The sequence below is a fragment of the Tetrao urogallus genome (assembly GCF_951394365.1).
Source record: "Tetrao urogallus genome assembly, chromosome: 3".
NCBI classification, from domain to species: Eukaryota; Metazoa; Chordata; class Aves; order Galliformes; family Phasianidae; genus Tetrao; species Tetrao urogallus.
Genome location: NC_136815.1, coordinates 52,857,314 through 52,929,402, shown reverse-complemented (window position 1 = coordinate 52,929,402; position 72,089 = coordinate 52,857,314). Strand labels below are relative to the sequence as shown.

Here is a 72,089-nt window from a genome sequence, read left to right as displayed (position 1 = left end):
AAGATAGACTTTTTAGGAGTCAATTACACATGGTATTTAAGCCTGTTAGTTAAAAAAAAAAAAAAAAAAAAAAAAAACCAACAAACAAAAACCCTGTGAAATTGTTAATCTGTGCTTTCTTGCCATCTGAAATCTCTCTAAAAAATTCAAGAAAACTGCCAAAAATATCCATAAACGGAATAGAGAAATTGTAATGCAGTAGCACTGAAGGTTTATATAATCTATAAATCTTTGCCTATTTTTGGAATTTTTATTGAAAACAGATGTGTAAATATATGTACATATACAGAAAATTGTGATTTGCATTATGTATTTCTGTGACGATTGCCATGAATGTGCAGTCAGGAACAGAAGCCTTCTATCATCCTTGCTCACATGCATTTTTGAGATTACGAACGCAGCCCAGGAGCAATCATACGTCTTTTGACTGTTATCCATGACATTAAGATGTTATTAAATGGTATTTTTTTTTCTCCGAATGGTGCAAATTCGGACTCACTTTCATCCTACACAAAGAATACAGAAAACTACCATATTCTCCTAGAGTCCATCATCACTGTAAAAATTACTTTTACTCAGCTCTGGTAGTGAAACTATGTTTTTCTGACACAAAGAATTACAAGAGAATGTCTATAATTATACAACAAATAAATAATGTGAGGAGAGTACGTAAAAAGGAAAATGAGAGAATTGCAATTGAATTTAATGGAATTCAGCCAAGGTTTTGGGTTTTTCTGTTTGTTTGGTTTTTTTGATTGATTGATTGTTTGATTGATTGATTATTGATTGATTGAAGTTGTTTTTGGTGTTTTGTTTTGTTTTTTGTTTGTTTGTTTGATACAGGAATCATGTACCTGTTTCTTTAAAGTTATCTTTTACCATTTCTTGGTTTTAAAGTTATCTTTTACCATTTCTTGGTTTTTTTTTTGTGTGTGTGTTTTTGTTTTTATAGAAATGTGATAGTTTTAGCACTTCCTTTAAGCTGAAGTTGCTGAAGCTGTTAACTGTCCTGCTATTGCACAGACTCTAGTCCAAGCATTTGCAGCCCCTTTGTCAGTAGACTGGACAATAGTGCTAGTTTAAGTTACTGCCCCATTCGTCCTCCAATGACTGATCACTCACTCTTTCATCTTCCATGAGATGCAGATAACTGTCAGAGAAGATTAGGATGTTGCTAGTACTCTTGTTTATGAATCTCTGGAATATATAGTGGCTGGGTCAAAATTTACCTTTAGCAGTAAATCCCAATGATAGATGAGCCAGAATGATTTATGTTACTTTATATCCCTTGTTGTACCCCTGGAATATAGAAAGATGTTTCCTGACAAATTAGGATGACATCCAGACTTACATCACAAAGAAGTGGTAAGTGTATTGGTTTTTCTCTCACATCAAATTTAACGTATAAATTGAATTTTTTCAAATGCCAGATCATTAGATAGATGGTGTACAAAGCTATTTTTGTAAAAGATTGACCCATGAAATACATAAATAGAATTTGGAAATGTCATATGGAGATAAACTGTGTTGATTGCTAAGCTTTTCATATGAGCATTTTTAGGATTGTGCAAATGTTATAAAATTAGACTATTTTCTGGTGCCTTACGTGTAATGTTGTTCTACTCAGCTCTTTAAATCAGCAATTTTTTAGTCTCAAGAAGAGATTTCTACCCTCTTACGATTACAGGAAAAGAGAACCCAGTCTCAAAGACTGCCATGACTTAAGATCAATTTGATCTTCACTGTGGAAATTGAATGGGCTCAGATGCTCAAAAATTTTAATCATTCAACTAATACATGTAATTTTACAAGAAACATGACTCCTCTGTCCCATGCTGCAAGAGACCGCACCATTGAAATTTAGATCAGGCAGATAAGCACGGCTGCTGCTATTATGTCTTGCAGTCCAAGATGGAGCCATCACTGAGGTCTCTGGGGTGTTTTTATTCCCCTTTGGATCTTCCCACTCGTATGCAAGTAATTTCTCACTGCACATATGCCTGTGGCCATATCTGTCTGGGTGACTGCACACAGGATGAACCACTGTTGTAGTAACAGGGCAGCTCTTTCCAGCACGGAGGGTCCAACTGGGGTTCATGTCCTAGCACTGCTGACACATATGGATAGGTAGTAAAAATCGAAGAATGTGCATCAATAGGAGAGATTAACATGGGGTGATACTGCAAGCTATCCGCAATGGAAATATGAGCCTCTTCACATCCTAGTCCAAGGTCAGATTCTGAGGCCTTTTCTTCATAAGCAGAGCTTGTTAGTTCTTGTAGAATCAGAGAATCAGAGAATCCTTAGAGCTGGAAGGAGCATTTGGAGGTCATCTAGTACAATTTCCCTGCAATGAACAGGGACATCCATAGCTACATCAGGTTGCCCAGGGCCTAGTTCACCTCGACCTTGAGCGACTCCAGGGACAGAGTATCTCCCACATCTCTGCACAACCTGTTCCAGTGCCTCACCATCCTCACTGTAAAAGAGTTTTCCCTTATATCCAAGAAGCTTATATCCCAAATCTATCATCTTTAAGCTTGAAACCATTTCTTCTGGTTTTATCACTACAGACCCTGCTAATGAGTCTGTCCCCTTCTTTCCTGTAGCTCCCCTTTAAATAATGAAAAGTCACCAGGCATTCTTCTATCATCAACACCTCAAACGAATAACTGTGCTCTCAGCAACTCAGTATTAAGAAAACAACACAAAAATAATAATCAATTCTTATTACACAGAGTCTTTACAGTATTAAATAATAAATAATTTCCTGCAACTGAAACAATTGTCTCAGCAGAAAAGAGAAAATCAAATCAAGAACATCAAGAGAAATCAAATCAAGCCCTCAAATATATGCATTTTCTTGCATGTGAGAAGCATCCTGGGACTTTATTTCATATTATATTTTCTTCTTTTAGTAATAGCATTAATTTTTCCACCTCATTTAATAGTTATATTTAATAGGCACTGATTCTGGGAGAAGAATTATTTCACGTATATATTATTAACAAAAACAGTGCAATAATAAAAGTGTTACAAGTAAGGCTAAAAAAAATATAGGGGAAATGATACATTTTGGACATCATAACACTGGTCAAGGCTTTGATAGACCTTGTCAAAGTGACAGCAGATACCTGTAGAGAAGAGCTGAATATTTTTTTTACTCAGCAGAAACTGTGAATAAGCTTGATTTAACTGAGGCAAAGGGGCTGCAAATTGATTTCTTGATTCATTTAGGACACGGTCAGAGGTAGTATATAGAAAAACCTAGTGAGAATAGAACAGAATTAATGTTTCCTTCCTTAATAGGTGCAAAAGGTTGAAATGCTGTCAAGTGGTGGCAAGTTCATTTCTGTAAAAGACAATATAAAGTATTTGCCCGTCAGACACATTGATTTTTTGATGCACAGGAGAACCATAGGTGACAGTCTCAGCAGCCTCTGATGGCTTGCTGCCTCCTGCAGCTGGACAAAGGAGATAAGTGGGGGATGCTAAGCCAGACCATCCCTGCTACCAGTCACACCACCAAGATCAGGCATGAAGGCTGCTTCTCTGTTGCTGGCAAATTGCAGAAGGTTTATTTTTCAAAAGTTGTTTTGCTCCGCTTCATGAAGTTAACCATTAGATTAAAACAAATGGTTCAAAATTATTTCATGATTAGTTACAAATCAGTCCAGAATCTCAAATTCAAAGTTATATATCCTCCCATCCCTCTCCCAATAGAAAAAATAAAAAAGCTTCTTTGAGTTTTATAAAACTAAAAATTACACTACACAGTTTTTATGTACATAAAAAACAAAAACAACCCCCCCGCCCCCCCCCCCAAAAAAACCCCAAAAAACTCCATAATTTCTATTTTCTACTTAATCAGTTGAAATAAAAATGTCATTCAGGGATCCACCACTGCAGACAGTGTCTTAAAACCCTCTAGAGAACACACCTCAATAGCAGTTTACTAGAAGGACCTAGAAGTTACAAACATACATGGAAATCTTTTTACTGGAATACCAGTTTTGAGGTTAATTTGCTATTTGCTGATAATAACATATACAAGTTAATTTACTATATTAAACTCAACTCATTCAAAGAATTCTTTCTGTAAAGTGTGAAAAATCCAAGAAGAATCTTAGTTAGAAATTTCTGATACTTAGTTTAGTTTGCTCTTGTTCGTACATTGAGCCAATATTTGCAATATTTAAGTATCAGCTACAAAATTGTACCAAAATCAGAAAACATTATCTGGAAATACGTATTTTCTTTCAGTTCTTTTAATCTCTTTGCTTTATGGTCAGGAAACAAACATTGTTTTGGAACATGTTCTCTGAATGATATGAAGTGCAAACATTTGGATTTCCATGTAGTGAAGTTGGAAGGAGTTCTTATATTGTATTAGAGTTCCCAACAAACTGAATGCTACACAGGAAGAAGCCCTCCAATATGAAGAGATTAAGCTTGGTTGTAAATGAAACAATTACCTGCCCAAGGAGCTGAAGCCTTAAACATGCCATTAGCATCTCAATCTCCTTCTTGCCTTACATGCATTTTCTACTTCAAACATTCTACCTCAGTTGTTCCGGTGCAAACACAAACTACCCTGGGTTTTTATATTATCTATTTATCCATTAGCTATTTATTTATTTTACATGTGTTCTATTCACAGCAAGCAAATTGTTAGTTCATAGGTGCAAAAAACAAGAAGGGCTGACAGCAAAATGGATGATATAAGAGCAGAAAAAAGTAGTCAGAAACAGTGGTGTTATCAAAAATATTTTAAATGGCAGATTTAAGAGAATTGTGGATGGGCAAGATAGTGGAATTATAAGGAGACTGTTTATAATTCAATTACCATTTAGTACAAAAAGATTTTTTTTTCTTTTTTAAATATAGAACCATATTGTAGTGATAGTTGGCGAAGCAAGTTCTATTCAAGGTGAAGGATGCTTATTGCAGGTGAATTATGTGGCTGGTACACTGAATTGATTGGTGTTTCCACAACAGTGACACAGTAAATCCAAATAGATTGAATTGCTCAAATATTGGTACTGCATCATATTTTCTTAAAAATTGCTTTTGTACAAAATCCTCTTGATCTCTACTTGATCTTTGCTGTGAATATCTCAGCATCCAGTTCGACATCAATATTTGAAAAAAAAAAAAAAAAAGTGGTATGAGCTGCAGTTAAATATTCACTATTATCCTGTTTATATTATTTATATTTATTATTTATTTATATTTATTATTTATATTTATATTACATTATCTATTTGTTTTTCTATGAGATAAATTTTTTTTTTTTTTTTTTTAATAATTTTCCTTAACAGAGGAAAATATATTTTTTGTGGCATTTCAGAAAATTTGATCAACTTGCAATAACTCAACTTTGAAACAGTTCAGATTTTCCCCATTTTCTCAAGGTAAAATATTTTTCCCAAGATAGTTTTAATTTAAAAAAATATTACTGCTCTATCTTTTAAAAATATTTGTGTGCATTTGGAAAGCTTAACTGATTGTGTAGAGAGGATGGTGAGATATCTTGAAAGCCAAGTTCAGAAGATCTAAAATCAATCTGCTCCCTGTTCCAGTTGGCATGCTGTTTCTTTTCCTTTGAAGAATGTGTGTGCGTGTTTCTTACAGTCATTTATTTCTTTTTTTTTATGAAAGTATTTCTCCTTCAGTAAGTACTCCGCATAGAAAAATGCGTTTCCATTCATTATGTTGGTATATTGCTTTGTACAAGGGGTTAAATACATTCCTGGGATTTAAGCACTGATTTGCAGAGCAATCTTTCAAGTCTAAGCTTCTGCAGGCCAGATACTTATATTAAAATCAGCTGTTGTTGTTGAGAGTTTAACATACTTAATTCAATGTTCAACATCTTTTTGAAAAGAAAAGAAACTTATAGACTGGTTTTCTTTCAGCAATCTTTTATTACAGGATATTATTTAATAAAAACACTTTTTAGAAGAGATCTCAAAAGTAAAAAAATTATTGTACTGTACTGAGAGGACAGAGAAAGGAAATAAGAGGAAAATTACTATTAAAGCAGTTACTATGTTATCTTATAGCCAATTAGATCTTCCTCGAAAAGCAGAACTTACCTAAAATCACATACATGCAGGAAAAATCATAATCATAATCATAATATAATAATTAAATAATAATAATAAAAAAATAAAAAACCCCAAACAACACCAATCCCAAATCACAAAATAGAAAACACTTCTATTATTGTATGAGATAGCAATGGAAATTTATGGTGGTGGCATATCTGTTTCCTGTTTTCTTTCCCTTTTTTAAAAATCTTTTTATTTCTCTAAATAGCTTTCCACATCCTGTTCCCCTCATCCCACTGATACAGTGTTAGAAGTGTTGTGTGAAAAGGGCAGAGAAATTTGGCAGAAAACAAAATTCCTAAAGTTCCAGTTGTCTTCAGATATCCGAGGGACTGGGAGTGGTTGAAGTTAGATTCTGAGTGATGTCCCATTCAGCACAATAAGCCCAGTTGCATTCAGTATATGAACTGTCGCGATTACAGATTCACAAATAGCTCACTGACCAGTTTGTCTAATTACATTCAAATTGGCTCTAATGGCCACTTGTAAAGAATTTGCCTGCGCCCAATGAGAACCCTCATGGCTAGATTAGTGAATAGTGCAGTTCATTAAAGCAACAGATTACAGGTTCTTTTGGATTGACAGAGTTAAATACACTATCTGCAAAGCATGTGAGGTTAACTAGGAACATGAATAATACATCCAACTACAACTGCATGAAATTATGGAATACATCTACAGAGGTGTCTAAGGTTCCCAGGGTAGTACTCAGCATAACTGAATGTGTGAATCTTACCCAATAGATGTCCTTATTATGGGGGAGAGAGGCTCTGCTCATTGACTCATCCCAGCTTGCCTGTGACAATATCTTCATTGCTTGTCTATGATGGTATCCTTCTGCTCTCAAATTCTTTCTCAATTAAGACATCTTTATACTATTCTCTCACTTTCAAGTGGAGCCTGAGTGACTCCATTCAAACATAACTTTGTCTTGCAAAATTAACTCAGAAACATATTTTTAGCTACTGTTTCATGGATGGCTAATGAAAGCAAGATTGTTTATGGGCTCCAATAGTATGATCAAGTCTCCATCCTTGCAAGATGATCACAGAGTTTAGCCATGGGACTGCTCCACATTCCATGTTTCTTTTTTTTTTTTTTTTTTTCCTTCTCACTATTAGATTCAGCATACTGGATTATACTCATGATCTTGTGGTTGGCCACTCTGCCCACGGCAGAGAGGTTGGAACTAGCTGGTCTTCCAATCCAAGCCATTCTGTAATTCTGTAATTCTATAATTCTAGGTTCCCCTGATATTTACTAACAGCTAGGGTTTCAGGTCTTAGGGAACTATCACTGAACGGATGATCCAGTGCATTCCAGCCTTGAGGTTTTACCTTTTCTCAAGAGGTGGACATTTGAATAAATTACCTTCAGCAAATATTCCACAAGACCTGGGCAAGTATTGATTAATGGACCCAAATCACCTGATATGAAACAAAACATCAAACTCAAGATAAAATCTAAAAACATGAATTCCATGAATTCCATCTAGGGAGAATTCCATTTAGGGAGAAATATATGTGTCAGTCTGCTCTTTGAATTAAATGTGCATGTGGTGACCTCTTTTCTTTTCTTTCTTTTATTTAGTACAACAGAATTTAGTGCCCCTAAGTAATTCATGCTGCCTATGACATAGTGATGTGATTCATAAAAAAATCTTCAAGAGATTTTTCCTTCAGTTTTGCTCCTTCACTTCTTTCTTGTTATACCAGCAATATCCCTGAAAAGTATGTTAGTAGGCTGGGAATAATAATAGTTAACTTCAGGTCAGTTGTTCTCAACAGTCTGCAAAATTCAAAATGAAATGTTACTCTAAATCTATACAGCCTTATGGAGTTTTGCAGCTGAGATTCAGTCTTCTTCAAAATAAGTAGTTAATAAGTTAATAGTATGATTCATAGCTTCTCTTAACACAAAAAGCACACGTGGAAAGCATTACTGTTACTGCAGTTTCTTGTTCCTTTTTATTTCCCTTGGCTTCTTGATTGGCTTACTGTCCAACACAAAACTGGTTTTCAATGAGACTGGGGCAGTCATAGCCCATTTTTCACTATTAAGGAATTGCCACCTATTAATTAAATATATATAATCCATTAGCAGTGGACTTTATAGACATACATAATTTATAACCATTACTGTCTTCAGGATATGAGTTCTCACTTATATAAACTAATGAATTAAGTCTTTGTCTGTTCAGTTACTATGGCAATGCTATGGACTTCCCAGTTTCAGCTGGCTTGTAATGAATTAAATAGTCAGCAACTCTGACAGAATCCTGAAAAAAGGGTAATTGCAAATAAAGTTTGAAGGAGGGAGGTATCCATACAAACAAATTTCAGTAAGAACTTAATTTGAGGGCTTATACAGAGTTTTATACAATATGTTATAGTGAATTAGAACATCTTTCAGGGCTCATGCATATGTTTATATGGATAGAAGTTATCCACTCAACTGGTAAGAACCAGAGAATGCTCTGAACCTGAGGAAGTCTAAATAAGAACAGGAAATGCCTACAAAGTAGGCATGCTGGTTCCCAGGACAAAAAGGCGCCCTGAAAAGTACCCTTGCAATTCAGTGGGTTGGAAGCACTTCTTTGTTACCAATTTTCATGAGCTATTGTGTGGGGATGAACTTCGAAAGAAGTCTTATGTATCATTTTCACACATAGACGGAAATATATGTATCTATCTCCATGAAAGAGGTATCGTTCTAATCAGTACAGGGAACGCTGATGGTTTGTGTAGTTAACTGCTTTTTACAATTTGGTCTTAGCACCTTCAGCTCATACAGGTCATCACAGAAAGTCCACACATATCATTATGTGCTAAATAGACAGAAATGCACAGAAAGGAATATCTATACAATCAAAAGCAAGCAAGCAAACAAACAAAGAATAGTCTCTAAAATCAAAGGGGCATTAAGAAATTTCAGAAATTTTTTTACTTGATTTTGATTTTTTTTTTCTGCCAATTAATGAATATAAAAAACATGTTTGAAAATTACATTTTATTCTACATTAAAGTTTTTGCCTATTCCAAACAAAAGTTATTTGATTTGTAGTGCTACTCATATTTACTCTTCTACCCTTGGATTTTCTTAAGATTTTACTTTCTGACAGAAACACCCCAACTTATCTCACAAATACTAACATATACATTGAGGGATGGGAAACAAGATCCTTGTTTTTCTCTACGAATCTCTAACCGAAATTGCAGTGGCATATGAAAGTCACCAACCTAAATAAGCATAAAACTGACTGAAATAGTCAAGACAGAAACAGTTCTGTTCCTATTTTGCTTGCTGAAAACCAGAGTTTTCTAGCTTTAAAGGTAAATTCTCAGTGTCAAGCATTGGTTATCACATAACTGCATCTAATTAAGAAAATTAATACATATCAGAAAGAATTATAGAAGAAATGAAAAATCAGTTATGGAAGGTCATTTTTAGTCATATTTTCAAGTTTCATTCAGAGGGTTTTTATTTTTTTTATTACTTTTTTAGCTTTTCCTTGTTACTTTCATTTTTTAATTAGAAAATTTATTCATGAACATAGTATTTCACCTTTACACAATCTGTGGAATTGTTTAAAAGAAACACAGAAATCTAGGCACTGTTACCTGTTCAAACATGCATCATCTGTTGATAAGTTTGCTATTTGCAAAGGCCTCATGTTTCTTCCTTAGGTTAATTCCCAAGCCTTATGCCTCCTGCTTTGCTACACAGATTTTCACAGATCTTTTACATTGTCTCATATGGCTTCTGCCTTCCACAAACTCTGCTCCTTTCTTGACAGCAAAACTTCTTTTGATAAAATGTGTTGTGCCACTTCATCAGCTAGGCCTGATCACAATTCTGATTGTAATTTTCTTTATCCATTCTTTTTTTTCCTCTTTTTTTCCTTTGCTCTGGAGAATATATTTTTCCCTGCAATGAACTGTACAAATGTCACATTACCAACACTGTCTTCTAGAGGTTTTATATTCTTTTGAAACAACTGAGAGTACTTAATATTTATTTCTGCTTTCTGCCAGACATGGGACTTTTGCCCTGAATTTCTACAATTCCTACATTTCAGTTACTGCATTTTGACATTATAGTAACATATCTCATAAATAGTTCTGAATTTGGAATACAGAAGCTAAGGCATTATTGAAATAAACAAAATTACCTTCTGAATGACCCACAGGACTCTGGCTTAACAACGTAATACAAAACAGATATTTTTTCGCAGGAGGCTTCAGTGAAGTCAAATATCAAAATAATCTTCATAGAGAGGTATGGCTGAGAAGCAACAGGGGCTCCTCACACAGGTGAAGAGGTGATACTGACACACAAAGGTGTGTCTTGCCTAAAGATGCAGTAAACATACTGCAGATGAATTGCAGTTGTGGCACAGAACTGATGGGTAGGTAACTATGTAATTCATCAATTTTAGGTACAAACTGAGGAATAGGTTTTGAATGAAGAGTAGGAATAAAGTGGGTAGGGAGTCTCAGTGCCATCCTAGGAAAGAAAAATTAAATAGGCTAAGAGGAGGAAGAATTGTGTTACAGTAAGGTGAAAACTGTTAAAAAGAAGAAAGGAATTAATGATGAGTTAAAGATGCAGAACAGAAAACATGGTGAAACAAAAGAATATTTTGCTGTCTTCAGTTGTGTGCCTAGCTCTTTTCTACAAAGAGTATTAGTGCAGAAGATAAGTAACCTTGTCAACTAATAACAATAATTAGCTTAAATAATATCAGCAGAATGTTCATGGTACTCTTGAAGTCTTTGGTAATTTTTAAACTCTCCAATAAAAAAAGAATGCAACAGGACAGTACAACCCAAACAATGACTTTCAGAATTGCAAGTTTCAACAAAAATTACTAGCTGTATTCCTGACTTTCTGATTAATGGGTTCTATAAAAGATATTTTAATTAATGAGAATGTCTGAAGATATTTTAATTCAATCCCAAGTAAGGCGTTAACCATGCTGAATGATTGCACAAGCATAAATGGTAATTTTTTCCCTCAGTTTACAGGAAGACGTACATTACATGTACTAAGTAGCTAGCAAGAAAATGAGACTTCATTTTATGGAAAAGCAGACATTCCTTTTTTAGAAGTAATGGTCAAAATTAAATCTCCATGTTATCAGAGGAGTAACTCACATCCGTGGAATAACTTTTAAATATAGTTTGAAAAATCATTACTTTTTGGAGTGTGAAATATCAATAGACAAAAAAAAGGCAATCTCTTTTTAGGATTTTTTTTTAATATGTGTTGGTGTGAATCTCATGAAGCATTATTCCATTAAAGAACTACATGGGAAAATATCCGCACAATTTTCAAATCTGCTGGTTATGGAAGATTCATCATCTAAAACCTATACAAACAGAACAAAACCCAAGAAAGAACAATATCATTTTAGCAAGTTTCTCAGTTAATTCATTTCCATCTGAATTTATCCTGATTCTGAAAAGTGTAAACATTATTCTGTTTATTTCCTCTGTTTAAAGGAGGACAGATTCTGCTCTTCATACTCTTCATATTACTTAACTTTTCTGAGGAAAGCTGCATTCTTTCAACATTCTTAAAAATAAAATAGAACAAAATATGATAATTCATCAGTATATAAAAACATGACACAGATATTCCCATTTTATTTATTGCAATAAATAGGGAGGAAAAATGAAGTAGGAGTATCTATACCTCATGTTTATGAAATTTTCACCAACTTCTATTTAATTAATAGCAAGTTTAGAAGTTTTGCTTTCACAAGGAGAGAAAATGCTGCAATAACTTTGGATAAATTTTAAAGGATTAATCACCAACAGAGAATCTGTGGGAGTTTCTTTGTGTATGTCAGCATGACATTATCCATGATACCACTTAAGTATTTGAGTAAACTCCGAAAGACTCTTTTAAGTTTTCTTTATTCCTTTCTGATGTTCCAGATTTAATTTTAATATTCTCCAGATTCCATCTGAAAAACATGAAAAATCTTACAGAATCCAACTGTATCTTAACCGGGACTCCAAAATGTCACTTCCACAGAATGAAAGCAATCTGGCTGAGTCCTGCAATCTGAAATTTGTCCCAAATGAAAGAGCTATGCTCTGTTGAAGGGAATGGTGTGGGTAATGCTCTCTTTGCCTCCAGAGACTTTGGGGATAGATGTTGCTACTAGCTGTAAAGTAACTCCAAATAACTGCTACTGAAAAAATTAGTTCTCTTTCTCCAACTGAAGTATTTGAAGCTACACGTTCATATCCATGTAGTACTACTGACAGAAGCGAGTGAAATAATCATTTCATGTTTCCAAAATTCTTAGACTCTGCACACAGCAGTCACCCTGAAGGAAGACAAATAGGCTTGTTTAACCAGACCTAGAAATACTGGACTCGTTCCAGACGCATGCATGTCTGGTCAACTGCAGATAATCAATTGCTCAGTTCTGAAAATGCTGGTGGACCAAGACTTAAAAGGGCAAAAGATGGCTGTCTCATCTTGTGTGTTCATAGTCACTAGCGAATAAGTATTTTGTAGCCAGCTGCATGTGACAAAAATCAGATGGAACATACTATGTGAGGATGAATAATCACTAGTTTAAATTCAGAAAGAAGTCTGGTTGTATTTCTCCACATTCATTTACTTATGTCTTTTGATGATTAGTATAGTTTCAGTGACAGAATGAGAATCAAAGATACACTGTAGCCTAAGACTGTAGAACAGAATATGTCTTTCCATCCTGTCTTATATCCTTTAGCTTGTGGGCTGAATAGGGCTCTCCCACTTGCAGTATTCAGTCAGTGTAGAAAATCTTATTGTTCAACTTTGACCTTTCCTCTCATTAAAAATGAATGTCCTACCTTTCTCTACATTCCTAGATGCTTTTAATATTAGAGATAGCATTTGAGAAATAAATATCACAGTCTGACACTTTAAAAGATGTTTAATCTCTTTAGTATCTATAGATTTCTGCCAACAGCTTGCCAGGATTTGAAAGCTCAGGTTTTGTCATCTGAAATGGCATTTGGGATTTTTACATACTGCAGTATATACATAGTAAAATGCTGAAATCTGTTGATATGTGTTAATGTACTGCCTAAAATAATAATCAGTACACCATTATAAAACAATAGCAATAGCTGGATTTCTAGTCAGTCAGCTCTACATTGATTAAAATACACAGATGTAAAGGCACTAATCAACTAAAAAATTAATTTTTCTAAAGCTATTTTGTTCACGTATAACTGACAGATAATTACTGTGGCAATTCTATGTAACAGTTTGAAGTTTTTCCCTAATGGTACAAAAGCATATTTACAAAATGAAGAAAATAATGACCCAGTTAGAATAAAATGAAATTCATGTCACATTCATAACATCTAAGTAATTTTTTTCCGTATAAGTGAAGTGCTGGGTGACTAGTAGAGACACATGAAGCTGTTAATGTGTTAATACGCAATACAAGTCAATATGATTTAGTTAAGTGTCATATCATGACATGTTAAAGAGGACACTTCTCAAGGACAAGTAATAGCTATTAAAATAGCTAGGCATGCATTAGACTAGCAAGGTTATTGTTGATATATTTCTAATTGATTAACTGAAGGTATTACATTTTAGATGATAGCTCTAGTAACCAGAGTATAATTACATTTAGCATATTTGTTAGATGTAGCAGCCCAAAGTCATGTGAAATTCTGCAACTGTAAAAAGTTGCAAGAACAGGACTAAGTCCAATATTATGCAAATATAGGAATATTTTACCACTGTTCTTTCCTTTTTTAAAATCAAACAATAAGTAAGTTTTAAGTATCAGGATCAAAAAACAACAAGCAAAAACCCACAAAGATTCACACTCAATAATTGAATATGCTATATGTACATAATACATGAATATGCATATATACATAATATAGATACCTACATACATACAATTATTTCACTGTGTGTTATAAATGTAACCAAGTGTCTATCACATTGGGTAGAGCCTGAACTGGCAGTAAAAATGAGTCCACATGCAACCTTTTCTTGAAGAGATATAAAGAAGCTGCACTGTAACCCACTAGTATTACTAGTTATCAGTCACATAAAATAAAGTGGGACAAATAGTAGATATACTACAAATGAACATATGTATAGTTGAAAATAGGAATGCTGCTGTTTAATCAATCTTTTTCTAACACTCAATAATGCATTGCTGTTAGTTACAAATACAGTTTCTTTAACTTAAGGGAAGATTAAAGATAAGAGCTTACAAGGGAGACAAATTTCATGACAACCATAATAACACTTGCACACAAAGCAAAACTCACATCATCATGTTTAGGCCTCTGCTTGAGATAAAAAATGTATTTCGGAAGATTCCCTTTAATGAATTTGATGAGCTCACATGAATTGCTCTACTTTTCTGTTATTGTTTGCTTGATTCTATAAACACAAGCAAAGACATCACCTAATTACACCAAAGGAATTTCTTTTTGGTATTTCTCTTTTCTGCATAGTACCTTAAAGGACAGAGATAACTGTTTTCCTCAAGAAAATATTTTGAAAATATATCCTCCAATAAAAAAAAAAATCAAGTAAATATATGAAGTGGTCCTAAGGGCCCCTATTTAAGAAGTATCTACCGTCATGTTTCTTACCTATCATGTTTCGGCGTGTTGCAACTCCTAATTGTAAGACTTTGCTTATTTCAAGTTTTTGTGTTCTTGTTATTATTAATTTGTTACAAAATTGTGTCTTTGTCCTTATTTTTCAGATATGTAAACTGGAACAGAAACTATGCTCATCATCTTTGTCCATATATAGATAAATACTTCATAACATTGCTGTTTTGCCTTTCCTTAGTATTTTATTTTTTCCATCAACGCAACATTTACTTCACTAAATTCCAGAAGCCAATTTTTTAAACATCTTACTCTACCTATTATTAATCACAAACTGTTAGGCAGCAAAAGGTACTATTTTATAATGTACTGAACTTGTCAGAATTTATAATAAATTATTATATATTATTAATTTATTATATATATATGTATATATATAATATAATATAATATATATTATATATAATAATATATACAAATATATAATTTTTATATATTTCTATGTTATATAGAATATATATATAAGAATATATATTATTATATCAGACTACCAGGTCACCTGAAATTGATATCTAAGTTTCAAATGGTGTTAGGTTTAAACTCGGAGACAATTGAGAACAAAACAAAGTACTCTACAACCTTCAGGCAATACTGTGACTGCAGTTCAAAATGAGCTTTGTCTAAGCAGAAACATACAATTATTCCAATCAAATTATTCCTGGGTACAATTCAGTTGCCCAGTTTAATTTGGAAGATGAATTAATTGGAGGACGTTTTTTGCTTAAAACGTCCCTGTGTAGGATATTCATAAAGGGAACTTGATGTTCATGTCAGGGCATCTTAAGGAATCCCCAATTTAATCAGAAGCAGACTTTGTTTCAGCTCTTTCCTTTCTGGGAGGGGAGGAGGTTTTAAGATTGCAATTCAGCTCTTACATTAGCACAGAATATATAAGTAAATGTGGGAAGATAGATTTGATGCTTTGCCAAAGATTTTTCTTTTTTTTTTTTTTTTCCTTTTCCACAGATAAAAATTGCTTGAAAAGAGATCTCAGCATGAATTGCTCCACTTTTCCCTCTCTTGTGCTGGCACTGATTCTACTTCAATTTTGTTCTCCAACCACACAGAACTTCAGTGCTCAAAACACAGATCAGTCTTACACAGCAATTCAAAGAGTGAAGCGTGACTGGATATGGGAGCCACTTTTTGTAACTGAGGAAGAGACCTCAACGATGCCTATGTATGTTGGACAGGTATGACAAGTCATAATGACAGGATGATACAAGGTTATATCTAACATACTGATTATCATCTGACCAGGAAATATCAAGAAAAAGGAAGATGACCTAAGGTAGCCGTTATTGGGCAGCACAACATCTCAACATTACTGTGATCTGATTTGGGATCAAAGAGCTACTGGCACTAGAGGTCATGGTAGTAGTCAAATGCCTTCTGTCATCTGGCTCCACAATCAAGGAAACACAATGCTCACTCAGTTACTGAAACTAAAACTGCACACAGTAGAAAGAGGTACCAAAATGAAAATGCCCTGTCTTCTGAATGAAAGTTAAAGAATCGTTTATCAACATCTAGCAATTTGCTTGTGCTATTTTTGGCACTGCATCAAAGCAGCTATACTGATTGCAGTGTAGTTCACAAACAGTACTTAGAATGTTCTTCTATTACACTAAGTAGCAGCTGATTCATCCCTCATTAATTTTTAATGAACCAGATTAATACTAAATCCTTTTACCACTGAGAAACTCCAGGAATCTGCATGGTTCATTAGGTTAACGTAGCTTTTGTACAACGAGCAATTACTTTTCACCCTCCTTTAAAAATGTTCTTTAAGATAATTGTATTAATGAGACTTTATCTACTCCTTATTTTCCCTTTTTGCTCACTTTCATATTATTATTTTTTATTATTATTTATTTTTGCAAGCTAGAAGTAATTGTAATCTTGAGATCTAGTTTCATTTCTTTAAGGTACATTCTAGATGAATGAACCAAAGTAAGTTTAACTGCTAATTAACTAGCACTAAAATTTAATTGGGCCCAAAGGGTGAAGTGCTCAAAATTCATTTATTACTTTCTCTCAGCCCCTCCAAAGTAACTGCTACAGAAGTGCAATGTCTTACTTCTAGAAGAACAGGTATAGAAATATTCATTTTTTAATCTTTATTACTTTTCCCATAGCTGGGAAAAACAGTCTCCCATGAAAGAAACTTCATAAATATAATATATTTTCAGCTCTGGACAACTTTAATAATATTGTGTTTTTATTTTACACAGGTAAACTGCGGGGAATTTTAATTGAGAACTATTGTTAATTTAATGCAGTTTAACTGCTCTGTAGATCAGACATTTACTTGTGGCTTTCTGTTGAGTACAATAAACTCTGTAACTCTGTAACTCTGTTTTCTGTAAATAAAGTGAAAATCTATGATCAACTAATGACTTTTTAGTCAATAAAGACCAGAAGAAACTCTGTGAACAAAATGATAGTGGTAGACAGTCTCTATTAATTGTTATTCCGTATTATAACTCCTTATGCAGCCATTCAGATGGCTGTTAAAATTTAGCAAGTGGGACCAGACTACTCATAGAGAGATCCTGCCTCCTGGGTTCACCACATAAATGTGAACCCGCCCCATGTTTTGAACAAACTACATAAATTGAAAACTTTAGAGTTTAAGATGTTTCTATGTTAAAGAATTTAAACATCATAACCCTAAAAATGATATTTCATGTTTTTAAGGGAAATTAACTGAAAATTTAGGGCTTGAATACTTAGACAAGACTTAATACAGTAACTCTGCACTGTGTCCCTCATATCTCAGAGCAGTGTCCTGGACTCATTTTAGATGAACTGTCAACTTAATGCATAAAATTGAACAAATATACAATTCAAAATACAGCTTCCAAAGAAAAGCAGAAACTTTTACAACATCAGCAGTTATCACAAAACATTTTCAGTAGATCTGATAGAGAAGTGTGCCACAGTTATTTATTTTCTAAAGTGTGGTCTACACTGAGCTGTAGGTTTAATAAGAAAGTAAGAATGAAGCAAAACAGGATTGTTATTTAAATGAACAGGTAGACATGTAATTTACTTTTAAAACACACTACTTTGTAGGAGAAGCAAGTTGAATATATTTATATACATATATAACATTGAATTATTCAGTACTTATCCTTGCTCTTAAATATTTTGACATTTTGTTCAAAAGCCAAAATAAATTTAAAAACAAACAAACAAACAAAACAACAACAACAACAAATCAAAACAAGAAAGAAATAGGGAAATAATGATATGGTGGCAAATGATGCTGGGAAAAATATCAACTGCAGGTGACTGGCACGCTAAGTGTTTCAGTCCCTGCCATCACAGAAGTGCTGTTGCATATCGTTAACATTAATATTTTATTATGTAAAAAAATGCAGCTGGACCACACTAGTCTCCAGGACTCAGCTTCATCAAAGGAATCATCATCATAAAGTTCATCTTATCAAGATAAGAGAGGATGCAGATCATCCTGGACGGAAATGGAAAATGTCTGTCAATTTATTTCAGAATAAATAATACAGACCTATACCTCAGAATGGCTTTTCATCTTTTTAATATTACAATAAAATTGGAACACCAATCTCCGTGATGATTACACTTCATATTGCTGAGTATAAAAATTATATATATATATATATATATATATATCTGTAATAATTGTAAGACACACTTAACATTTGTAATAACAAAGAATTTAGATAATTTTTTAAGGACCTTTGCACTGTTCTCAGCATAAGCTGATAAAGCAATGAGCTAAGGCGTATACATAACATTAATTCATTTCTCTCCAAAGTGGCTGAAGCACCTTTTTCAGGTTTACCATAAGTTTATATGTCAGCTATATCAGTATTTTAAAACTGAGACACAACTGGGTAAAAATGTGACAATGCCCCCTTTCAAATATTAGTTTCCGAGAAGGTCCAGTAGTGAGGGGGTCCACTGCAGAACAAGAACATAAAAAGCTGAAAACTGATATTCCAAATTTTATTTCCACCTGAATGTGGGAATTTAATAATAATAATATTTTTTCTGCTTTTCACTTACAGCTGAAATCAGATTTAGACAAGGAGGATGGCAGCCTACAATATATTTTGTCTGGGGAGGGAGCTGACAGCATTTTTTTCATCAATGAACATGGCAAAATTTACGTGAGACAAAAGCTGGATAGAGAAAAGAAATCCTTCTACATTCTTAGAGCACAAGTAATCGATAGGAAAACTCATCTTCCTATTGAACCCGATTCAGAATTTATTATCAAAGTTCGAGATATCAATGATCATGAACCACAGTTCTTAGATGGACCTTATGTGGCTACTGTTCCAGAGATGTCACCTGAAGGTATGGCATGCTATAAACTAAAATTTTATTTCCTGATTATTATTATTTCAATCCTATATTCATTTAAAATCTTAATAGAATATTCCATAGACAACTTTTCAGTGAGAAGGAAGCCATGATATTTTACAACATTGCAAATTTAAGGAGATATATGTTTAAACTGAATTTTGTGAATAATTCCTATTAACATAGCTGCCTTTAAATGTTTAGGTACCTGCATGTTTCAGAGTTGTTTTACAGATTTCGGATTCATACTTGTGTTGAATATAGAAACCTGCCTTTTCTATAATGACTCAGCCTTGAAACAAATACTTAATTTAAAAAAAGGAAAACAAAAAAAAACAAAAAACATCATCACACTTCAGAATAGGTAGAGTACTGTAACAAGTTTGTACGGCAGGGAAGATTTTAGTCAGACAGATTTCACTGCTTTTTTAATCAAGATAGCACCCTAGTGTCTATAGAATTGTTCAGTGTATGACTATTGTTACAACCTGTCAGCTCTTCAGGCTTCTACCAATGTGATGGAAAAATAGCATACACTTAAACTTTATTGGCCACTGACCTTGCTTGACTCTTTAAGCACATAAATATAAGCTCAGATGAACTAAAATGTACTCAGCAGCCTTCTTCAGTCTCTTCTGATTTTGCTTGCCAATTAAACAGTAGACCTTTATTATACTCTGTGTAATATAAATCATACAGTATTGTAACTGGAGAAGAGTCAAATTTACATCAAAGCACTCATGATTTTCCCCCAAATATAGGGATAGTTTCCTTCCTGTAAGTAATGAGTTCAGAACAGGAATGAAGTGGGCTGATGTGATGAACTTCCTCGTATCATGTATGATGCCTACCTATTTCCACAGCCAAGCCTCTAACCCAATTGGTAAGCTTCCCTTTGTTTGGATTACATGATGGACAATTTAGTAGTATTTCAAGCTCATGAGAAAAAATAATTGAAATCATGATGTCAAAAGCAATGACTTAAACTCTGGATCAGTTCTTCCACACATCTGCATGTGTGGAAGACATCATCTTACATGTCAAAAGACATTATCTACATGTCAAAAAGATCTGGAGTATCTATCTGGAAATTTGTGTGAAAGCAGCTGACATAAACAAGTAGATTGTTATTATATAACTGTCCCAATAACTCTTCTTCAAACTTACTGAAATAATCTTTTAAATTCCTACTTTCATCTCTTGGTTATTTCTATGAAAAGAAAATTTAATATTGTGTTACTTGAAATTGTATGAATTAATGAGCACATTAACTTAATAGCATTGGGTAACAAAACATGTTTCATTCAGCATTATCCAACTTTTATGATAGTTTCAGTGAATCTTTCACAAGGAGCTGTAAATTTAATCATCTTCTGTCATTCTGGATAGCTTTTGCAAGCCAGACATACTCACTTTTGGAGTTTAATTGAAAGAGAGGTTAATGTCTTAATTCCTGCTGCGAAGCAGTAGTTCACATTTACTACCTGCAATAGTTGCAAAAGATGTCCATTTAATCAACTTATTTCCTGGTAAACCTGCTTTACACAATGTACTACTTGTTACATTGTTTCTTCACTGCTACTTTCTTCCATTCAGGCAGAATAGTTTTTTTCTTATGACATCTGCATTTGAGCTCTTACTAAAATAATTTTCTAAAATGACTTGTTAGTGGTTCAGAGGGCACTTGTGGCCTTTTTGCCTCAAGTTTAGAGGTGAGAAGATGGACATTTTGTCAGAATTCTTTGCAGTTTTTTTATGCGCTCACAATAAAATTGTACCCTCAGCAGTTTGCTGATGACACCAAACTGAGAAGTGTAGTTGATACAGCAAAAGGAACGTATGCATCCAGAAGGAAGCTGATAAACTTTAAAGTTTGGCCCTTGTGAATTAATCAGGTTCAAGAAAGCAGAGTGCAAGGTTTTCAGCTTGATTCAAGATAATCCCAGATATGTATGTGAACTGAGAGAAGAGCTTCTTGAGAGCATCCCTGCTGAGAAGGACTTAGGGGTCTTGGTACATGAAAAAATGAGCCAGCACCATCTGCTTGCAGTCTGGAAGGCCAATGATATCCTGGGTTCCATTGGAAGAGAGGTGCACAGCACAGCAAGGAAGGTGACAACCGCCCTCTATTCTGCCCTTGTGAAGTCCCAGCTGGAGTACTTTGCCCAACTCTGAGGCCTCCAACCATAGAACCATTGAATCATTAAGGTTAGAAAAGATCTCTAAGACCTAATCCAACTGTCTACCTACCACCAGTGCTGCCCACTGATCACGTCCCTTGGTGTCACATTTCTACATTTCTTGAATGCCTCCAACACAGGGAAGATGTAGAGCTTTTGGAGAGGGTCCAGAGGAGGGCCACAAAGACCATTAGAGGGCTGGAGCACCTCTCCTATGAAGATATGCTGCAGGAACCAGGCTTGTTCAGCTTGGAAAAGGTTGTGGGGAGACCTCATCATGACATTTAAAGGGTATTTATAAACATGAGGGAAATCAACTTTTTACATGGGTAGATAGAGATGGGACAAGGGAGAATGGTTTTAAACTAAAGGAAAGGAAATTTAGATTAGATGTCAGGGAGAAGTTTTTTACTGTGAGTGGTGAGATGTCAGAACAGGTTGTGGGTGCCCCATTTCTAAAGTTTTCAAGGCTGGATTGAGTGGGACCTTGGGCAATCTGATTCAGTACTTGATCTAGAGGCTGGCAACCCTACCTGTGGCAGTAAGATTGGAACCTGATGATCCTTGAGGTCTCTTCCAACCCAAGACATTCTATGATTCTATGATATTAAGAAACATGGTTTATAGTCTAGAATTAGCTGGGTGTTTTTATCTGGGATTACACAGATTTTAAGATTCTGATAACAATTTCTTTCCTTTTTTTTTTTTTTTAAGTGATAATGAGTTATTTACTAGACATTCTGTCTCTTATAAAAATGACTTTAAAGTAGTTGATACTTTAATATGGCTCAACTGACATTCACCCAGATCTGTAACTATTCACACAAGTATATCAAGGTGGTATGCCTGGCAAAGAACAGTAATATTTTCACATGCACCTCTGTTTTTCACCTAAAATCAACAATAAGCTGTTGACAGGTACAACATCTCAGTCTGTATTGACTTGAGTTGCCTATAATCTGAAAACCTAAAAATAGAAGGTTCAGCAGTATTTAGCTAATTTCCTATCATCTACCACATGTTTAAATTCCTAAAATACAAGTACTATGTCAGTTCAGCATAAGACTAATGAAACTGCAAAGCCCTTTCTACTTTTAATATTTCTATAAGATTATTACAAAGATTTAACTGAAATGTAATATTATGTAATTTCTCATAATGGGTTAAAAATAAGACAGCATCCTACAGCATCCCAAAACCTGTACTGAAACTCACAGATTTTCAGTCAATCATTGTATGGCATTAATTTAGTTAAGTCCTGTGGAATGTGAAATAATTTCTACACTCCTTTTGTGTTTGGCCTCTAGCACTAATACCATAGTTATTTCCAAGGTTATTCTTTTATCTACTTCTTCCTTCTAGATACTAGTACATACCTGTTGTATTTATGCAGCTTTGAAGCTAAGGAGGGTTCATTTGCCCCATTTCAGATCAGAGCTCCAGTTGCTCCAAAAGGGATGCACTGTCAAGAATTGAACTGTGAGCAATGCTGGGTATGCTCTGGGAGAGCAGATTTCAGAAAGGGAAAAACCGCTGTGCTATAACAGCTGGGAGACAGGGTGAGAGATATGAGAGAACAGCCCTGCAGGCAACAACGTCAGTGCAGAAGGAAGGCAAGAGGAGCTCCAGGCACACAGCAGCAGCTCCCTGCAGCCTAGGAGCCCACAGAGGAGCAGGCTGTCCCATTCCAGCCCATGGGCTCTGCATGGAGCAGATCTTCTTGTGCAGCCATGGAGGAGCCCATGGGGCAGAGGCAGTTGAGGCCTGAGGGAAGCACAGCTCGTGGGCACCCCCTTAGGAATAATCCAGGGTGGAGCAATGCCTGAAGGGTGGGCCCTGTATTACAGAGCCATGTTGGAGAAATGCTGGAAGAACTGCAGCCTGTGGGAAATCCACATGGGATCAGCTCAGGACGGATGGCATGCTTTGAGTGGGACCCACATAGAGAGGAGGCAGAGTGATCATGGAGGAGCAACAAAAACAAATTGTTATGTATGGACTGATTGCAGCCTCCATTTGCACCAACTGGAAAAAGGAGGTAAAAGAAAGTGCATGTAGGGAATGTTTTTAATTTGCTTTTAGTTTCTCACTCCTCTAGTCTGCTAGGCAATAATTTACATTAATCTCTCTACCCAGAGTTGTTTTTCCTGTGATGGTAAACAGTGATCTCCCTGTCCTTATTTCAACTCATGATCTTCTTTTAATTTATTTTCTTCCCTTGCTCCTTTGAGATCGGGGAGTGAGAAAGCAGCTGTGTGGTATTCAGCAACCTACCCGGGTTAAACAAACACAGTGACGAATTAATGTCATTGGCATATCTGTCGTCTTAAATCATAGAATAGTTTGGATTGGAAGGGACCTTTAAGATCATCTAGTTCCAACCTCCTGCTATAGGCAGGGACTCCTGTCAACGGTTTATGGGCTGGTCCGGCCCAGTTCCGTGACCAGCAGGGCGGAGGGATCTGCGGATCCGCGCCTCTGGGAAAGGGGAAGCAGGGGACCCCAAAATACTTGAAAACAACAGCACTAATCTGAGGTGGAACAAATGATTTTACTAAATATAGTATTAGTAAAATACAATGAGAGAGAGAGAGAGAATCTGTTTGAATTGTATAGACCTCACCACAATGCTGGGGTGAGAAGTGCAGTCCAGTTGAGTGACTGAAGTACAGACGGCAAAGTGCAGATGGCGAAGCGCAGGCAGCGAAGCGCAGATAGCGAAGCGCAGACAGCGAAGCGCAGGCGAAGAAGAAGGATCAGGTGTCCTTGCATGGAGTTATATCCCCTTGCTGACCGCAAAGCCTCCTGGGGAAATGCAGTTCTTCTCCGTCGGACGAACATTCGGCAGATATCAAACCCCACCCCCAGTGCATTACATGATGTTATGGTGTGGAATACTGATGACCAAAAATCATAAAACCATGACATTCCACCCCTTATTCTACATCACTACATCATGCTTAACACATGGGATTACAGACTGCACTCCCCCAACATCAAATTCCCTTGTGGTACACACTGAACATCCCCGTTTTTCTGCATCACCCACCAGGTGGACCCAGGTCCCTGGGCAAAGACAGTTCCGCGAAGAGGTTTGCCCTTCCCAGAAGCAGGAAAAACCCAAACTGCTTTTCCTAACATGTTCTTTACATGTACTACAGGGACCTTATCTCCCTCTACAATATGTAGGGAGCTGGATTGGGTAGGACCATCTCGACTGATTGATCCTCTGGTGTTAACCAGCCAGGTGGCTTCTGCCAAATGCTTCTCCCAGTGTTTAAATGTTCCGCCACCCATTGCTTTCAACATGGTTTTTAACAACCCGTTGTAGCGTTCGATCTTACCAGAGGCTGGTGCATGATAGGGGATATGATAAATCCACTCGATGCCATGTTCTCTGGCCCAAGTATCCACAAGTGAATTTTTAAAATGAGTCCCATTATCTGACTCAATTCTTTCCGGGGTGCCATGTCGCCACAGGATTTGCCTCTCCAGACCTAATATGGTGTTTCGGGCGGTAGCATGGGGTACTGCATATGTTTCGAGCCACCCGGTTGTTGCCTCCACCATGGTGAGCACATAATGCTTACCATTGCGAGATCGTGGCAAAGTGATATAATCAACCTGCCATGCCTCCCCATATTTGTACTTTTGCCATCGCCCTTCCTCCCAGAGAGGTTTCATCCTCTTAGCTTGTTTAATTGTGGCGCATGTATCACAGTCATGAATGATTTGTACAATGGCATCCATAGTTAAGTCCACCCCTCGGTCTCTGGCCCATTTGTATGTTGCGTCTCTCCCTTGATGACCTGAGGTCTCATGGGCCCACCGAGCTAAAAATAACTCACCCTTGTTCTGCCAGTCCAGGTCTATTTGAGCCACCTCAATTCTGGCAGCTTGGTCTACCTGATGGTTATTTCGCTGATCTTCTGTAGCTCTACTCTTGGGCACATGAGCATCTACATGACGCACCTTTATAACCATATTTTTTGTTCGGGTAGCAATATCTTTCCATAGGTCAGCAGCCCAAATAGGCTTGCCCTTTCTTTGCCAATTATTTTGCTCCCACTGCTGTAACCACCCCCATAAGGCATTTGCTACCATCCATGAATCAGTGTAGAGATAGAGCATTGGCCACCTCTCCCATTCAGCGACATCTAAGGCCAGTTGGACAGCCTTTACCTCTGCAAATTGGCTTGATTCTCCTTTCCCTTCGGTGGCCTCTGCAACTTGTCGTGTGGGGCTCCACACAGCAGATTTCCATCTGCGATGCTTTCCCACAATACGACACGATCCATCTGTGAACAGGGCATATTTCTTTTCATTCTCTGGTAATTCATTGTATGGTGGGGCTTCTTTAGCACGAGATACATCTTCTGCTGGTGGTGTTCCAAACTTTTTACCTTCAGGCCAGTCCATGATGACTTCTAGGATTCCTGGACGGCTGAGGTTCCCCATCCGTGCTCGTTGTGTAATCAGTGCAACCCACTTACTCCAAGTGGCATCAGTAGCATGATGGGTGGAAGGAACCTTTCCCTTGAACATCCAGTTCAGCACTGGCAGTCGAGGTGCCAGAAGGAGCTGTGTTTCAGTACCGACTACTTCGGAAGCAGCCCGAACCCCTTCATACGCAGCTAAGATCTCCTTTTCAGTTGGAGTGTAGCCCTCCTCCGACCCCCTGTAGGCTCGACTCCAGAATCCCAAGGGTCGGCCTCGGGTCTCTCCTAAGGCTCTTTGCCACAAACTCCAAGTGGGGCCTTTCTCTCCAGCAGCAGTGTAGAGGATGTTCTTCACATCCTGTTCCATCCGTACTGGCCCCAGGGCCACAGCACGGGCTATCTCTTGTTTAATCTGCTCAAAAGCCTGCTGCTGCTCAGGACCCCACACAAAATCATTCTTCTTCCGTGTCACCTGATAAAGTGGGCTTACAATGAGGCTGTAGTTTGGAACATGCATTCTCCAAAAACCCACTACACCCAGAAACGATTGTGTCTCTTTCTTATTAGTGGGGGGAGACATGGCAGTGATTTTGTCGATCACATCTGTCGGGATGTGACGACGGCCATCTTGCCACTTTATGCCTAGGAACTGAATCTCCTGGGCAGGTCCTTTCACTTTGCTTCGCTTAATAGCAAAACCAGCACGGAGAAGGATCTGGATTATTTGCTCTCCTTTCTCAAAAACTTCCTTTGCTGTGTTGCCCCACACAATGATGTCATCAATGTACTGTAAGTGCTCAGGAGCACCTCCCTGTTCCAGTGCAGCTTGGATCAACCCATGGCAAATGGTTGGACTATGTTTCCACCCCTGGGGCAAACGGTTCCAGGTATACTGAATGCCCCTCCATGTGAAAGCAAACTGTGGCCTACATTCTTTGGCCAAAGGAATGGAGAAAAAGGCGTTAGCAATGTCAATGGTGGCATACCACTTAGCTGCTTTTGACTCCAGTTCGTATTGGAGTTCTAACATATCTGGCACAGCAGCACTCAATGAGGGTGTAACTTCATTCAGGCCACGGTAGTCCACCGTCAGCCTCCATTCTCCACTGGCTTTACGCACTGGCCATATGGGGCTGTTAAAAGGCGAGTGAGTTTTGCTGATCACTCCCTGATTCTCTAATTGATGAATTAACTTCTGAATGGGGAGCAAGGAATCCCTGTTGGTGCGATACTGCCGTCTGTGCACCGTTTTTGTAGCTATCGGTACCTGTTGCTCTTCCAGGACTTCTTGCCCTTGTAGGTGTTGGTGACCGTGGTCTTACTGAGGGCCCCTCCCCTGGACTCAGAGGTGCTTCTCTTGGCCCTCGGAGCCACTCCTCTGGACCTCTTTCCTCCTCTTTTTTCTCTTCTAACTGAGTCGAGATTCGCTTTGTTTTCCGTCCTCTTACAGGGGCAACTGACATCGATTGTGGTGCCTCCTGTGGTTGATCAGGTTGGTCAGTTCCAATGCTCTCATCCTCCAGTTCAGCTTGGAGCTTGTTTCGTTCGATTATGACAGTATCTAGCTCAGATTGGAGGGTGTGTTGTTGAGATTGAAGATTGTCGAGCTTGGATTGCAGGGAGTCTCTCTCAATTCGGAGGGCATCTCTCTCAGATCGGAGGTTTTTCCTCTGGAGCAGGAGACTCTCTCGCTCATTTTGAACTTTTTCCCTGAGACTCTCCCTTTCAATTTCAGAAGCTCTCTCTCTCTCCAGGATAGTATTGAATAAGGCCCGATAAGCATTAGCCAGGCCCCAAATCATATGTGCCTCCTCAGAACTGCCCAAGCCGCAACATTCCTGCCTTAAATAGCTGTTTAGACTCTCGGGGTCTTTCAGGTGTTCTGGAGTAAAGTTCCATGAGACTGAAGATTTCCATCTGTCTAAAGTCTTTCCCAGACCTCTCCACACTCCCTGCCACTCAGTATTCTCTGGTTTTGGGGAGGACATGCTCAAAATATAATAAATACTAATACTGAGCGAAATGATGAGCAATACATTCAGGGAGATTAGTAATGCGACTAGGTGTTCATTCAAAAACTGCATTACAGGCTGAAAGGTGAGACTGGAAACCTTAAAAAATCCCAGTCCTGTAAAATTGACAGCTGTCTCCGGAATTGTAAGCCACATTGTACGAACGTGCCAGGTCCATATTTCCACCCATGTTTTCAATTGATTGTATATGCCGATTGCTCCATAGAGCAAGGTGGCCAGCTTAATTAATGCCCAGTATGTTTTGAGCATTAGGAAAGAAGAGGCAGCAGCGTGCAGCCCTTTAAGAGTCAGTTTCACTACAGAAAGCATTTTTTTTTTTTTTTTTTTTTCTTTTTTTTACAGAGGCAAGATAGTAAAGCTCAGAGTTTACAAATATCCTACGATACTGGCAGTCCGCCTGGAGTTCTCAAGGTCACGTTTTCAGAGAGTAGTGGTAAAACAGATAAGCTTTCCCAACGGAACTCTCCGAGAGCAGAGAGTCTAAACAGCTAGAAAGCAACTGTTGCCCGCATTCTCCACCAAAAATGTCAACGGTTTATGGGCTGGTCCGGCCCAGTTCCGTGACCAGCAGGGCGGAGGGATCTGCGGATCCGCGCCTCTGGGAAAGGGGAAGCAGGGGACCCCAAAATACTTGAAAACAACAGCACTAATCTGAGGTGGAACAAATGATTTTACTAAATATAGTATTAGTAAAATACAATGAGAGAGAGAGAGAGAATCTGTTTGAATTGTATAGACCTCACCACAATGCTGGGGTGAGAAGTGCAGTCCAGTTGAGTGACTGAAGTACAGATGGCAAAGTGCAGATGGCGAAGCGCAGGCAGCGAAGCGCAGATAGCGAAGCGCAGACAGCGAAGCGCAGGCGAAGAAGAAGGATCAGGTGTCCTTGCATGGAGTTATATCCCCTTGCTGACCGCAAAGCCTCCTGGGGAAATGCAGTTCTTCTCCGTCGGACGAACATTCGGCAGATATCAAACCCCACCCCCAGTGCATTACATGATGTTATGGTGTGGAATACTGATGACCAAAAATCATAAAACCATGACAACTCCTCCCTCTAGACCAGGTTGCCCAAAACCCCATTCAGCCTAGCCTTCAATGATTTCAGGGAGGGGGCAATCACAGCCTCTCTGGGCAACCTGTTCCAATGTCTCACCACCCTAACAGTAAAGAATTTCTTCCTAATATCTAGTTTACCATCTTCCAGTTTAAAACCATTTCACCTTGTCCTGTCACTATGTGCACTTAGAGGAAGTCCCTCCCCAGCTTTCCTGTATGCCCCCTTCAGATACTGGAAGGCCACTATCATGTCTGCTTGGAGCCTTCTCTTCTTCAGGCTGAAGAGCCCCAGTTCTCTTAGCCTGTCCTCATAATAGGGAAGGTGCTCCCGCCCTCTGATCATCTTCGTGGCCCTCCTCTGGACCTGATCCAACAGTTCCATGTCCTTCTTGTGCTGGGGGCCTAAGAACTGGATGCAGTACTCTAGATGGGGTCTCGCAAGAGCAGAGAGTATAGGTAGAGTGATGTATGCACCTTAACAGTGGTCACATCCAATATGTGGAAATGTCGAGGCATGTCATGAAATCCTCTCTGAGGTCAGTTTCTCTGCTTCTCCAAGGGCAGTTGCTGTACTTCTGAAATGAAACTGTTTTGGTGTGTATACTAAGGTATTCATCTTTAGAAGAAAATTTCTAACTTCTAAACAGATGGAAACAATAACCAACCAATTTTGCATCACCAGTATCACAGTGGCTTGTTACGTGTTGTCCCCGTCTCCAAGGTCCGGTCCGCCAGGGGCTAGAGATCTCCCCTCACTAGGGCCATAGTGACACAGACACCAATAGGAGGATGAAGCAAATGGTGTTTATTGTAACTAAACAGCGGCTTATATATCCTACATGCTTCGTCTACGCCCCTAAAGCATGCATCATAATTTCGTCACAGAGCAGGGGAAGGTCCTGTCGCGTCACATCCCAATGCCCCGTTAGCACCTACTACAACATCTCCCCTCCCCCGTGCTCAGTAAAGCCTTGCCCCGTTATGTCACTACAACAGTTACGTCACTGCTTTTCTTCTAGTAAAATGTTATCTTCTTTTGCATAGCAAGCACATAGACTGGAAAGAGTTTAAATTGCATAGTTCTGTTGAGCCTCGATTTTGCACTATTGTGGAGGTCTCCAGCAGCTGTTCAGCTCAGTGGTACTTGACCTGGAATCTTCTACTCATTTGCTTGAAAACATAGACAAAACTTGAAAAACAGTCCATAGTTACTGAGCATTTTGTCTGGAAGTAAGCAAGCAATGAGAAAATAATTCACAGCTGATTGGGTATTACTTGCCTCAGAGAATCATAGAAAAACAGAAAACAGGCATAGATAATTTTACCTAAATTTACGTAAAAATATCAGTACATGTACTCAAGAGAAAACAAATTAGAATACATTTTACTTCTTTCTTACCTCTCTTTTATCTTCAGCACTAAATTTTATTAGGATTTTGTATGCAGATGTCACTGTAAATGAACAGTGTGTCAGCAAATGGACTCCCTTCTGAGAGTATAGATCTGCAGTTTTCCTCAGGCGTTTGGCACAGTTTTACATTAAATGCCTCCCATATAGCTGTTAAACTTGTACAAATGCAGTACGTCTGATGGAACGGTTGAGTCAGATGCAGTCATTAATCAGTACGTAGTGTTTTGGGAGATTTCAAGCTCTAGTTACAAAAAATGAGTAACTATTGGGTCCCAGCCTATAGCAGAGGGTTGGAACTAGATGATCTTAAAGGTCCTTTTCATTCCAAACCATTCCACGATTCTATGATTACATATGAGTACCCTCCAATTTTTTCTAATAGGCTGCAATGTATTATTGGCAAAATTATGTTTTATGCAAAAGGAGTAAAATCAAGGATTCAGGAATAGAAAGAAAAATCTTATACAGCAATTGGAAAAATGTTGTTTGCATCAGGTAGATCCTAATGAAAAGCGCAGAATGTGTAAATATGTTTACTATGTAGCTTAAGACATTTATGTGTACATACAGTATGTATTTTGGGCTAAACTTTATACCAGTGTTATACCCAAACATTCAGAAAATGCATGTTTGGAAACTTTCAAGCATATTTAGTTAATGTCTATGGCATCATATCCATTTTCATAATATTTATCATAATTAGATTCTCATTTATATAATTTCATATCTTCAATGTCAACAGTTGACTTTTGTATTTTTTAGATTAAAAAAATGATAACTGATCTTTTTCCCCAATATATTATCTATTCTGTTTCATTTTCTCCCATCCATGGTTATTGGGAGATAATATTACTTCTTTAATTTCTGTCATCCATACACAAATGTCTGTGTAAAAATGTAGCTCCATTCAGCAAATGACTTTGTTTGATGTGAGTTAATTTCATAAAGCAATACAGGCTTCATGGTAGTGAAAGATTAAAAACTAGCGAAAAAAAATTTCAAACTTTGCATAACATTTTCCTTATGCTCAGTTCGTAGTCAATATTTAAATCTTTATGTATTGATTATGAGGTATTTGTTCACAAACAGTATGAGAAATCATAGCCCCTACTTGTGTGGACTCTTTTAGCCCCAGTTTTACAATCAACTTCCTCCTAATACAGGAGACCTATCTTCTTCCTTCCCTTCGGATCAGCTCCCTCTTTACCAGACCTTCCGTGCTTCACCTTTCCATTACGCTCCTGCTCCCTGAGCCCTCCTGAGGAAATACCATTCTTCTGCCTTCTGTGATACTATCAAAGAGTTAATAGGCAAGAAAAAAGTAGTCTGGGGTTCACAGAAGCAGCAAAAACCATTTTAGTTTCAACTTGTCTTTGAATACTAACTATAGGAAGTAAATCTATCTTTAAATGATTGAGGTACAAACAGCTGTTATTATAAACTTATCAGTTTTGTTTATTTTGTCCCATCTTTCTAAGAAATTAGAAAATTTATTAAATGTGGTGCTGTAAATACATAGATTTCTGAACTTAATCATTTGTTCCAAGGTTTCTTTAGCAGAAAAAAAACTGCATTTATAGGCTATATAACAGGCTGTACTTACTGTATTATCCACAGTGCTTGTCAATCCATGTCTTTCAAAACAACTTCATTATAGTCATGCTAACATGCCGTAGAGATTGAATTTCCAGTATTAGAATAGTTTTCCATGTAACAGCTGTGTAACTGAGTGTTTCTATTTTCTTTATCTGTTGGTTTTGTTAAAAAATACTGCTATTTCTGAGGTATGTATGTTTCTCAATTAAATAACAGTCTGACATTTTAATGTTTCTCCAAAGTAAGAGGGAGTGATATACATATATATGACATACAGCTAATACATGCATGTTAGAAATTTGGTGTTATAGCTATTTTGAAGGATATATTACTCCAAAAGTTGCTAGTAATGAAGAACATCTTAGGGTATGAATAACATCTTAGTGTATCTCCACTCTGAGGGAAGTTAGCATGCACTACAGAGCCACTTGGAATGCTGCTGACTAAATTAATAGTAAATGGAAAGTATGAATACTTTTGAAAATAATAAAAACATTTCATTTGCCATGTTCAGCAAACCCTTCTATGTGAAAATCTTATTCAATTCTATAATAGTAAGTTCAGAATTGAATATATAAGTTTTACTGGTAAAAAAAAAAATTAAGTATGAATTTGCCATAAAAAGGTGCTTCAGATCTATTTCCTTGCAATCCATCATTTCTTCTTTTCTCCTCTAGCATAAATGTACTAAAGCTATATTGCAGCTATAAGCAGACACAAGTATGTGAATAACTGCTAGAGAATTTTTGGAAAGAAGCTTGATTTCCTGTTTTCCTGATAAGAAAAATTTTACTGAGAAGTGGTGAGGTGCTGGAACAGGTTGCCCAGAGATGTTGTGAGTACCCCATACCAGGTGTTTAAGGTTAGTTTGGACAGGACACTGGGCAATCTGATCTAGTACTTGATTCAGCAGCTGGCACTTGTGTCTGTGGCACTGGGGTTGGAATTTAGAGATCCTTGAGATCCCTTCCAGCTCAAGCCATTCTATGGTTTGATGATTATAACTGATTATCTGTGTTCTTGAGCAGGAGTTATGTGACGAAAAAAGAGATAAAAATAAAGGTTACCTTAAGTGACAGTACAATGAACGTTTGCTTTTGAAAGGTAGTCATTCCTAAAGACCCCATAAGTTCATTCTCATTCTTGTGTATAGGATATAGCCAGCTTTCTGTCAAAGATGAAGTCTTTGCAGATTGATTCTGCTGTGCTTTTTACATGGATAATAATCTATTCTCTTTCTTTTTTTCTTTATATTTTATTTTTATTTGAGGTACTTCTGTTACACAGGTAACAGCTACAGATGGTGATGATCCTTCTTATGGGAATAATGCCCGGCTTCTTTACAGTCTCATTCAGGGTCAGCCTTATTTCTCTGTGGAGCCAAAGACAGGTAATAGAGAATGATCTTGTCACCTCAAGAAATCATAAACTAACATAAAATGGATGAAAGCCAGAATTTCTTTCCTCATTTCAGCAAAAATATCAACTGATACCACCTTGTTTTTACATCTTTGCATAAGTCCTACACTTAACAAAAAAATGAATACTTCATTTCCCAAAGGAAGCTGACAATATTTATATCTCTTTAGAGAATCAACAATAAATTTCTATAATTCCTAATAAACTAAAGTTAGGAAATTACCTTGCTAAAGAAGAGAGCTGGATTCTGAATACCTCATCCAACAAGTCAACCCAGAAAAACTTCTGGGTTAACAGATCCAAGATTCACTATATGACTGTTTCTACCTCTGAGTTGGAGGAATCACAGATATTCCCTTCAAAATTGTGATTTCTGGGAAAGAAAGATGCTTACACATATGATATATAAGATACACGGTGTGTTCTGCTCCCTTGAATTCTAAGCATACAGAATGAATCTTAAACACCCTGTAGATGTTGCCATAAGCATAGCCTAGAATTGGCCATATAAAATTGGACTGTGTTCAAAGGTGGATTTTAAACCTGTATTATATGGACAGCTTTGGGAAAAACATGAGTATTATATGTTAGGGACCTAAAAATATACTTTTCATTTTCAGGAGTCATCAGAATGGCTTCCCAAATGGACAGAGAAACAAAAGATCAGTATTTGGTTGTCATCCAGGCCAAAGATATGGTTGGACAAGCAGGAGCATTTTCAACAACGGCCACTGTTACCATCAACCTCTCTGACGTCAATGATAATCCACCCAAATTTCAGCAGAGTGAGTGTAGGCTACAATAGTTGAAGACATGGGAAAATTTAGATCTACCATAGCCCTATTAAGTTAAATTATAAATGTTCTCTGCACAAGTCTGTGCTTTGATTTCAGCATTAAAGATTTAAAAAGCAAACAAACAAAAAACAACTGGACAAAAAATAATCAAACACCAACGACAAAGAAACAGAAAACCCGTCACTATCAAAAGACTTTAGGCTTTGCTGTATTTTTCATGAGGCTTTGGAGACAAATTGCTTACTTACTAATCTGTTTTCCATATAATTTCCCTACCTATGTTTAATATCTCAGCAACAGGATTCTAAGTACAATTTTCAAGAACTTTCGTTCTCTACTCTCTTCATTTTTATTTATTTATTTAGTTATTTTTCCTAGCAGATACTGTAACCTTTTTGACAAATGATGTGACTGTCTGTCCAGGTAGTTTCTTGCAGTCATTTAAATGGGCTAGTGGGAGAAACTAATAAAATGTAGCTGTTTTTTCAACTTGCTATAGCTGATTCTCCTAAGCCTTTTATTTACAACTAAAATGGAACTCAGAGAGAAAGACTAGTAGGATGAAAGTCTGTCTCACATTGCTTGTGGGGTCCATCCATCGTTGGATTAGGTACATTGCTCTAGTAAAAGCTGAGGACTTTCCCCAGTTCTCTACGAGCCCCAGGCTATCATAGCCTCAGTAGCTATTAACCGTGATGGATCACTGAGCTGTGTCAGTGTTTTTTCCTTAGGACTCTACTATTTGAACGTCTCCGAGGAAGCTCCTGTGGGCACTACTGTAGGCAGACTCCTGGCAGAAGACAGCGACATAGGGGAGAATGCAGCCATGAACTATTTCATTGAAGGAGATAGTTCAGATGTTTTTGGCATCATTACTGACAGGGAAACTCAGGAAGGAATTATCTTACTAAAAAAGGTGAGATTTCAGTAGCAATTTGAAAAATACATAAATATGGGGAAGATCTTCCTCAAACAAGAAATATATTTAATAAAATGCCTATTCCTTTGTATTCTACCAATTTTTTATTTTTTATTTTTTATTTTTTATTTTTTATTTTTTTTCCCTTTCTTCAGGCAGTGTGGTTTGACTGGAATATTAGAGGGATAAAACAAAAACATCTTTTTCCTTCTGTTTTCTTTTTGTCTCATTCATGTAACCACTAAATAAAATGCTGGCAGCCAAAATCTTAATGTTATTCCTCGCGGTGCAGCACAGTGTACCTCATTGAGACAATATATTCAATCTCTTCTTTGCATCATCTGTGAAACCTTTATCATTAAAATAAACACAGCAATTCCTCTTAAACTTCAGTGAAGAGAGAAGCTATAGAAAGAATGTAGAAAGAGGATTTTATTTGCAATTGCATAGCTTTAAAAATGCACTAAATACATTACTATGATACTTATTTATGAAGTAAGATACTTCACAGGTATGATACAATGTGATTTATTTTGCAGAGGAAACATTCGCATTCCAGGCCACCTGACACTTCATCTGAAATAATGTTACTAGTGAAATTCAGGAGCCTGAAGAACAGAATGTTTTTACATTTTTTTGTTGTTACTGCTGCTTTTTGTGTTTTTTGTTTTGTTTTGTTTTGTTTGTTTGTTTTTTTTCCTAATTTAAGTTCATTAAAATTCTGGAATTTTTTTTTCCAGAAGAGAGTTTTGGGAGAGTTTTGTTGTCACTTGTTTGCCTTTTATTTTCAGATTTCAGAACATACTGACAGTAAAAATAATTATATAACTATGTTATAGAAGGTGTTTTTCTTGTCTGTTGAAAGACCTATTTACAGTGTTGTTCAATGGTAATGTTAAAACTGGCCTACATTTGAACCAAACAACGGCGTTATACAGTTAAATTGTAATAAAATTAATACAAAGTAAATAAAATAATTATTAATTATTAAAATAAAATAAATATTATTTACATAAAAAAAATCTTAGAATTATCTACCTTTAAAACACCCCCCCCCCCCCCCCCCCAGAAAAGCAGCATTATTTTGTACTTCTTTTCATGCTGCTTGTGGATTTCTATTTTAACTCATATGTGAAAAAAGGAAATATCTTTCATCTCATTTTCTTTCTTTACAGAGAGTGGATTATGAGAGCAAGAGGAAACATAGTGTTAGAGTAAAAGCTGTAAACAGGTACATTGATGACCGTTTCCTGAAAGAAGGACCATTTGAAGACATAACTATTGTACAAATCAGTGTGGTAGATGCTGATGAACCTCCAGTTTTCACTTTGGAGAGCTATGTGATGGAGATTGCTGAAGGAGCTGTAAGTGGCTCATTGGTAGGAATTGTATCTGCAAGAGATCTGGACAATGATGACAGCCCAGTCAGGTACCTAATTCAAAATCTAAACATGTCTCAAATATAATCATAGTATTTCCAAAGGCTACCAAGGCGATTTGTGTTCCTTATTTTTGTTCATGTTTACAGTTCATCGTGTTTTCATTGTGATAACCAGGATTATTCTAGATTAAATCTCGACCCCTAAACCAAAATAAAAATAAAATAGCTTCATGCATTTTAAGAGTATTTTGAGATAGGGCAATAGATTAAATACTGGCATGGAAGAGGGCATGCATTACAGAAGAGCCAGGGTACCTCAACCAAACCTGTAAGTGCATGGAGGTGTTCCAGTCTATTTTCCAAAATTCTGGAGATACGTAGATATGGTTTCATTGCTGGGAGGAAGACACAGAACAACTCCACTGGCATCTTCTCACCTCAACATGATCAAAATTTACCAATTCCCTACATCAGCTACTATAACCACAAAGAGATATTATATAAAAAGAATCCTCCAGGCTTTTAATTTTACAAATTATGCTGTTTCTTAAGGGAGAAAACAGATAATTAATCTTTAAAATTGGGTTTATAATTAAAAATTGCTTATTGAGTTCCTTGACATTACTGTACTCAGTGGTTTAAAGAAGTTAGCATTAAGGGACAAATGAATGACATACAAAATAATTTATGGCATGTAGATTAACTTATTAGGTTCTCAATGGCAAAATCAAATACACATATTCAGAAGAATCGTCAATGCAAAGCTATTTGCTATGTTTTCATATTAATTCACTGCTACTTATTAAACAAGCTACATTAAATTAGAATAATAAAAAAGTACTTTTCTTCAAAGAAATGAGACATGGTTCATTTAGATGATATTGCCTGATATTGCAGAATCTCCAGTAACATGTAAACAGAGTGCAACTTTTGAATCTGAAATAGTTTGATGAAACTCACTATGAAGTGGATGTGTCTGAGTAGCCCTAGTACAGCAAAACATGCATTGCATAGCTGAATTACTTTAAAATACAGCACCTAACATATAGCCGTTAATCTAATTTTGAAACTATTGTTATTATAAGTGATGACAGGTACTTAAAATATAGGAAACTGGCTGTGTTGTATCAGGACCCTAGTTTTTAAATAAAGAAAGCAAAGGTATGCAACAAAAAATGCAGTAATAAAAGAAGTACATCAATTATAAAAAAAAAAAAAAAACTAAAATCCATCCAACATTGATTTTCTAACAATTATCAGTGATTAATCAGATTAATAACGACAACAAAACAAAACAAAAAACATCCAAGAGAAACTGTATCAGAAAACCTCCAGCAAGCTTTGGATGCAGAGGATGAGGAATATACTTATGAATTCTATATATATGTGTATATAGAATTTAAATAATATTGAATTATGAGCTGCTAAAGCAGAAGTTTCTAAAAGGTAAGCCTTCGGCTTAAATGAAAAATGCCATAATTGGTTTCGTTATGAGATTTCTTAATTTATTCTCTTAGTGGTTTTCCAAACATGCTAAAAAATAACTATTAAAATGTTAGAGACTCATCAGAATGCAGACACATAATCTGAGCTAGAGTCTTAAGTGCCAGTAAGAGATAAAAGGGGAGATTTAGATTGAGTATAAGGAAGATATTTTTACAATAAGGATGGTGAAGCACTGGCACATGTTGCCCGGTGAGGTGGTAGAAACACTGTTCCTGAAGATTTTCTATGTTAGGCTGGATGGGGCTCTGAAAAGCCTTATCTAGCTGTTAGTGTTCCTGTCCATTGCTGGGGAGTTGGTCTAGATCTTTAAGGATCCCTTCCAATTCAAACAAGTATAAGATTCTATGATAAAAAAGATTTTATAAAGCAAAATTAGAAATGCAAAAAAAGAGGGAACAATTAAACTTGTGAATTCCAAACTGGAATGATAAGAACCTTCAATCCTTCAATCAGATTTTTCTTCTCTGAAATTGGCTGCTTGGAGTTGTGACACATAGTCCTTCTTTAATGTCATGAATAATATCTGCAAATATTCTTTCCATCTGAACCAATACTTTTGGTATCTTTTTTCAGTCCATCTCTGGCTTGTGACCAGACTTTAACAATTTGAATGGTATGTATGTGTGCATGTGCATGTCTGCATATGGAAGTAGCCTGCAGAGCATTTTAAGTGACAACTCAGGAGCAGTGGACTGATTTGCATTCATCTTCTACTTTAGGGTTTTGTACCCTGCCCAGGTGGCACCTCATTATAGATAGTTGTCTTTCTTTATAATGCCCATTGCCTCAGCATCAGAGCATGTCAACACTGATAAAATAGATTTACCATTATACATCCACTTAACTGTTAGTGTTATTCATTTCACAAGTGGCACTTTCGCTGTTTCTTTTCAGCAAAGTCATTCTCCTGCTGTGAGCCTGAAGAATGAATAATACAATTCAGGTTCAGTTCATATTAATATAGATCTGAGATATATTTAGTTTTATAAAAAGAAGAGCTTTGATCTTGACAGCAGTAAATTTTGAATGTTTATAAGTGTACATTTTTCATTATTTCTGAGTTCTTGCTGCACACATTTATATGTATATATGCACGGTTCTGTTTTCTCATCTGACAGTAGCTTTATATGTCCCTGTTTCTGATAGGGATTTTCAGTATCAGGGAATCTCTCCTTTTTTTTTTTTTTTTTTTTTTTTTTTAATTTATTTTAATGCAGGTATTCTATTGTCCAAGGCATGCATTTAAAGAGATTGTTCAGCATCAATGAACACAATGGAACAATCATTACAACTGAACCTTTGGACCGAGAGAAAACTTCTTGGCACAACATAACTGTTACAGCCACAGAAACTAGTGAGTAAGAATTTTAAGGAACACTGTGTTTTGTGTACTGCAAACTGTAATTATCCTCTGAATATGCCTTCTTTTAAATGAAGAACGTATGCTTCCTTTTCTTTATATTACTATTGCTTGCTACATGAAGGAGCATTATTAAAATGATTAGTTAAATAGAAGCAGAATATATTTGAGCTCTAAGGTCCTCTGCTCTTTCATAAAAGATGACCTTATTATACACACACACATATATATGTATATAAAGAAATTGTAATAGGATTGAAACTGTAATGCTTTCAAGTTAGACTGAAGCATATGAATTGCTCCTGTAGTGAAAGCACTTATGTTAAATTAGACCCTGGTTAATTTCACACCAGATTTTTGACTAGTATAAAATTAGCCAGGGTCTAATTTAACACCAGTCAGAAACTTGTGGCTCAAATTAATTCTGAATGATAAGACTTAAATCAGCTAGACTTTAAGTGCCAATTTAATCTCTGAAACATCCTTTATATAGGGTTCACCTGTCAGTTTGTTTGAAAGTCAAATGCAAATTGCCTGTATTTGCACTTCTGGTTATCTGCTTGCCCTAACTCTGAGACAATGCCTCAGAAAATTAACAACTAACTATTGACTTACAAAGTGATTTAACGGGATTATTGGGATAGTATTTAATAACTTCACATTCTTCTTAGGGAGAAGAAACATACAAAACTGGAGGCTAATCAATAGATTAGACAGATTTTCTAAATACTTTTAGCATGCTTTTTTATTCCTGAATCTCAGTAAAAAAATATTTATTGGTAAATCTGCTTTAAACATATATTCATTGGTTGCACTTTTCCCAGAAGGAAGCATCCACTGTATCTGTGTCAGAATAGTACTGCTAGAGGTTCAATGCAGCAGAGCTGGCAGCAATTTTCACTGAAGTCTTTATTTTGTATTTGGGAATTTATGGTATTATCTTCCTTTTCAGCTTCTCTGGGACTTTTAAAACATAAATATATCTTACTTTTCATGTAGCTGGGCAGCTAGCAGGTGATGATAAAACTGATCTCTGGCATATTTTTTATCGTATCTTGAATAGCACTATAGAAACACAGCAGGATGACTTTGGTCTGGATTTTTCTGTTTAGCTAAACAATAAAAAAGGAAAGAATCAAATGTTAGAAACGAATGTCTCTTCAGCAGCAGGAGAAAGTGGATCTTTCATAGCAACAAAAGTTATTGTAGAGGAACTGAGCCCTCATTATTTTCATATACTTATTCTTTATTTCTTTAATGATGATAAGATCACTGTCTATAAAACTACATTCAAAAGCATTGAAGTTAGGTCACCTTGGTATGGTCATACCTGAAGTGATTTATATTACGAACTAGTAGCATTTTATTCCTTGAATATAGTCATAAAATATGCTGTGTGCATGAGACATTTTGTGGATGACATTGTATCTCCACTGAAGCCAAATCAAAATGACATTAGACTTCATCCATACTACCTATTAATTGTAGTTGAGATACATTTCATAACTTTGTTACGGAAGTAGCATCTCTGTAGGCCATTGATGTCTCGGCATTTGTACAGGACTCAAACCTTCTGCCTCTATTGTGATAACAAGGATCAGAGATTAGAGACCTGTCTTCTGTTGCAAGATTTGTGTCTTCATCATCCTATTCTCATCCTGTTGGGATAAATTATTTTAAAGGTACCCAAAAGCAGACCTTATTTACTGGACCTTAAACTTAAGCAGTGGGAATCTGCAATGTGTAGAGTCTTGTTCTACTTTATGCTAAAAGATGGTTCCAGATCAAGAGAAATCAAGTAAAATTTGATCAGGTGTTCTTGTTTTTTACTCAGCTTCCACTGAGTAAAAGGGCAAAGCATAAATAGAAGCATTCTAGCCATGCATGAGAGCAAAAAATCCTTAAGCAATCAGATTTACTTGGCAATGATTTAATAAGTTATATGATAATTGATAAACTTTTTATTATTATTATTTGGAAGAGTAATATCTGTCACAACTTCTCAGTCAAACTAGGGGTGAATGACAAAAGTTTAGGGGTGAATGACAAAAGTTCTCGGTGATAGCAATTGCCTTGAGCTTACTTCGATCTCCATTTATCTATATGTCTGTTCTAAAATTAATACTAGATTTATCTACACTCACCCTAAAGAGACAAATCATTTGTCTATAGAGTTCTGCAAATATTCATTTATAGTGTGTTTCAAAACTACTGCATGACTGCAGAATGTGCAGCTCTTTGAAGGTTTCAGTCTTGGAGCATATAATTAATTATCACTTTGAACACATATAATTTTGTTGATAGACTTCTTACGTTTTACATTTGTTTCTTTTTTTGTTTTGATTTGTTTTTATTTTTTCTTTTTTATAGTTTCTTTTAAATATTTTGTATATTTTATATATTATGTATATATTATAAAGTAGCAACTAAAGAAACCTGCTTCAGCATTATTATTATTTTTTAATTCAAATTTCCTTTTACTGGCTGGTACTAATTCCAAACTTTTTAATACCCTGCAAGTATTGAGTTCTATTTTGTACCTCTGGAGTGCTACTGCTTTGTTTCCCCTCTCCCCCCCCCCCCAGCTCCAAAATTAATTGGTAAATTATTTTGATTCTTAGTAATTAGACCACCAAACTCATTCTTAACACCGATCCAGCTTATTGCATCTGATATTCTGTTCTCACATAATTTTATTTTCAAGTTGTGATCTCTCTTGGAGATTGTGACAAAGATCTTTAGATTACTGTAGTAATTTAATAAATCTAATGTATATTAACGGTATTGAGATTCTGACAACCATTTTTCTGTATAAAGAATAAAAGAAAAATCAGTATTGCCTGTTACTGAACTCCTATGATTTCAGAAGGATTTGAATCACAGAATGATTTAGGTTGGGAAGGACCTGAAAGATCATGTAGTATCAACTTCCTGCTGTGGACAGAGCTGCCACTCGCCAGATCAGACTGCCCCATCCAATCTGTCCCTGAACACATCCAGGGATGGAGCAGGAACTATTAATCAGTTTTCAGTGTAAAAAAGCTAATGATCTGTTAGGAAGCACAAATATTACATTACCTTTAACTTCTAGTGTTTTCCCCACTTCCCATGAAAAACAGACTTCTACTACAGTGTTATTTTCCAATGGCAATGCGGGGAATGATTTTTCTTGCTATTTTACCATAAATTGAGGTTAAAATAAAAGTCCAAAACAAAAAAAGACAATCCAAAAATAGTGATGATGTGAAAAAGATGTGTAGGTCAGTTGGTGAAAGAAAACAGATGGGAATGACAGCTACATTCCGCATGGTGCTGTGCTTGTTCAAGTATTTGACAGTAGGCATCCAATGTGGAATACATAAATTTTGGGAGCAAGCAAGTTAGGAACTGGGCTAAGTATTTGGGCTCTTTCCATGCCACTTTGTGTACGCATGAAGCCACCAAAGGTACTCCCCAACTCCCAGTAAGAATCATAAAACTTTTCTTTAGGTACCAGTCAAGCCACATCTCTGCCTTATACATGAAATCTTGACCTATGTAAAACAGATTCAGTCCTACAATATCATTACTAAAAGGGTTATGCGTTACTTTTTATATTTATTTCAAAACTTAGCCAAGCATTGTTTCATTGCTCTTATATTATCTAGTGATTTCACAGGAGAAATAGCAATGTGAAACTGCTGAGCATCCAGTTGTTTTTCTCTATTTTAGTTGCTTTTGCTGCCACTTTGGCAAAAGACTCAAAAGTTTCAGCACAAATTCCATAAGATCAAAAATAAAAACCAAAAACCAAACATTTTTGCAAGCAATGAGGTAATTATATATTTAAAAAACAATGTAAGAACCACCCAAATCCTACAGTTTCAGATAAGGCAGAAAGATTTTCTCTTTAATGCCCATTTGACTGTTTTAAGAAAATTCCTTTGGGTCTTCTGAATGAGGCAGAAGCAGTGATACTAACACAGATCATGAGGTGCTATAATGAATATTCTTGCAAGTAGCATGCTTGTGTTTTAGACAGAACAGTTTGTGATATTGTCAGGTATTTAGGCTAACAGATATTTAGGGTTCGTGGAATTTTTAAAGATGATTTTATTCACTGGAAAATGTCTTGCATATGGCCCTTATCCTACAATACAGTTAATGTGAATGATACTGTTGCCATGAAAATTCTTGCCTCCTGCAGTAATGTGTTACACCGGGGAGAAAACAGAACTTTCTAAGAGCTAAGTGATGATTAGTGCCATGTAAGTGAGGATTGAATCTGCTGATAGATGATAGACTCCTCCAAGAGTATTCAGTATGTGCAGATCTTTTTTTCTGTTAATTTCAGGTGTGTCCTGATTTCAGCAGGAATAGAGTCAATTTTCTTCATAGTACCTGGCATAGTGCTGTCTTGGATCTAGATTGAAAATAATGTTGATAATACATCAATATATTTCTGCATCTCCCTGCCACTGAAAAGTCTGAGGGCCTGCCAGGGAGGGAACAGAACCATGACAGTTGACCCAAACTGACCAAAACATTATTCTATACCATGTGATATCATACTAAACAATAAAACTCGGGGGGATTTAGTCAAGGTTGGATATCATTTCTCAGGAGCGGGCTTTGCTACCATTTCCAAAACTGAGAGGAGCTGGATTAATCACACTCTTTGTGACTCATGCTCGACTTGGTGTTCACCAGTGCCCCCAAGTCTTTTTCTGCAGAGCTGCTTTGGAGTTGAGTAGCACTCGTATACTGGTGCCTGGGGTTGTTATTCTCCAGGTACTGAACTCTGCACTTCTTGTTGAACTTCATACAGTTTTTTGTCGTCACAACTCTACAGCCTGTCAGGTTCCCTCTAGATGGCTGCATGGCACTCTGGTAAGTAATTTCCTCCTGTTTCAGGTCACATGCAAAATATGCTAAGAATGCACTCTATCATGTTATTGAGACAATTAACGAAGATGTTAACTGGGACAGAACCTCTGTTTGTTCCAGGCCTCCAACGAGACTTTGTGCCACTGACTACAACCATCTGCGTCTGGTTGTTCAGCTAGTTTTTGATCCACATCACTGTCTGCTCATCCAGCTTGTACAAGTGTAGACTTACAATCACTGCTGCCAGCTCCCTCAGCTCTCCTGGGTGCATGCCACCAGTGATCATGGAGTTGTGTATATCCAATTTCTTCAAGTATTCCTCAACTTAATCTTCTACCAAGGACACGTCTTCCTAGCTCCAGCCATTCAGCCAGGCTGCTAAGATCTGGGATTCCTAAAGAAGTCTTGCTGTAAAGACTGAGCCAAACAGGGCATTCAGTACCTCAGTCTTTTCATTGTCCTGCATAACCATATCTTCTCTTTTCTTAAGAGAGCACTCACATTTTCTCCTAGTCTCTCTTTTGTTATTGAGGTATTTGTAGAAGTCTTTTTTGTTGCTTTTTTCCTGGAAAGATTCAATTCTGTCTAGGTTTTGGTTTTCCTAATTTAATTACTAGCTACGCAGAAAACATCTCTGTATTCATTCCAGGTTACTTGTCCTTTTTTCTACCCTATGAATGTTTTTTTTTTTTTTTTTGTTTAAATTTGACCACGATCTCTTTGTTCTTTCACGCAGGTCTACTGGACCTACTTTCACCTGACTTCCTCTTTATTAAGATGCATCTCTCCTGAGCTTGGAGAAAGTGATCTTTGAATATTAACCTGCTTTCTTGAGCCTCTCTTCCACCTAGGGCTTTGTCCTGACGTACTCTACCAAGTATATCTTTGAAAAAGCCATTGTCTGTTCTCCCAAATTCCAGGGCTGTGAACTTGCACTCTCCTTACTGCCTTAAGGATCTTGGCCATTTCGTGGTCACTGAAATCAAGGTTGCCTTTTACTTTCACATTCCTAGCAAGCCCTTCTTTGTTGGTGAGAATAAGGTCCAGTACAATATCTCTCCTCATTGGTTCCTCAGCCACTTGGAGAAGGAAACTACCATCAATGCACTGCAGAAACCTTCTCAATTGCATATGCTCTGCTGTACTGTTTCTCCAGCAGGTATAGGTGTGGTTAAATTTCCCTGTGATCACCAGGGCTTGTGAATGTGAGACCTATCTATCTGTACAGGGCCTCATCCACTTATCCTTCCTGATCAGGTGGCCTGTACTAGACCCCCACTACAATGTCACCTGTCCTTTCTCTCCAGTTAATCACAACTCACAAACTCTGTCAGGTCCTTATCCCTCCCGATACTGATCTCCATGCACTCCTGCTGGTCATTGACATAAAGGGTGGCACACCTTATTTGACTCTTCAGCTGTTCTTTGTAAAGGTTGAGTATGACCAGTTGTGTAATCAATGAATATACAGATGTTATAATTAAGAAACATACAAGAAAGTTAGGCTAAACAGGTTATGAGTCTTCTGTAATGGTTCCATCCCTTCTCAGCTCCTCTGGCTCTATCACTAGCAAGAAAGTATGAGAAGTAGGAAAATCCCTGACTTAGTGTATGTATTGTTCTGCAATAACTAAAACATTAGTGTGTTATCAATATTATTTTCTTCCTAAATCCAAGACATAACACCATACCAGCTAAATAAAATTATCTCTAGCCCAGCTGAAACCAGAGTTAGGTGACTCTTATGAACATTTGTATTGCATATTTTGTTTAGACCTAATACACACACAATTTTATAGAGCGTGGTTTTTCCTCATCTAAGATAGTTACAGCAATGTAGCTTTGTATAAATGCAGTAAGTGCAGGAATAGAAGTTCCTTATACAGACAAATTTTAATTTCCTTTTCGTAGGGGAGGAAGATATACTGATATAGTTTTTTCTTATCTAAAGATGCAGTAGCAAAGTCACCCATGTAACAGAGGCAGTACAGTTTTCACAAGTACCAAATGCCTGAGAATTAAATCTGTTGTGCAAATAATACTCAGAACAAAATTGTAATCTCAGTCTATTAAGTCTACCAGTGAGTAGGTAAACTCTGACTTATTTACAAGTATATGCTTTGAAGTAGTCAAATTTCTTGCTTTACTATTTACTAGGTAAATAGTATCCTATTTACTAGGATTAAGTATCAGTGTCCAATGGAAGTAATATATATGGCTGACAGTGGCAGAAATATTTTGCAAGTATTTAAGTTTTTGATATGGTTTTCACTAAAAAGGTAAAAATCTTGAAATACCATGACAGGAGTGTAATATGGTAAAAGAGCATCATCTAAGTAACGGTAGCAAGAAAATGTAATTCATTTTCTTAAAAGCTTGTGACCAGTCACTACAACATCCTTTGTTAGTACATCAAGCCATTCTGCATGAACTAAACCTCATCTAATTTCTCCAAATCAGATTTTATTTTTACACTGAATTCCATTTCCAACTCAGTAAATGGAAGAGTGAAAAATCTAAACTTTTATGAGAAATATCCTTACATATTTCAATATATATTTTTGTATTTTAACATGATGTATTGGATAATTAAGACAAACAAACAACAACAACAACAACAAACAAAACCCAACACCTTTTTGTAGATAGAACTCTATTAAAACAAAAAGAAAAATCTCAGCACTTTTTGTTCTGTTTTAGCAATTAAGATTATATTTTTTGTTCTAACTTCAAAAGAACATGCTAAATCATTTTACAGGTTAAATTTGAACAAAATAAATAAAAACAGTTTAGTATGTAATGTGTCTGTAGGTCTCAGTGGCTACTTTCTTCTCCATCAGATGTAATAAAGTTTTCTAATGTTACATTACCTCAAAATATATAGTAGTTAATACGTAACATTGAATTTCTGCCTTTTTTAATCACTAGGAAATCCTGAAAAAATTTCAGAAGCAAATGTATATATCCAAGTTCTTGATGTAAATGACCATGCACCAGAATTTCCTAAATATTATGAAACATTTGTTTGTGAAAATGCAGTACCAGGTCAGGTAAGTGTGAATGAGTTAGCAGACATTTTTCTCATTATTATGAAAATTTAATTGGAGATATTAATGTTTTCTCTATTATTGACTACTGCAGTATTGCAGGCATAGGATGCGTTTTGTCTAATTTCAAAATCAGTTCTGTTGATATGTGTATAATGTGAAATACCAATTTCAGAAGTCTGATATGTATTTTCCCCCTTAATTGAAACAAAATAATACTGATAATTCTAAAAAGTTTCACAATACATAGAAAACAGTCTTAATTTTTGACAAAAAATAATATGAATACATATTTATATCATATATAAAAGTAAACCAATATAGATTTATTAAATCAACAGTTAATGCTTGAAATTAAATAACTCAATATCAATTAATAAAACATGGAAACCTATAAAATTTGTATTTGTAATCTATTTCTGCACTTGTCTACAATATAAAAAAGCTCAGATTGTTTATCTTCCAAGGCTTTTATTACTCCACAGTTGTTTTTTAATAAATAACATCTGCATATAAGCCCACTCGTGATTTCTCTTAAAAAGCATTTTTTAATTAAAAAGTAAAAAAAATAGTTATGTTTAACATTATAAAGTTTGAATGAAGGATGAAAAAGATCTTCCATTTCAATGTACAAACAAAAAGGTACTCTAAATTACTTTTTAGTTTTATTACTCCCCTTCCCCCTTTTTTTTTTTTCATCAATAACAGTTCGTGAGAGTCTCAGATGGCTTTAGTTTGACATGTGGAGACCATTCAAAGAGCTAGTTAAATTGACTTCTCATTAGCAAATTATTTTAGAGCAACAACAGAAAGTTGCTACTGATATGCATAATAACCACTTAGAGACTGTTATTATCCTTAATGTTTACAACTTACAACTGAACTGATAGACATATAGGAGACACATCAGCTATTTTTTCTCTTTTGATTTTAATTCTTTTGCACCCGTATTAGAATGTTTATTCCTTTTCATCAGCTAGAAGCCTAGAGGTTATAAAGTGATTTTGTAAGTTGCAGTGGTTGTTCTTTGAATAATACAACTTCAGAAGAGTCAGTTTAAGCAAGGGAGGAGCTTAATCAGTACGTCACATGTCTTTGTTTAGGCAAACTTCTGCAATCATCTACAAAGACTCCAGGAATCTGCTTAGAGAGTACGAGCTGGGGTCAAAGCTTGTATTGATATTCTATCTCATTTCAATTTTTAAAGTAGCTTTCTCATTCTTTTTAGCTGGAAAGGATATGCTGAGAGATATTCTGGATACCTCCAGAATTCTAATTTCTCACAGCTGACTTGTGTCTGCTTTCATGAGATACGTTGTAATAGATTTGCATCTCCCAGCTTACAAAGCTTTGAGAAGAGAAAAGCACTGAAGAAGGAAAGATAATGTCAAAAGTTAAATTTTATTTTAATGACTTTTTCTTGAGTCCTTCCTGATACACAATAAAAGAGTGACATAATATGTAGTCCTAGAGTATACATTGCTATAATAAAGAATATACAATGAATCACAAATAAAAATAAATAATTAGTAATGTTCTAAATAGCCAGTCCTAGAGGCAGTATAAAATACCTAAAAACTGAGAAAAATACTTCCTTTTTTTTTCCTGTAAGATTCAAATAAACTTTACTTACTGGTGAACCTTCCTGTCTTTGTAAAGGAATTTTGCAAGAGTTACAGACAACTTTGGTTTATCCTCTGAAAAATATATATATAAAAAGATTTTGTTGTTTTTTATGACTGAGAGACAGTCTTCTGAAATTTTACAATAGAAATGAGTGCAAAAAGTATAGTCTTATTTTGGCAACATTCTAAATCCACTCATCATCTAAATCCACTCAGTACAAGAAAGACATGGAGATTTTGGAAAGGGTCCAGAGGAGGGCGACTAAGATGATCAGGGGGCTGGAGCACCTCCCCTATGAGGACAGGCTGAGGGAGTTGGGCTTGTTCAGCCTGGAGAAGAGAAGGCTGCGGGGCGACCTTATTGCAGCCTATCAATACCTGAAGGGAACCTACACCCAGGAGGGGAGTAAACTCTTCAAAAGGGCTGACAATAGCAGGACTAGGGGAAATGGATCCAAGTTGAAGGAGGGAAGATTTAGGTTGGACGTTAGGGGGAAGTTCTTTACAAGGAGAGTGGTTAGGCCCTGGAACAGGCTGCCCAGGGAGGTTGTGGATGCCCCGTCCTTGGACGTGTTCAAGGCCAGGTTGGACGGCGTCCTGGGCAACCTGATCTAAATGTGTATGTTTGGTGGCCCTGCTAGGCAGGGGGGTTGGAACTACATGATCCTTGAGGTCCCTTCCAACCCGGTTGATTCTGTGATTCTGTGATTCTGTGATCATACTTATCAGATATTTTGAACGTATTTTTCACTATTTGTAATATCTCACAACCCATAAGTCAGTTATATATTGACCACAACATGTTTTTTTCTTTCTTTCATTGAAGGGAAAAAAAAAACAAACCAAACCAAACCAAAAAAACAAACAAACAAACAAAAAAACCACTTTATCTGCCCTACCAGCATTAAATATATTAGTCTCAAAATAACTTGAGCCTGAAAGTAGCTATGAAGAATAGCTTTCCACCCAACTGCAGCTACAACTAGTGTCAAATCAATATAACAGTATTAGTAAGGTATCTAAAAACTGGGATTCTCTTTGAATTTATAACTTCTTGTAAGCTTGGCAGAAGATGACCAGAACCCTTTATTTTCTTCTTCTTAGATATTTGCAATTGCGACAAAGGGTTGAATTCTAAAAGCAAGAAACTATAAAAACAATCAGGATGTAAAATGAGCCAAAACTATTCCAGAGACATCACAGTAAAAATATATTTCCCAGAAAGCTCAATTCTGACGGCATTAGTTATTTAACTTTTAATTTGTGGGACAAAAATTTGAAGTAAACTATGAGACAACTCGCATCTTGAGTAAGCAAGCTAAGCATCCAAAATAGACCTATATTTTGTGGATGTTGGGTTAAACCCCATAGCATTTCTGTTATGCAGGAAACAGAACTTAGCTGAAGACAAGCTGCACTGGATACAAACTGAATTAATGCTTCTCTAATACATATTAATCCTGGCAATTCTGAGGTCATATTATTTGGAGATCACATATGAAATGACTTCAGTGTTGCAGCTTACTTAGTAATTTTTGTTACTGATTACATATGCAGAGCTTTTTAAACTAGAGACAAGAAAAAAGCATTAATTTACTTACTGCTTTACCTTTAATAAATTAGTCATCAGTTAGAGTAAAAATGAAAACTACTCATTTGATACAGAAGGAGAGAAAGAAAATCTTTACTTGAGTTCTACGGGTATGTGATTAATGTTGGGGCAATGCCCTCACTGACATCTCTTAGAATGTAAAAGCATGATAAATCTACGTAAGCACAATGTATTCTGATTGGCCTTTACTCTAAGCTATAGCCTTTGTACACTGTCACCAGGTGTAATCACTACTCTCATTATTAGCAATAAAATATTTTGAAATTACAGGTTTGAACTAAATTTTGCATATAAGAAGGGAAGAATATTAAGAATACAAAGCTTCTGGGGGTATACACCACTCTTTACACTGTTTTGTGGATTTCAAACTTAGCTTGCTTTAAAGGAAAACAAACATTGAATTCCTAACTCTTTCATTAAAAGAAATCTTAATCAGGAAGGAGTCTTCAAAGGCGCAGGTGGAAGGCTGTAGTCGCTTCTGCTGACTTACTGTTGTTTTTGCTTTTAAAGTAGTGCTTGTAGCATTTGTGTGATTTCCAGTTTGGGGAAAGTTGAAAGTGCAAGACTATTAGATAGAAATATCTGCAAGACACAAGATGACTAATAAAATTAAGTTAAAATTAGATATGGTGGGTTTTTTTGGCTTTTCATCAGCTAGATTTCCTTATAATCAATGATATCAGTGATTATTTTCACTACTATATGCGGATGCCCAGTTAATTAAATATTTACTGGTAAAAGTAAATAAACAAACAAACAAAAAAAAACCCCCACATTTTTATTATTAGCAGAAACATTTAGAATTCATTAAATATAAGGTTTTTACTTATTTACAGAGATAAAATATAATGAACGCTATATGTTTTGATTTCATTTGGTCATGACACATTTGTAAATGAAGGCAATTTTATATTCCTGACCAGAAATAGGCCAAGAAAATCCATAATCAGTCTGTTATAATATTTATAATCAACAATTCAGCACATGAATTTGTAAACATCTCCCTTGCTGCTGCTACAATATATCAGATCAATGTGTTTGTGGGCTCAAAGGAATATATTTTGTATAGAGGAATTCATTCAAGTGTATGATTCTTTTCTGCTTCTTTTCATTTATGGAAATCTAATTTGCCCCTTGTCTTTTGATCTGGGAAATCTTATATTTTCTGAAGATTTTAAAGCCCATCTCTCCCAAACTGATGGAAAAAAGAACACAAAGTAAAATATTTGCAGAATACCAGTCTTGAATTGACTTTTTGGGTATGGGAGCTGGATATTTGTGAACAGATATCGTGTACTTAATATGTATTTGCAAATATAATTTCTAGCATTAACCGTTTAACATTACATCTGATATGCTCTTTTACAATTTTAAAGGAGCGTTAGACACTTTAATTATTAAACAACTGTGCTTATCTCTTTCCAGCTAATTCAGAGCATCAGTGCAGTGGACAAAGATGACTCCGCAGAAAGTCACCAATTTTACTTCTTGTTGGCTCAGGAGGCCACAAACAACTCGCGTTTTACTGTCAAAGATAATCAAGGTAGAGTCATTAAAAACTCTAATGAAGATGCATGGACATCACCCCCCTCACATTAGCAATTAGAAAATTATTCACTTAAAATGAAAATGTCATTGTAACTAAGCAGCAAAAGAAAGTAAAGCATGTCAAAGAAAGTAAAAAATCTTAGATGAAAAATATAGTTATTCCTTTCAGTTTATACTCCTAATCTAAGAGACAATTTTAACAAGAAAGTTGGTACATCCCATTACTACTTATCTATGCAACAAGACTGCCAGGAAGAAATTGCTGTTAGTACAAATCTGTTATTTCACCACATCAGCAAGAAGGGAGGAGAAGTCTCTATGGAGACCTCAATTCAGCCTTCTAGTACTTGAGGGGAGCTTATAAATAGGAGGAAAATTGACTTTTAAACAGCCTTTAAATAGTGATAGGACAAGGGGGAAGGTGGTCGGGCACTGGGAGAAGCTGCCCAGAGAAGTTGTGAATGCCCCATCCCTTTAGGTCTTGAAGGCCAGGTTTTATGGGGCCCTGGGCAGCCTGATTTAGTGGGTGGTAAATCAGCCCACATCAGGATCTTTAAGGTCCCTTCCAAACTAAGTCATTCTAGGATTCTATGATAAATAGAAATGTGATCTGTTTTCCTAAAAGTTTAATCTACATTCCTTCATTACTGATGCCATCACACAAGTGTATCCTAGTGTTCTGGCTAGGTGACTAAATCAATGAAAATAAGCTCTGGAATGTTTAGACCATGTTAAATGGCAAACTGCTTTTCTCATTATGTCCAAAGTTAAATTAAATGTTTTAATATGCTTTTCATCTTCCATCTTCATTAATGTCTCACTCAGTGCCAGCAGGAGATAACTTCCTAAATAAAGGTCAAATTCTATAAGAAGAATAAGACATTCCCACCTTTTCTCATTCTGCCCAAAATCATAGCAAAGCATTACACAAGACAGTGCATCCAGTGGCTATTGGTGAGAAAAAAAAATCTTTTCAATCATCATATTTTCAATCCACAATCTTTATCTTTCTACAGAATTTCACACGAGTAGCTAGGTGATCTGGAAGAGGTCCAGGGAGAAGCAAGAGAAAATCAACAGATCTGAAGCATTTTATCTCCCTAAAATTTGACTTAGAAACATGAAAGAACTTCAGTAGATTGCTTGCATAAATATTTTGTAGAGATAATTGCAAAAACTTGTGCTTTTTTTTTTCTTTCTACACATATGCACATAAGTAGTAATTCTCCCTGCCATTATATAAATATTCACGTCAGATTTTTTTTTTTTACTTTTTTCTTTTTTCCATTTTACACAGATTTAGTTAAGGTTATTTTGTTTTCCAAGCTAAGTTTCAGATTCAAGTTCATTGATATGCAGCAGAAGCTGAACTTAATCTGCTTATTGGGCTTTATACAGAACTGATTTCTGAATGCTTATAGTTAAATACAAAGCAAGGTGAGAGCCTCTAGCAGCTTTTCCTTCATTTAGATAATAAGAGCTCAGCTAGATCAAGTTTTGAATTAGGGAAAGAAATAAAATATTATATTAGTGGACTTCTTTGCTTTCTGTTCTTTCGGTTTCCACATGCTCTCTCTGTGTGCTGTCAGGCACACTTTTGGAGACCTTTCACAGGTAAATTTCTATATTTCATCTGCAAACTGCTGGATTATATACACAGCATCATTGTAAGAATCAGCTGATTGGCCAGAGCAGTGGGATGTTTTTTAGCTCTGAACATTAAAAATACAGCTTTAAAAACAAATTTTATTAGTGAAACTGGAAAATATATGACAAAATAAATGCATTATTCACAGTTCACACAAGCAAAGGGCACATGTCCATAACTGGACTTACTTTCTTAACATCTATCATATTTAGCATTGTTTTTAAACAGGTTGGATTCCACTGCATTTTTATTGTTGCAAAATGCGAAATGTATATCATGTATAATTTATCTTCTAGATAACACAGCTGGAATTTTCACAGCAGTAAGTGGCTTCAGTAGACAAGAGCAGTTTTATTTCTTCTTGCCAATCTTAATTCTGGATAATGGATCTCCACCACTTACAAGCACAAATACACTCACTGTCACTGTCTGTGACTGTGATACTGAAGTGAACACCTTATACTGTCGTTATGGAGCTTTCCTGTATTCCATAGGCCTCAGCACAGAAGCTTTAGTTGCTGTTTTGGCTTGCCTACTAATACTCCTGGGTAAGTATGAGTAAGATATATGGTTGTGTTTTCTTCTACAGTAGTTCAGATTATGTGGCAAAAGTGATTCCTAGACTGGGGAAAAATAGAAATACTGTCTTATTGAGGAAAAAAACATAATAATGTAGATCTCTTGTTTCTTTTCTGCTTTCTAAAGCAATGCTATTCTTTCCAGTTTTCCGTAAAATTTGATTCCTAACACAATGCTATAAAAGTTGGCTTTAGTTGATCCATGATTCTATTTATTTCTCCAGCACTGACATGAATAAAGATCTGGAAAGGCAAAGTCTGTACTGAGCCCAGGTAAAGCTGACACAGTTATGAAAGGAGATAGGTTAGTAAAAGGTACCTTTGGTAGAGAAATGCTCATTCTTCCTTAGTTATGCCAAATACATAGCTAAGATAAGTGTAATTTAATTAAAGAAAATTCTCTCAGAGAAAGCTTGTTTCTCTCTAGAAACAAGCAGGATGTTCCTCTGTCCAGACTGCTCAGCATAGGAAAGAGGACGCTTAGGGGAAATCTTATCAACATGTTAAAAGTAATTGAAGGAAAGGTGTAAAGAAGATGGAGCCAGGCTCTTTTCAGTGATACACTGTGCCAGGACAAGAGGCAATGGGCACAAACTGGAGCATAGGAGGTTCCCCCTGTACACTGGGGAGAACTTATGCACTATGCAGGTGTCTGACACTAACAAAAATTATCCAGAGAGGTTGTTGGGGGGTTGGGGGGTCTCCTTGGAGATTGCCAGAAGCTGCCTGGACATGGCTTTGGGTGGCCCTGCTTGAGAAGGAGTTGGGCCACCTGACCTCCAGAAATAATCTTCCAAACTCAGCTTTTCTGCAATTCTGTAATAACAGCATTTTCAGATAACATTTTATTCAGATGTTGGACGTTTTTTCCCTCTCAAGAGACATAAAATTATCCTCTACTACTACTTGCAAAGTGTGGATGTGAAAAGAAGGCACCTTAAACAGATACGAGATGTGCTTGTGAAGCCTCAATTATGCATAGTCAGCAAATGACACTCACAAAACAGTCTGCACAGTCTAGTCTGGCATTTTCAGCCCTGCAAGACACAGTGTAGTCACAGTACTCAGGGAAACAGCTTTTTTTTCCCTGGAAAGCATGCAATTATCTCAACTACATTTTCTCTTTTTCAAAAAAAGGGAATAGGACACAATATCCCTGAAGTGATTGATGAATGACTTGACACTGACATAGTATAACAGCAGGCCCGTTGTAGAAATTATTCACCAAAGACTAACTATCTCTCCCAAATCTATGCCTGAGTTATGGTTAAGATTTTGTAGTTTGAGGCCAGGAAAGAAAGAAAGAAAGGTGATTAAGCTGGGTAGGTTTGTTTTATCAATCAAGCTGATGAGAATAAAGCCGCAGGGAAGGACTTTCCAACTTCATCTTCTGTTACTTGTGGAATAATATGGCATATCCATGTTATGCTTTACAATAAAATATCACAGGAAATACCATACCCCAAAATATCACCAAATAACCAAATCTTAGGGAAACAATTTTTCAACCAATAGTGCAACTCTACAAACAAACAAACCCAACATCAGAAAATGAAGGTAAAAACAGATTTCACTGGTATCAAATCATCATTTTAAATTGTAAAAACTTAGCATAACCCGTTTTTCAGAAACTTCTAAGAAATAGAAAAAAATATAATCATAAACAAAACAAGCAGGTAAACTGCAACAAACTATCTGACAGCTCAAATAGAATGTTTAGAAAAAAGGAATAAGAGCAGAAGTCTCATTGACTTATGAAACAAATTTTCAGAGATAAACGTCTCAATGTATTTGTTAGTGAGAGCAAATACAGTATTAACATTTATAGACTTTCGTATCAGTGAAAAAAATATAAAACAATTGTAAATAAACCCGATTTTTCTTTTGTTGTTTGCTTTTCACATGAAAATTCATAAGGATGTAAAGAACATTCTTTTATCTACCCTCATTATACAGTATGACCTCAGCTAATCTAAGATTAACAGCATATAAAGCATGTTATCACTAAGCATAAGAAAACAGGATTGAAAATGATGTCTGGCAACTATTCTGATATAGTATTTTTATTTGTTGTGGTATCAATACAAGAAAATAAGAAGTTCCAGACAGATATTGGAATTATTTTAATGTTAGATTAGGGAAAAATTACATTGAACAAGTGAACATCACCCATATTCTGCATTCTATCCACAAGCTTATGGCCTTCTTTACCTTAGCACAAGGCATAGAATTTAGATCCAATTATTTCCTGTTATTTTACTTTTGATCTTTCAACTGAATCTCTGGATGAGAACTCACTGAAATTTCTCCTAGAATGTACCCATAACATAGTCCTACAGCAGCATGTATTGCACTGCAGCAGCATGCTTATGAGTTATGAATAAGGAGTTTATATGTCTTTGGACTCTTAGGATTATATAACATGCAGGAAAATGGAGAAAAACCACAGTTCTAAAAAAATAAAAAAATAAAAAAAAATTACTTCTCTCTCTGAACAATTTGAGTAGATAGGGTGATTAAAACAATGAAAGAGTACTTTGTTATTGTTATATCTAAATGGAAGTAATCTTGCCAGAAATGAGTCAATTCTTGACTCCATAGCAAGGTCCAGAATACAGTAGATCCACCACTTCTCACTCCTGGTTTTCAAAAGAGAAAACAGGAATATATAATAGGGATTGGCTGTTTCTAGACTTCCCTGCACTTCCAGAGTCACCTTGACTGAGCTGAAAATTAGAATGCAGGCTCCCTTGACTGAAGTACTTACCTTTTAGTCTGTGCATGCTCACAAATGGGCCAAAGTGTATTTCGAGGCTTGTTGCAGGATATCTGAACCTGGTCACTTGCTATGCATTTACAGAGTTGAGGACCACGCAAAGTAGTCACTGCCACTTCTTTATCAAGGCCATCTTGGTCACTTGCAGACAGATCTCTCTCAGAAGAAAACAGTTGCTGTCTACTGGGGCTATGAATACCATAAAAGTTAAAGTAAGAATATAGATTTAAAAAAATTAGACAGAAGTTAATATCCATTAGTTAAGTAATGAATTAAGCCCTCTCATGTATACTTAGGACAATTCAAAATTGAACAATTTGCAACTTACAGATGAGCATTAAATTTTATTCATTTTTTACTTTAGTTGATATTATGATATTTACTGTTGTAACTGTTCACTACACAAAGGACTTTGAGAACTAGGAGTACTACATAGTTGCTTGTTTTTTAAATATAATTTAATAATTATAATTATATATAATTATAATAACATTATAAAAGTTTTTGTTTCCAGTGCTTCCAAGTTTTATGCTAGTATTTCAAGGTCTCATGAAACAGTATGAGGGGAAATAAGATGCTTCATATCCCTAAGGGTGGTAAAACCCCGTCATGATTGGCAGTTATGTCATGTTATATCCTGAGTTCATAACTTACAGTTAGAGCACCTGACATCCATCCTTTAGATATTTATAAGAGTTTATAAGATCTCCTCTTAGTCTTCCTTCTCGAGGCTGAACAGCTCCAAGTCTCACAGCCTTTCCTCATAACGGAGATACGTTCAGGCCCCAGATCAGATCTGTGGCTCTCAGCTGGACTCTCTCCACTAGCTCCCTGTCTTTCTTGTACTGGGGAGCCCAAACATGGACACAGCACTTCAAATGTGGCCTCACTAGGGAGAGGCAGACGGGAACGGATCACCTCCCTCAACCTGCTGGCTATATTCTTGTTAATGCACTCCAAGATATCATTGGCCTTCTTGGCCACAAGGGCACACTGCTGACTCATGGCCAACCTGTTGTCCACCAGCGACATACAGATCCTTTCTGCAGGGAAACATTAATCTCTCTGAATGTTATAGAATATTTAAACTGAATTGTTCAGCTAAAAATGAAATGGTATAAGATTTAAAAAAATCCTTAAAATATATTTAAAAAAAGAAAAAAGATTCTCATATGTTAAAATTGGAGCTGTTCTTATTCATAAGCCTCCACTGCTACAGCATTACACAAAATTTAGCTATAGTCCTCAAATTTCTAAATCAATGTTGTATAAAAAAATTGAGCCACACCCTGCATGATCTGTGGAACTGAATTATTTTTGGCCAATTGAGGAGGATATTTAGCTCTTTGCCTCATTTTTCATCTGTTCTTCCTGGGTCTCTAATGTGAAAGAGAGATTAAAAACTTTAAATTTTGAATATAAAATTGATATATTATGTGATAAAACAAAGCAGTTTCAAAAAACATAATCTGTTTCCATCACTGCTTCCAACTCTCATCTACTCAAAGAATTACTCCATTTCATTCACCCATTTTATAAGTCCCTCTGTAGCAGTTTTTCCACCACATACTATATTCAGTTCAAAACCATAAAATCTGTAACAATCACAGTTCTATAAATTTGATAAGATAGTTTCACTTTGCAATTGCAGTGATATTAAGAAACATTATTATTTTTAAAGGCTTTGTAGGCACATTCAAAGTCTCTGGCTTTGTTTATATTTTCCCTCACTTTCTTTTTGTTTTGTTTTGTTTGTTTGTCTTGTCAGTGTTCTTTTCGGCGATTATAGGCATAAGACAGCAGAGGAAGAAGACTCTTTTTCCAGAGAAAGTGGAAGAATTCAGAGAGAACATTGTCAGGTATGATGATGAAGGAGGTGGTGAGGAGGACACAGAAGCTTTTGACATTTCAGCACTGAGGACACGCACTGTCTTGAGAACACACAAACCTCGAAAGAAAATCACCACAGAAATCCACAGTCTCTACAGACAGTCTCTGCAGGTTGGTCCTGATAGCGCTATTTTCAGGCAATTCATTTCAGAAAAGCTTGAAGAAGCCAATACAGACCCTAGTGCTCCTCCATATGACTCACTTCAGACATATGCATTTGAGGGCACTGGCTCTTTAGCAGGATCTCTCAGCTCCTTAGGCTCAAATATGTCAGATGCGGATCAAAATTATGACTACCTTGTAGGCTGGGGACCTCACTTTAAACAGCTTGCAGGCATGTATGCTTCCCAAAGGAGTACTAGAGATTAGTTATTGTTTGATCACTTATTTTTTTCCATAAGTTCTCAGCAACCAAAATCAACTCAGTTTTTAAAAAGGAGGTCATACCACATTCAAGCACAAAAATAAAGATCGAAATCTTGGATGTGGTGATTTTCTGAAAAATCATACCAGGCCTATCATTATTTGAGAGGATGAGCATTCTCCATTTGAAAAAGAAAAAAAAAAAGAAAAAAGAGAAAAGAAAAAAAAAGAAAAAGAAAAAAGAAAAAAGAAAAAAAAAAAAAGAGTAATCTAAGACTGTGCTGCTTTGGATATCAAGATCCCCACTCTGGGCACAGAAAACCTGGGTCTTGCAAGTACAGAAGAAGGAATATAAGCCATAAATTGTTATTGTAAATATTCTGTCATCCACAAGCTTTAAACTATTTCCAAAGTTGACTTTCGCTCTCACTGTTGAATATATTCATAAAACAAAGTTAAATATTCTTATTTGTATAATGCTTCATTATATAAAAGCACTTGTGTGACAAAGTAGAATACAATTGTCAGAAGTACTTAATAATCTATTTATTGTTTGTAAGATGATAAAACTAAAATAAATCTTCTTTCCTATAAACATAAACATAAACACCTGTTACAACACCAGCATACTAATATCTATAATGGAGCTATTGGGAAATACATAAAACTAATACTTATTTTAGCAAATAAGATAGGAAAAAAAAAAAAGAAATTAATTCAAGTTAGAATCAATATTCAACATAAATACTGTAGTCCACCATGTTATATTACTGTACTTATAACAAAATATTATCAAAGCATAAGTATTTATCTTTAAGAGTTTAAATATGACTGTTATACCAGCATAGAGCTATTTTTATTTTTTTTTATTATGGAATACAATATTATCAGAAGTAATCAATTTTACCATAACCCTATCATGGATCTTTAAATTTCTAAGCTGATGGTTATAAAACTTTGTGTATAACATTGGATAATAGGATAGAAAAATGTTCTAATGTTGATTCATTTCTTCTGAAAATGATCCTGTATCATTCTATTAGACTCAAATAAAACTTCAAAATTAATCTCCCACTGTGTTTTTTGCAAATAGTCTACAGTCAATACAAAGATATCTCAGACGATTTCTACGCTCTTACATATGTAGCTACTCAGCAGCAGTTTTGGATCTAAGCGTCATCAAATAATCAAATATAATCAAAACGTTCTGTCTGGAAAAAGGGACCCACTTGTTTTTTATTTATTTCTCTTCCATTAGTTGCTTACTTTACAGATTTTCAATCAATGCTTTCCTTCTTGCTCAGGTTGGAAAAGACCTTAAAGATCATTAAGTCCAACAATAACCTAACCATACTACCCTAATTCTAGCAACCCTCTGCTAAATCATGTCCCTGAGCACCACATCCAAATGGTTTTTAAACACATTCAGGGATGGTGACTCAGTCGCCTTCCTAGGGAGTCTATTCCAGTGCTTAACAGTCCTTTCTGTAAAGACATTTTTCCTGATGTCCAACCTAAACCTACCACTGTATTGATGATTCTAATACTTGTGTTCAGCTCTCAAGTTGCAATTTTGAGTGTGTTTTTTATATATATATATACATATAATATTGTGCATATTAATTAATTATTTGATCCAAGCAGCAAAGAGAAAGAGAGTGCCCTTATTGTTTGGAGATAGTGAGATCTACGGTTTTAGTATTAGGTTTATAGATTTACACAGATTTTACCCTAAAAAATCCACAGATAGCCACATTGGCCTTACTAGAATGCCTCATACTTTCATGTTGTATTTAGTACAAATAGGATAAAAATGCCTGATCCTTTCTCAATCCAAATAGTTTCTCTGTTTAGATGAGGAAGTAACTTTGAATACCTAATCATGTTTTGTCTGACATTATGATTTCTTCTGTTGACTGTAATGAACTGTAATGATAGGTAATTTTTGTAAACAATGTATACTGTTGTCAAATCCAGAGAGTTCTTTATGAAAGACAACGATGACCTACAATAGCTCTCAAATAATTTTTTTTACCCATTATCCAAAAAGTCCTAAAATCACATCCGTACAACAGGGAAACGGTGTTTATCTCTGAAGTAAGAAAATATTCTTAGTTGTTACTGGGCCACATCTTGTTATGTTCCTGATATTCTAACCTGTTGATTTCTTTCCACTTGTGAGAAATGAATCATTGGATTGACTATGTAACTTCATATTCCATTTGATATTTTGTACTTAATTTAGCTGAAAAAAAAAGATCTGCAGAAAAGTTTTATAGAAGTATCTGATTACCTAAGGGAAAAAAATTTGAGAGATTCCAACAATTACTAGTATGAAATTAATAAAGGAGAAGTTATAATCTGGAGTATTTGATGAGATCTGGCAAACTATGTAATGATATTCTTAAGGGAATCTTCCATTACCTTTTAAAATTCACTAGTAACTAAGATTAGCCATGCTGTGGGCTGAAGAGTGAAAATGTAGTAACAAAAGATGAATATATATTCAGTGTTTTTGACCTGCCTGAGTGACTATAAAGAAGTGTTATCTAAGTGTTATCTGGTCAAAGGAGAAGATCATGTCTTCTGTACAAATACTCTGGAGAAATTTTCTGTGTATTTGTTTGTTTATTTGTTTTTGTTTTGTATTCTGTAACAGATTAAGAACTGGTGAAATACATGACTAAAGGTAATTTTCCTTTTTTTCAGTCCTCATTCATAAGAATTTAATTATGTGTTATTAGTTTTATTATTTAAAGGAAATGAAATCTATGCATACTTTAATAAATAATGTTCAACTGTTTGAAGGTAAGAAAAAAAAATCACTTGATATCAGATTGCAGTTTCATACTTATTATTGTGACTGTAGAGGGAGGGGTTTGTTTATTGGTTCATCCAAAATAAAATGGCTTCATTTAATTTTCATTTTTTTTAATCAGGATGGAGGGTTTTTTAACTATAACATTGAAATCTCTCCTGCTTGCCACACAAGACAATCTCAGTCTTTAGTTCTCATAATTTTTTTATAGTGTTTTCTCACAAACACTGTCATTACATTTCTTTCTTTGCTTTGAAAATTAACATTGGAATTGTGGTTAACACTCATTCTTAACTGTAGGGGGCAAGGGAGTAACCCTGTCTCATGAGAGTAAAATATTTTTGATAAGAGAGTGTGAATTTTATGTTTGAAGTCAGATATAATATATGCTCTCTTAGGAGCAGAAGTTGGAGATTATGTGATTATACATGTTGGCAAAGGATAAATTTATCCTTGATCCAGAATATAAACAAACAAAAGAAATTATAAAAGAATGTCAGTAGCTACTTACAATGATTTCTCTACCAGAAATTTATGAAGTAAAATAAAATAGGTAAATATTTTGAAAAAGTTGATGCATTTTGTAACAGTAACTTTGCTGTTAAAAAAATATATCTTCATATATGTTTCTAAATCAGCCCTATGTCTCATACAGAGTCTAAAGGACAGTAAGCTATAGATAGGATACAATATATGTACAGACAGATTACTTAGATAAATATGAAACACTTTACCCACAGCAGATAGATTGCAACAATGGGCAAAAATATGCATGAGACTCAAGAAATGGCGCTGAAAGCAAATATTAACAAATACGGTTGGGAACCAGCACAACTTCACAAATCTCTCCAACAGCAGAGACCGGAACAGGGTATCAATGTCTAATAGTGCCCAGACAGATTAATTGTGATTTAGAATATGTTTTAATAACACTGAAGTTTACAATTTGATTAGCATTCCATATGTAGGGATTCAAGTAACATTGGTTTATAGAGAAACAATATTTACACACATATACCTGACAAAAAAAAAAAAAAAAGTTATTAGATTAAAACATAGAAGTATGTAAACCTATGCACAGATATATGATGTACCACTTCTGACATTGTTATGAGTAAATTCATTTCTGCCATTATAAATTCCACAGCAAATTATTGATTTCACAAAGGACATCGTAAACAGTTTTGGTAGCCTGTGAGCTGCAGTACTGATTCTGTATGTTAGCCTTACAAATATCATAGAAAAAACACATATATACTGAGGATGCCTGAGATAAAGGCAAGAACTAGATGGTTTTGAAGAATGAAGAATAGAAAATAGATACAAATAGATGGCACAAAATACTTGATCATCTACTGTAGTAATAGCTATTAAAAAATATCAGTTTTATCCTGGGCATTTATCTGGATTAATTAAGCAAGACAAAGGATATCTTAGCTCCTAAACTTACAATGAACAGCCTAAAAGATGCAAATTAAAAAAATATATAAAATATAAAATATATACCAAAGCTGTAATAAAAAATAAAATAGGCAAAAGAAAGTGCAGACCATGAAATTATATTAAGATTTATTATCCAATGTTTCAAGTGTTTGACATTTAATTCTTGTCTTTTGTCTGAGTGACCAATCACACTAATATTACCCTGACAGTTGCATGCACACAGAAACAGATAACCAAAGTAGCTCTAATATTAGTTATTGTTAAAGAGTTTTCAGAGGATAAATACTCTCTGGCAAAACCAAACATGGTGCCCAATAAAAGATAAAAGTAAAAAAAAAAAAAAAAAAAAAAGAGAGAGAGATAAAAGATACTATCCTTGAACATCTCCTTTTATAGTCTAATTCATTTCTTTTGTTACAAACGACTATTTACATTACAGTCAAATTCAAAATATCATTTCAAATGGCTTGAGATTTATATTAATCAATGACAATTTCATGTGAATCATTAAGAATTACTGCAACTCCAGCAGTACTTCACTGAACTTCTCAAACCAGCATTTCCTCACAAAAATTTTATCCCATTATCACCATTACTGAATCTAAAAGCGTCCTAGTTATCTTCTCAAAGTGTTTGCATTTACTGCATTTAATCTCACCTAACATTAATCATTTAAAAATTGCTGCAAGTTATCCAGTGCCCCCCAAAATTACTGCTCATAATCTCTGTCTGAAAGTACCAGACTCATGGTATTGAATAGTTTTGACTATAGCAGAAGACTGAAAAATACTAAGGCTCAAAGTCTTCTTTTCTACCTTGTGTTCCCTTTTTTGCTGTGAACTCAGTATGCCTATCCTGTCAACAACTCAGAAGTTTGGGGTAGGCTGGACATGCTCCAGAACTGTAAAATGATTGCAGCATCCTTATGGTAACAGCTTACGCATAGTAAATATTATACACTGAAGAACTCCTGTGAACACATCTCTATCATATCACTAAGGACCCTAATCCATGATAAATCACTTGCAAAGCTTTGCCTGCTTTCCACAATCTGATGGTTGTATATGGTTCTTGCCTTGTCTTCTTTCCTTTCTATATGGCTGGGATTATTTTTAGCAACCCAATAAATATTTTTCTTTGACAATACTGCCTGTCAGCCTTAAATGATTAATATTGCTTTATAGTATTCTCCTAAAAGCTAAATATTTCCAAGTCAACTCCTGGTGGAGATAGCTATTTCACAATCACATATTTCAGGAAATGCAGAGAATGAGAAAAGAAATCAAGGCCAAAAGAGGTCGAGAGATTCATGTACCTGGTCATCACCTGAGCTGGAAACAAGCAGTAAATTCTGAGATATTCCACTCAGTCCTCTGCTGTATTCCCTGGACTCCATGTATTAGGTTATCTTTTGTTGTTTTTTTTTTTTATTTATTTTTATTTTTTTACTTTGTTGTTTTGTTTTTCAGCTCTACTTGTGCTTCTTTTTGATGTATATGAATAATAATTTAAAATGAAATGCTCTGAACACTTGAGTTCACTTGTTCTGTTTTTGTAGATGACTTGGAATAGTTTTTTGTATTTGACCTCTAAGAAACAAGAGGAAAGTAATGCAACTGCTATTTTTTTGTTTATTTAAGCCCTTTTTTTTTTTTTTTTTTTTTTTTTTTCCCCAGAAGTATGTGTAAGTACATGAATGGCTTAAAGACAAAAAAGTTAGGGCATCATTCAGTAAAACAGATCTTGAACATGATAAGTAAACATTTTCTTGTCCTCTCGATTATGTATAACTTACCCAGTTCTACATTTTCCCTGTTGTTCTGTAAAAGGAATAGAAAGCCTTAGTATATGGAGGTGAGTCCTGTTTCGTATAGGTACTTCGGAAACAGCAATCCATAACTGAGATTCCACAGCTAATCGTGGAAAAACAAAAATGAACGAGAGAGTTTAAATATTCACAAAATTCTCCATTGACAACTGTCAAACAAAACAAAAACAAAATCCAACAACACAAAAGAAAAAATCAAAAATCAGGAAAATAAAAAACAAAAAACCAAACAAAAAAAAAATTATCACAAGCAATACTTAGTTTATCTGGTTTGTGTTATTTTTCCATTACCATTAGAGAGAAATTTAATTAGGATCTGATTGTTATAGAGAAAATATTCTAAAAATGATCCACAAAGTGAATGTTTCTGCTATAAATTTACAGTTTCTTTTTCAATAGCAGAAATCAGAGAAAAGTATTCCGGTTTAGATCCTTCTTATTTGCTTTTTTACTGTTCAGGAAGAGAATTTTGCGACATGAATCATTGTAGGAACAGTGCAAATGCACCTGTTATAGCAGGCCACTGTGGAGTCCCATATCATCCCTTGGGGTTGAAGCAGATATCACAGAATCGCAGAATTGTAGGGGTTGGAAGGGACCTCCAGAGATCATCGAATCCAACCCCCCTGCCAAAGCAGGTTCCCTACAGCAGGTCACACAGGTAGGCATCCAGGCAGGTCTTGAATATTTGCAAGATCCAATATTTGGATGTAATTAGTAATGTTGCTGTCATGGATGAGAACCAAGTAACAGTTTAAATGAATAGGAATAATACTTTTAATACTTTTGCACATTCAGAAGTCCATTCCATCAGTACTTTCTAATTTTCCCTTGCAGTATCTAGGAAACAAATCTTCTGTTTTGGAAAGTGTCTTGTGAAATTCTCAATTTTAGGTTTACTCCAGAGGGCACGCAGTGCAAGTTTAACTTTCCAGATTTCTTTTCCTTACTGAACTACCAGACTGTAGGATTCTGACAGCTGTGTACTTTTTGGTCTTAGCATTTTCCAGCAGGTAGAAATGCCACTGTAAAATTCATTTGAAACACAATCTGAAATAGATTTTTACCAAGATTTATACAACTTAAGCTCTAATAAAGGAAGAATTTTAATCTTTATTCTCCCTTTTTAAATTTAATTTGTAATAATTTTAACAATTTTTCAGTTGAATTATGACAGTTTTTTGTTGGTGGTGGTGGTTTTTTTTTATTTCTAGGAGCAAATTTTAAGGAAAATATAGTCAAGCATTTATACAAAATTGCACAGAAAAAATAAAAATAAAAAATTTAAAGGGACAGAAATCCTATTGGCTCTCACAGGAAGCTCCTCAACTACCCCAACACCTGTTCTGACACAGTAGGCTACAAAAGCAATCTGTATTTCTGGCATGTCAGGTGGCAAATAATTGATGTATAAGTTGAATGAATCAGTAACAGAGATACTGTGCCAAATAAAGTATTTATTAATAGAGAAGAGTTACTCAGAGTCCTGCTGATTCATGGAAACCATTTTAATGTCATCATTTAAGGACTCAAAGTTTCTGGGCAAATGAGTCAAGAAAGAGGCAGAGTAAAGATCTTGAACTGCAGGAGAGTAGATCTCTGTTTATTCAGTACACTGGTAAGTGTTACATGATGGGATATTTCTCTTGAAGAGAAATGAAGTCTATGAAGACTAAAGGGGTCCTGAAGAGCTGGCTGATCAAGGATAGCCTCATAAACAAAACTGAAGGTCAAACAAATCAGACACGGTAGAAGGCTCTGTTGGCTCAGGGGAGAACTCCTGCCACAAAAAGAACCTTGCAGAAGTTGAAAGCACAAACATGCTGTAGGAAGAATGTAAAACCACCATTCATGCGTACCTAAATGAAATTAGAAAAGAAGAATTGAAACTTGGGAAGGATGTTAAAGTCAACAAGAATGCCTTTTGTAGCACACTGATTACAAAAGTAAAAAAATTAAAATGTGGGTTCACTGAAGAATGAGAAGTCAGTGTTGAGGGACATACATAAGACCAATTTGCCTAAAGCCTTCATCATAGGCAAGATCAGCTGTCAGGCTTCCTAATAAACTGGATTTAGTGTCAGATTTTGGAAAGAGAGACATCTATTTCCCTCTAAGAAGATAAAGATCATTGTGGTAAACTACACTCTGCACCAAAAACTGGGTGGATCACAGTACTCAATGAGTTATTACACACTATTGATGAGTATCAACTCTATTGGTGTTCCTTAGTAGTCGTTACTGAGCCTCGCATTAGTTATCATCTTCATCAGTGCCCTGGAAAAGGTACAGAGTGGACCTTCAGAAAGTGGAAAACAGCAAAATGAGAAGAACAGTCAGTACGTTAAGGGGAAGGAATGCCTTCAAAAGGAGCCTGACAAAGCTAGGGGTATCGGCTAATGTACAACTGAGCTTCTGCATTATGTTGAAATAGTAGGGAAATTTTGCTCTAAGACTGTAGGTGACTTGCTCTGACAATATCACTTACTCATATGAATAGTAGAAGGACATAAAGATTAAAATAAAACAAAACAGCAAAACAAAACAGCAGAGGTATCCAAATATCACTGGCAAATATCTTTAAATATCTCCAAATTTCAAAAACTGAGAGTAGAGTTTCTCATGCTAATATGATTTTCAGACATCTCTTTTGCTTACCTAACTATAAAAGAAAAGTAATGCCTTAGACAATTTCGTGATAATATTTGCCGAATAGTTACATCCAGAAATACTCTAGTTTGGAGAAAGAACAGGTAAACAATAAATAACGTAACCATCTGTTTAACTAGAAAGCTGTTAGTACATAGATGAGCTCAAAGTATAAGCTTTCTGTTTGTTTTTTGGTGATTTAGGAAGTGCAAACAATTTTATTTATTTATTTATTTATTTATTTTGCCAATAACATAGTGTGTGTATGTAGACAGATAAAGTATACAAACTTTTTTCACAGATAAAAAATGTCATTGTAAAACCAACAACTCTAGCATATTATTAATTTTTTTTTTTTGTCACAGTCAGAATCAATAAAACATATGTAAATTTCTTTACTTGCTGGGAATTTAATATTTCCAGCCATTTTTCAGAAATTGGTATACCTTACAAAAAGTTAGATTGTATACAACTATATCTGAAGGGCTTTTTGTGCTCTTACTTCTTAACACTGCATCCCTTATTAGCTATTTAAGGGGAAACCCTAAAACCTGTATGTTAGAGAGGAATGTAGAAAGAGATGAAAGAAACAAGAAGGTATGTATGCAACTTAAAACCAAAACTAGAAACTGTAATAAGCCATTTTTGAGGACAAAAAGTAAAAATAAACAAATAAAGAACCTTTTACAGATTTGGAAAACACAATCAAAGATAAGCTTTACAGATGAATTTGAGACACAAACATCAATTTTCTTTTGACTGTGACTGTTTTGAAATGATACTGCACCCCTGATTCATATTCTAAGCTTTCAAAAGTATGTACATGGAGATAGTGTAAATGTAGAAAAACTTCATTCTCTGATAGACAACAATTTTCTTTAATACTATCTTCAGGTTTTTTTTAAAGCTAATCTTTGAGCAGTGACATATTCCAGGCAAAAGTTCATCTAGATTTGACATTATTTTTGACATTATAGCTTACAAAAACTTTCATCTTTTGGTCTTAGACGTTCTCTCTTTTTTTTTTTTTTCTTTCTTTTTTTTTAAGTCATATATGAATCTTCATTAAAAAGCTAATAATCCAGTTTGCAACACATATTCTAAATGCTTGTTCTAAATGGCATAATCTGAAATTTATTTGCTGTCCCAATGCATTCTTAGCCTTATCCTATGCAAAAAATATAAATTAATAATAATGGTAATAAGCTGTCTAATGATTTTCTTAGAAAGCTTTTATCTTTTTAGTGAGATAGGATTGTCAGGTAGGAACAATTAATTACCTATACAACAAGGAACATATTAAGAATGTCCTTAAAATAATGTAATTGTAGGGATACTAAAATGATTTTTTAAGGAAGTATAGAGCTACTTACTGGTGGTAATGTTTCATGCAGGTTTGTTTAGATTATTGAGTGGGAATAAAAACTCACAGTATACATTTACAGTACTGGAAATTCTGAATATCTGAAAAGCATGTGGGGTCATTAGGACTATATTCATTCTTCAGTACTAAGTAGTTTTATAGACTGGTACACTACTGATATAAATATGAAATTATCTGTCCAACCCTTTCATTCTGATGTCATTCTGCATTGCTGAGCTATCCTAAAAGCTTTATTGAGAACCCTATCAGTTGGCTATTAGTTTTCTGTACCTCACTGCATGACATCAAAAGAAAGACCTAAGGCTAACCTCTTGGCTTTTTGAACCTCTGCTCATTGTTGTCGTATGGCTATTTGCAGCATTGAAATTACTCATGGACTGAACATATGTTGCAAAGTTATTGAAAAAATCCTAATAAACTGTATCTGCTGAGGTTTTTTTGTTTTATTTTTTTTAACGTTCTTTTTTCTTCCAAATGCAGAAAGCATTTTTTTCATCTACTGAAGTAAAGTAGTGACTTTTTATTACTTTACAAGAGACCTGAAGAGTGAGTAATTACTGAGAATTACTGCACAAGCAGCTTCCACTAAGTAGATGATTATATAGATCCTTTCATGCTCCTATGTTAACTTAAATGCTGATTATTATGGTTCTTTTTACTTTTTCTTTCTTTAGTTTTTCTTCTCCTTTTTTTTTTTTTTTTTTTTTTTTTTTTTAACCTTAGGATGGTTCATATGGGTTCAAGTCATAGCAAGTAAAGCATAAATGTGCTACTATAGGGTATGCTTTATATATCACAGAGCTCATTGGTGGGAAACTCCTGATATCCAGGATTAGCTTCACACTGTGATTAACTTTTCAGTGGCAGAAGGATGGGATTTTTAATTCCAGGTTTTAATAAGTTTATGTCAGATATCAGTTGAATGCTTTGGTTTGAAATGCACTGCTCCGACATGAAATGTCTTTATTCTACATCTTCTTGTTTTTTCAGATTTTCATAAACCAATTATTTGAATATTTCCTGCCCTTTATTAAATGGTTCATGTCAAAATAAACTCACCCAAGGATTTCAACCTTCAGTATTCGCAATTCATTTTCTCACCAAGTGAATTTTCTCTTGAATCACATATAACTGTTAATGCTTTGTCCAGTGTTAAACAAATCAAGTCTGTTTAACACTGACATAAGTATTTTGTAAGTTAACTGTTTTAAGTACATCCAATAATACTGCAAATTGGAGAAGCATATCTTCCATTATAAATCACTTGTTTCTCCAAGTGGTGCTCTGTTTTCTAGTTAATTGGTCATAGAAGGCTTGTTGAAACTCGAGGTCACAAATTGCAGAAAATTATGGGAGAGTAGTTGAGTACTTCAAATCAGTCATAAAAGTACAAAAGTTAAATTCTATCTTTGAGCAGTACTCATATTGGATAGACTATAGCCTGAAAACATTCACTTAGTGAAATAAACTTCAGCTATTTTTACTCAGCACAGACCATATCAAGGCAGAATAGTGTGAAAACTATGTGAAAGTGTGATGAACTTTGCCTGTACTGGTTATGTAAGGAGAATAAAAAATTCAAAAGTACTGCAAAATATTCCAAAATTCCTTGTAATTCTAGCTGTGGCTCCTACATGGTTGGCATCCTATTCCCTTAATATGTTTAACAAAATTGTACATGAAAGGTCCATTGAGTCCATCAGATTGCTTGGCTAGGATCCCAGGACAGAGAGTTGGCACCAGGTAGGACTGACAAATGTGGCTGTTCAGTATGTGATAGGATTTATATCACCAACCCTCACAGACGATGGGACTTTCTCATTCAGTTTCACTGAATTGAATCCTCTTTGCAGAGGTTTACATTGTGAGAAGTTTTGCAGCTGTTATATTAGCTCCATATATATAATGTGTGTGTGTTTATACTTACAAGGAAAATCTGAGACAATGACATGACATTCAAGTTTTCTTGTATGGTGAAATACAGAACAAGGTCAGACAAAAGTAAGTCTATGTCTATTTATGTTTCTCTCCCACTCAGCATAAGTTTTCAAACATTGGTTTAAATATTAACTTCCTTCTTTATGACTGTCTATCATCTTTATTAGCATAGCTTTTAAAAGACATTAACACTTTTGGTTTGCTATATATTATCAACCATATGTGTGAAGCAACTGAAGCAGTTGGTATTCTTTCATTTTCTTTTTAAAAGAGATTAGACAGATTTTAAAAGTAACTTTACATTTTAAGAACAAAATATTGAAATATCAAACATTCCAAAATATAAGCAATATTCTGAATATTTCTTGTATTGCTGCTTATTTTTGTTTGTTTGTTAAAAGAAACAAAATGAGACAAAAAGAAACAAAAAGAAACGAAAAGAAACAAAAAGAAAAATGGGAGAAAAAGATCCTTGAAAATTGATTTAATTAATTCTTCAGAATAAAAACCATGCAAAGCACTGCTTGTGAGCCTTATACTACTTAGCCACTAATCTATATTGTCATATCAAATGTTTTATGGGAAAAGTTTCTAGGTTCACTCCAGTTCTTCATAAGCCATCATTAAGGACCTCTGTGACCTTTAATCAACATCAATTGAATGGTAAAAGAATGCATCTCTAGAGATTATTGGTTGAAATCCATTGCTCAAATAGGGCCACCTAGAGCAGACTGCCCAGGCCCACATCCAGATGGCTTTTTGGAGATCACCAAGGAGGAAATCCCACAGCCTCTGGGCAGCTTGTGCCACTGCTCCTCACTCATGCAGCACAGAAGAGAGCATAGCA

The 72,089-nt window shown here is 35.5% G+C and overlaps 1 protein-coding gene across 1 annotated transcript; it reads left to right on the top strand.

The window, feature by feature from the left end:
• Positions 1–15,771: 15,771 nt before the first annotated feature.
• Positions 15,772–59,188, top strand: LOC306944807 (cadherin-19-like; the record flags this gene model as incomplete). The annotated part of the gene is made up of 11 exons (XM_079533409.1): positions 15,772–15,969; positions 18,832–19,123; positions 33,118–33,237; positions 33,887–34,051; positions 34,795–34,979; positions 36,158–36,411; positions 39,087–39,223; positions 47,024–47,145; positions 51,805–51,922; positions 53,872–54,123; positions 58,698–59,188. The coding sequence occupies 11 exons, from the start codon at positions 15,772–15,774 to the stop codon at positions 59,186–59,188; spliced, it is 2,334 nt and encodes a 777-aa protein (XP_079389535.1).
• Positions 59,189–72,089: the final 12,901 nt, after the last annotated feature.